The sequence below is a fragment of the Triticum aestivum genome, chromosome 6A (assembly GCF_018294505.1).
Source record: "Triticum aestivum cultivar Chinese Spring chromosome 6A, IWGSC CS RefSeq v2.1, whole genome shotgun sequence".
NCBI lineage: Eukaryota > Viridiplantae > Streptophyta > Magnoliopsida > Poales > Poaceae > Triticum > Triticum aestivum.
The window spans coordinates 596,156,838-596,228,926 of NC_057809.1; the positions used below are offsets into that span (position 1 = coordinate 596,156,838).

Here is a 72,089-nt window from a genome sequence, read left to right on the forward strand (position 1 = left end):
CACACGCATGCATAACTCATCAATTACAATACTATAACCTTGACTAATATATAAGGGAAATCGAATATGCACAAGACAGTAACACTCACTTGAAGTTGTAAGGAAAGAGTATTATATCTTTGTTTTCATTTATTACCAACGATCGTAGTAAGTTGGCCTCGATATCTGCGGCATGAAATTTAATCTGAGTTGCATCTATGATATTTGTGTTAATGAACCCAATATCACCGATTTGTCTTTTCTTCAATTCGACGATCTTCAATCTGCATAATATAGTGAGGATAATTATAAATACATGCAATGAAAGAGCTGAGCTATATGGAGAGACTTAATGACAGAAGTAGTACTACTTACAGACAGTAGCAGGTGACCGTTGCTTTATCGAGGGCCAATTGATTGAAAAACTGAAAGAATTCCTCAAATGGAATAGGCAACAGATCAATTCCAACGAGGTCATGCTCCTTTTTAACTCTCACATACAAAGTACTCCTCCCCCCAGACTCTCTGCAGATTTTCAAGTACCAATCATGCAATCTTCGCATCATCGTTGATAGAGATCTTTCATCTTTGACGAGAGGCTTCCCGTACTCGTATCTTTGTATCTGCACCTCCATGAAATCATAATGTACATCGTCGGGCAGGTAATCTCCTAGATTGCTATAACCGGGCACCATCCTCGGATCATTAGCGACGATGTCGCTAGGCACCTTGAGCGGGGGGCATGATTGCTTCGCTTGTTCGCCGAGCTGGGCAATTTGTTTCCCAGCCCGTCGTTCTTTCAGCCTTTGATCACTGATAGTACTTCCCGATCGCTCCGCTTCGGCAAATTCCTTTCCAATAATGTGCTCATAGTTTCCTTTCGGCGGAGACTTGGGTGGTTTTGTCAGGGCAGCCAGAGTGCGCTTCGCTTTCACCGGATCTACCTTCTCCTCCGGAGGTGGATGTTTCTTTGCTTTCACCCCTTCAAAGAAGTACCTCACTTCTCGCGCGATCTCGGCGTTCTCCTCCGGGGTCCTCTGGTATGGTAACTTCTCTGGAGTCTTCAGAGAAGGACCGAATATGTATGTCCTCTCGCTTGTGGATGTACTGCTAGACGCCGGCAGAGCAGACAGAGAGGTTGTCTTCTTTACTTGCTTACAAGGCGGAGGAGAAGGACTACGACGCGCCGGAGCAGCCGAAGCGGCGGCAGGTCTCTTCCACCCTTGCTGACGAGGCGGAGAAGGAGGAGGCTGGCTGCTCGGGCGCACCGGCGCAGGCGGAGAAGGAGGCGGAGTGCCACCACGTGCCGGAGAAGGAGCCGGCCGAGTGCCCTGATCGTCACTCGCCGGAGGAGGAGGAGGCGGTGGAGGAGGCGGAGTGCCCTGACTCGCCGGAGGAGGAGGCGGAGGCATCCAGTTCGGAAGGTTGATGAGCTCCTTCCGCCATAGGCATGGAGTCTTCAGAGCAGAACCCAGCCGAGTCTCCCCTTCACCGATAGGGTGGTCAAGCTGGAGGTCCTCAAATCCCTCCGTTATTTCATCCACCATCACCCAAGCATATCCTTCTGGAACCGGCCGGCAGTGAAAAGTTGCGCCGGGTTCAGTAGGAAAAACAGAGCCAACAGCCGCCTTGACCTTCATATTAATCCATTGCGTCATAAGGTGGCAATTTTGAGACTCCATGATAGCATCCATGGGATAGCTGGCAGGAGCCGTCAAGACATGCTCCGGCTGAAGCAGCTCGGTGGAAGCCATGCTGCTTCTCCGCTGAGATGGCGGGATAGCTTCGGGGGAAGCTTCGGCAGTTCGTTTGCTGTGATTTGCTTCTCGTTCCTCTATCGCTTGTACCCTAGCGTGCAGCGCCTGCAGTTGGGTCTGCTCCACTTTCTTCCTCCTCTCGTGGCATTCGTAACCGCCTGCGTCCGGAAACCCAACCTTCCACAGAATGGAGCTTGACGTGCCTCGTGTCCGTCCAGGGTGCTCAGGATTCCCGAGGGCCATTATGAGCTCGTCGTTCTCTCTGTCTGAAACGAACGTCCCTTGCTGCGCTGCTTCGATATACTACTGAAGCTTCTTGACTGGTATGTCCATTTGATCATTCGTCCAAATGCACTTCCCTGATACAGGGTCCAAGGTTCCGCCAGCCCCGAAGAACCAAGTCCGGCAACGGTCTGGCCAGTTAATTGTCTCTGGTTTGATCCCTTTATCAACCAGATCATTCTCAATCTTGGCCCACTTAGGTCGGGCTACGAGGTAGCCACCTGACCCCGTGCGATGGTGATGCTTCTTCTTCGCAGCATTTTGCTTGTTTGTCGCCGACATCTTCTTACTCTTTTCCGATGTCTTGTGGGCCACAAATGCGGGCCAGTGATATCTAATCTTCTCATATCTGCCCTTGGATTCTGGTGTCTCTTTATTTTCGACAAACTTATTCAGCTCTTTCTTGACTTGATTAATTGCTCTTTAACTGGCTTCTCCGGATCATCCTCTGGCGGTAGGGTGAAATTTGACTTCAGCTCAGTCCAAAAATCATTTTTCTGCATATCATTGACATAAGACACCTCAGGGTCTTCTGTAGCCGGCTTTAACCATTGCTGCATGCTGATCGGGATCTTGTCCCTAACCAAAACCCCGCACTGAGCAACAAATGCGCTCTTTGTCTGGAGGGGTTCAATCGGTTGGCCATCGGGCGCGATTGCTATGATCTCAAACTTTTCATCCGAGCTCAACTTTTTCTTCGGGCCTCGTCTCTTTACCGAAATTGTGCTCAATCCGGAGGGCTAGAAAAAAGAATAAAGACTTAATTAATATGTGTACATACCAAAATAATGAATGCATCAATCAGCTAGTCAGCAGAAGCTTAACTAATATATATACCTGGCCGGACTCGGTTCGGTCACCGGAGACATCATCACAGTCTCCTTCTTGCACCGGCATTGTGTCACCGGAGCCGTCCTCACGGTCTCCTTCTTGCACCGGCATTAGGTCCCGGAGCCATCATAATCATAGCCAGCTGCTTCCAGACCATCGGTGTCGTTGAGAAACAACGAGCAGACGGCGCCACTTCCTCGTGCGATTATGTCCCCCAACAACTCTTCTTGTACTTCGTCTCGAGCGGTGTCCATAGTTTCTACAAATATTTACAACATGGCAATTATTATTCAAACATGACAGATGGATATATTAGTGGCAAACATAGAACTAATATTAATTAGTCTCCTCGACGCTGCTTCTCTAGGGTTTGGGGTGGCCTCGACACTGCTTCTCTAGGGTTTGGGGTGGCCTCGATGCTGCTTCTCTAGGGTTTGGGGTGGCCTCGACAACGCTTCAAGGATAAAAAGAAGAGGAAGAAGAAAAAAAGAGGAGAAGAAAGAATAGAGGAGTAAGAACTCCTCTATTCTTTCTTCTCCTCTTTTTTTTTCTTCTTCCTCTTTTTTTATAGGGAACGAGGGTCGTCGAGGGTCGCCGAGCGGTAGAGGATGTAGTGTCCGACACCGACGGCCACATGTATCTCACACCCACGATACTTGCTATTTAGGGTTTCCTCTACCGCTCGGCGACCCTGACCCTCAACGACCCTCGTTCCCGATAAAAAAAGAGGAAGAAGAAGAAAAAAAAGAGGAGAAGAAAGCGTCACTTGTGGGACGTGGATGTACTGTCCGACACCGACGATACTTGCTATTTAGGGTATATCGACCCCCCCCCCTCGTGTTGAAGTTATCGGGAGGTGGTATATATATCGACCCCCCTCGTGTTGAAGTTACCGGGAGGGGGTATATCGACCCCCCCCTCGTGTTGAAGTTATCGGGAGGGGGTATATCGACCCCCCCCCCTCCTCGTGTTGAAGTTATCGGGAGGGGTATATTGACGATGACAGACCCGATAAAACATAAGAATACGAAGAAGAAATAAAAAGAGGAGAAGAAGAAAGGAATAGAGGAGAAGATCGAAGAAAAAAAAGAAAAAGAAAAAGAGGAGAAGAAGAAAGGAATAGAGGAGAAGAAGAAAAAATAGAAAAAATATATTTTCTATTTTTCTTCTTCTCCTCTGTTCCTTTCTTCTTCTCCTCTTCCTTTTCTTTCTCTCCTCTTCTTCTCCTCTTCCTTTTCTTCCTCTCCTCTTCTTCTCCTTTTTCCTCTTCTTATTTTCCTTTTTCCTCTCCTAAATATATAAAACTTTTCTAGAAATGAAACTAACCTAAAATGTACTAAATCAGAGAACATATATAGATAATCCTTTTCTAAATATTTAAATCTAACTTTTGCATATATGAACATATATACACAGAGAACATACAAACATATATACATTTTTATAAAAAAGCAAAATACAAAATACAAACATATATATGAAAAAAATCTGAAAAGAAGCAATATACACAATATATATACTGACATATATACATAATATACACAAAGAAGCAATATACACAATATACACAAGCATATAATATATGAAAAAAACAGGGGAGGGGCGCCGGCCGGACCAACGGAGGGGCAGGCGACGGCGACGGGCGGGGCGGGGCGACGGTGACGGGCGGGGCAGGGGCGACGGCGACGGGCGGGGCAGGGCGACGACGACGGGCGGGCCGGGCGCGCGACGCGCGTCGGGGCAGGGCGGCGAGCGGCGTCGGGCGAGGGCACGGCCGACGGCGAGCGGGCGGCGACGGCGACCTCGGGCGGCTAGGGGAGGCGCGGCGACGATGGGCGAGGGCGACGACAACGGCGTCGACGGGCACGGGCGACGGGGCAGAGGGCGGCGGGGCAGCGAGGAGAATGAGGAACTGAATGAAAATTTCACAAGTGTTTTCTTATATACTGAGAGCATTGGTCCCGGTTCGTGGCACAAACCGTGACCAATGCCCCCCTTTAGTCCCGGTTGGTGCCACCAACCGGGACCAAAGGCCTCTTTTTAGCAGCCCAAAGGGCAGGAAGCGGCGGCCTTTGGTCCCGGTTGGTGGCACCAACCGGGACTAAAGGGGGGCATTGGTCACGGTTTGTGCCACGAACCGTGACCAATGCCCCCTTTAGTCTCGGTTGTTGCCACCAATCGGGACCAAAGGCCTGTGCCTGCCTCGCTAGCTGAGGAGCGGCCGCACCTGTTTATAAGCGCTGCCCCGCCATCTCCATCGAACTCCTCAGAACTGCAGGCCTTTGGGCCTAATCTCACACCGCTATGCCTGTGGGCCTGCTGGGCCTTCTGCGGGACTGAATCCTGGCCCATGGATGGGCTTCTAGTCGTATTCAGGCCATGGTGGCCCAGTAGGTGGCATTTTTTTACTATTTATTTTTTTCATTTCTACTTAGAACTAAATACTTATAGGTTTTTAGTGATTTTTTTCTTTTAGGTCACAAAAATTATAAACTTTCTGTTAGTGTCATTAGTTTTAAAATTTGAATAGTTGAAATTTAAATTTTTTAAATTTTGTGTGAATCACTAGTTTATGAATAACTTTACTATAAAAATTGATTTTTGAGTCATTCTTTTTCCTGCTATTTAATATTACTATGTTTTATCATTACTATTTATTTTGTTTTGTTTTTTGCTTTATTTTTTAGTTCTTTTTGCTTTTAGTTTTAGAAAAATTATAAACTTTCTGTTAGTGCCATTAGTTTTCAAATTTGAAAACACTTTTTTAGTTTTTTTGTTTCTTTGTTGCTTTATTTATTTTATTTTGTTTCTACTTACAACAAAATACTTATTGTTGCTATTTTTATTTTTTTCAGTTTTTTGTTTTGTTTTCTGTATTATTTATTTTCTTTTGTTTTTTGCTTTATTTTTTAATTCTTTTTGCTTTTAGGTCAGCAAAATTATAAACTTTCTGTTAGTGCCATTAGTTTTAGAAAAATTATAAACTTTCTGTTAGTGCCATTAGTTTTCAAATTTGAATAGTTAAAATTTGAATTCTTTGAAATTTGTGTGAATCACAAGTTTGTGATTAACTTTACTAAAAAATGAACATAGATGCACCTATAGAGAAAATTCGACCTAAATTCATAGTTTTCAAATGAACTCTGAAAAAGTTGGCATAGCATACTCGTGTGTTACAAAGTTGGCATGGTATCATCATAATAGTTGCGGGAGAAAGTCTTCACTTTTTCTTCGCTTGTGTCATTTGCTTATTGCGCCGTAACCATGGATAATCTTCATCGTTTATCAGGATGCTTGGGTCAGCCTTGACATTGAAGGGAGGAATTTCATGAAACTTTTCATAATCTTCAGACATGTCTGTCTTGCCCTCCACTCCCAGGATATCCCTTTTTCCTGAAAGAACTATGTGGCGCTTTGGCTCATCGTATGATGTATTCGCTTCCTTATCTTTTCTTTTTCTCGGTTTGGTAGACATGTCCTTCACATAGATAACCTGTGCCACATCATTGGCTAGGACGAACGGTTCGTCAGTGTACCCAAGATTTTTCAGATCCACTGTTGTCATTCCGTACTGTGGGTCTACCTGTACCCCGCCGCCTGACAGATTGACCCATTTGCACTTAAACAAAGGGACCTTAAAATCATGTCCGTAGTCAAGTTCCCATATGTCCACTATGTAACCATAATATGTGTCCTTTCCGCTCTCGGTTGCTGCATCAAAGCGGACACCGCTGTTTTGGTTGGTGCTCTTTTGATCTTGGGCGATCGTGTAAAATGTATTCCCATTTATCTCGTATCCTTTGTAAGTCAATACAGTCAAAGATGGTCCCCTGGACAACAAGTACAGCTCATCACAAACAGTGTTGTCACCTCTGAGACGTGTTTCCAACCAACTGCTGAAAGTCCTGATGTGTTCACATGTAATCCAGTCGTCGCACTGCTCCGGGTGTTTGGAGCGCAGACTGTTCTTGTGTTCATCGACATACGGGGTCACCAAGGTAGAGTTCTGTAGAACTGTGTAGTGTGCTTGAGACCAAGAATATCCGTCCCTGCATATTATTGAGTCACTTCCAAGAGTGCCTTTTCCAGTCAGTCTCCCCTCATACCGCGATTTAGGGAGACCTATCTTCTTAAGGCCAGGAATGAAGTCAACACAAAACCCGATAACATCCTCTGTTTGATGGCCCATGGAGATGCTTCCTTCTGGCCTAGCGCGGTTACGGACATATTTCTTTAGGACTCCCATGAACCTCTCAAAGGGGAACATATTGTGTAGAAATACGGGCCCCAGGATGACAATCTCGTCGACTAGATGAACTAGGACGTGCGTCATGATATTGAAGAAGGATGGTGGGAACACCAGCTCGAAACTGACAAGACATTGCGCCACATCACTCCTTAGCCTTGGTACGATTTCTGGATCGATCACCTTCTGAGAGATTGCATTGAGGAATGCACATAGCTTCACAATGGCTAATCGGACGTTTTCCGGTAGAAGCCCCCTCAATGCAACCGGAAGCAGTTGCGTCATAATCACGTGGCAGTCATGAGACTTTAGGTTCTGAAACTTTTTCTCTGGCATATTTATTATTCCCTTTATATTCGACGAGAAGCCAGTCGTGACCTTCATACTGAGCAGGCATTCAAAGAAGATTTCTTTCTCTTCTTTCGTAAGAGCGTAGCTGGCAGGACCTTTATACTGCTTCGGAGGCATGCCGTCTTTTTCGTGCAAACGTTGCAGGTCCTCCCGTGCCTCAGGTGTATCTTTTGTCTTCCCATACACGCCCAAGAAGCCTAGCAGGTTCACGCAAAGGTTCTTCGTCACGTGCATCACGTCGATTGAAGAGCGGACCTCTAGGTCTTTCCAGTAGGGTAGGTCCCAAAATATAGATTTCTTCTTCCACATGGGTGCGTGTCCCTCAGCGTCATTCGGAACAGCTAGTCCGCCGGGACCCTTTCCAAAGATTACGTGTAAATCATTGACCATAGCAAGTACGTGATCACCGGTACGCATGGCGGGCTTCTTCCGGTGATCTGCCTCGCCTTTGAAATGCTTGCCTTTCTTTCGACATTGATGGTTGGTCGGAAGAAATCGACGATGGCCCAGGTACACATTCTTCCTGCATTTGTCCAGGTATATACTTTCAGTGTCATCTAAACAGTGCGTGCATGCGTGGTATCCTTTGTTTGTCTGTCCTGAAAGGTTACTGAGAGCGGGCCAATCGTTGATGGTCACGAACAGCAACGCCTTTAGGTTAAATTCCTCCTGTCTGTGCTCATCCCACGTACGTACACCGTTTCCATTCCACAGCTGTAAAAGTTCTTCAACTAATGGCCTTAGGTACACATCAATGTCGTTGCCGGGTTGCTTAGGGCCTTGGATGAGAACTGGCATCATAATGAACTTCCGCTTCATGCACATCCAAGGAGGAAGGTTATACATACATAGAGTCACGGGCCAGGTGCTGTGATTGCTGCTCTGCTCCCCGAAAGGATTAATGCCATCCGCGCTTAAAGCAAACCATACATTCCTTGGGTCCTTTGCAAACTCATCCCAGTACTTTCTCTCGATTTTTCTCCACTGCGACCCGTCAGCGGGTGCTCTCAACTTCCCGTCTTTCTTCCGGTCCTCACTGTGCCATCGCATCAACTTGGCATGCTCTTCGTTTCTGAACAGACGTTTCAACCGTGGTATTATAGGAGCATACCACATCACCTTCGCAGGAACCCTCTTCCTGGGGGGCTCGCCGTCAACATCACCAGGGTCATCTCGTCTGATCTTATACCGCAATGCACCGCATACCGGGCATGCGTTCAGATCCTTGTATGCACCGCGGTAGAGGATGCAGTCATTAGGGCATGCATGTATCTTCTCCACCTCCAATCCTAGAGGGCATACGACCTTCTTTGCTGCGTATGTACTGTCGGGCAATTCGTTATCCTTTGGAAGCTTCTTCTTCAATATTTTCAGTAGCTTCTCAAATCCTTTGTCAGCCACAGCATTCTCTGCCTTCCACTGCAGCAATTCCAGTACGGTACCGAGCTTTGTGTTGCCATCTTCGCAATTGGGGTACAACCCTTTTTTGTGATCCTCTAACATGCGATCGAACTTCAGCTTCTCCTTTTGACTTTCGCATTGCGTCCTTGCATCGACAATGACCCGGCGGAGATCATCATCATCGGGCACATCGTCTGGTTCCTCTTGATCTTCAGCAGCTTCACCCGTTGCAGCATCATTGGGCACATCGTCTGGTTCCTCTTGATCTTCACCAGCTCCCCCCGTTGCAGCATCACCGTATTCAGGGGGCACATAGTTGTCATCGTACTCTTCTTCTTCGCCGTCTTCCATCATAACCCCTATTTCTCCGTGCCTCGTCCAAACATTATAGTGTGGCATGAAACCCTTGTAAAGCAGGTGGGAGTGAAGGATTTTCCGGTTAGAGTAAGACCTCGTATTCCCACATTCAGTGCATGGACAACACATAAAACCATTCTGCTTGTTTGCCTCAGCCGCATCGAGAAACTCATGCACGCCCTTAATGTACTCGGAGGTGTGTCTGTCACCGTACATCCATTGCCGGTTCATCTGCGTGCATTATATATAATTAAGTGTCCAAATTAATAGAAGTTCATCATCACATTAAAACCAAAGTACATACATAGTTCTCATCTAACAACATATAGCTCTCCAGAGCATCTAATTAATTAAACCATACATTGAAACTATGTAAAACATTTCAATGCGAAAACAAATGCGATCATAATCGCAACCAAGGTAACAATTGATCCAACGGCATAATGATACCAAGCCTCGGTATGAATGGCATATTTTCTAATCTTTCTAATCTTCAAGCGCATTGCATCCATCTTGATCTTGTGATCATCGACGACATCCGCAACATGCAACTCCAATATCATCTTCTCCTCCTCAATTTTTTTATTTTTTCCTTCAACAAATTGTTTTCTTCTTCAACTAAATTTAACCTCTCGACAATAGGGTCGGTTGGAATTTCCGATTCACATACATCCTACATAAATAAAATCTATGTCACGTTGGTCGGCATAATTTTCATAAACAATAAATGAACCAATAGTTATAAAGATAATATATATACCACATCCGAATCGTAGACAGGACGAGGGCCGATGGGGGCGGATACCAAAACCATCACACTATATAAGATGCAATAATAAAAGTAAGAAAATAATACAAGTATCTATTTAAACATACAAGTAAGAATATTTTTCCTTTCAGAAAGAAGATAAGAACAAGAGGCTCACCACGGTGGTGCCGGCGATGAGCTCGGCGCGGGTGATCGACGGCGGTGAAGACGGGGACGGGGCATGACGGACCGCTAAATCTAGACAAATATTAAGGAAAATGGAGCTTGGAGGTCGAGCTTGGAGAGGAGAAAGCTTAAGTAGTCTGGCTCGGACATTCCATCGAATACCTTGTGTGCATAGGAGGTGAGCTAGAGCACCACCAAGCCCTCTCCCCCTCGGCCAGAAAAAAACAGAGCAGTGTGCTCTGCTCTTATATGAGGGGGTATATATAATCACCTCATTGGTCCCGGTTGGTGGCATGAACCGGGACTAAAGGGGAGCCTTTGGTCCCGGTTCAAGCCACCAACCAGGACCAATGATGGTGGGCCAGGAGCGAGGCCCATTGGTCCCGGTTCGTCCCACCAACCGGGACCAATGGTCCACGTGGCCCGGCCGGCCCTCTAGGCTCACGAACCGGATCCAATGCCCCCATTGGTCCCGGTTCTGAACTGAACCGGGACTAATGGGCTGACCCGGCCTGGAGCGTTGCCCCCTTTTCTACTAGTGGTATATAACCCTCGCTTTAGTCCTTGATGAAGATGTCGAGACTCCGGTGAAAGCGAAAATGGAGTGCCGACTAAGAATATACGTATAGTCCTCGCAGAGTATATACCCAAATGCTCATACCCAAAGTCTGAATTTATTTCAAGCCATCTAGCGATGTGCGTTCGGTGAGAAAAGACGTTTCTGTCGACTACGAAGGTGTCTGTGACGACTTCATGAATCTCAAAATGATGTGCCGACTAAGTCTCTCGGAGGTGCTTACAGGGACATGGTGTGCGTGCACTCGTTTATAGGGACAAGTGTATGTGTGGATGTATGAGCATTTGGGTACGTACTGTGTTAAAAAAACACTAATTTTGGTACTAGTACTATAGAATATATATTTTTCTCTCGAAATACTATAAAGAATAGCTAACCTAAGCGTCGAAAGGAAAGGAATACCTACGCGTACGTTTAATTTGACTCGGACTTGACTCGCATATATAGCTCTTTGATCTACCGAATCGTGCAGCGGCAAACTAGAGGCATCGCAGTTGCACAAACCTTTTCAGCTACTAATTCCACCGAGTAGCAGGTCAAATCGATCGATCGCCGATTAATCTTGTCCATCGGCAAGAACCGGTTGAGGTCGAGCAGGTCCACAATGTTGTCCACCGGCAAGCGGTCGAGCTCCGTCATCGTTGGCCGCACGGAGAGCGGCCACCACACTTACACCATCGATGGCTACTCCATCACCATCGATGGCCATCCCACCGGGAACTACTGCAGGTCGCCGCCCTTCCAAGTCGGCGGCCACAACTGGTGCGTCACCTACTTCCCAAACGGCGTGGACGCGGCCTACGCGGACCACGTATCCCTCGGTCTACTCCTCGACGAAGATGTTAAGGCCCCCGTGAAGATGAAGCACTGCTTCTGCCTCGCCAGCGAGGCGAAAGAGGAGGCGGAGCAAGCTGCGTGGCTGTCGTTCGCTAAGATGGGATACTATACCAGGGAAAACGGCTCGACCTACGCGACCTTCATTAGAGCGGAGGACATGAAGAGATCCCAGCATCTCAAGAACGACTCATTCACCATCCGATGCAACATCGCGGTCGTCAAAGGATGCCGCGTCAGGGACACCACGCCTCTGGTCTCCGTGCCCCCCAGCAATATTCTCCAGCACCTGGCCGAGCTCCTGGAGACCAAGAATGGCGCTGACGTAGTGTTCAAGATCGGCGGCGAGACCGTCGCGGCGCACCGGTGCTTGCTCCCGGCACGCTCGCCCGTCTTCGCAGCCGAGCTCCTCGCACCCGCACCGATGAATGCCATCACCAACGGTACTGTCGTGCACATAGGAGACATAGAGGCCAAGGCGTTCAAGGCGTTTATCTATTTCATGTACACCGACTCGTTGCCAGAGACGATTAGCAAGAAAGATGAAAGCGTGACGTGCCAGCATCTTCTCTTCGAGGCGGACAGGTACGGCATGGAGCGTCTCAAGGCCATGTGTGAGGAGAAGCTGTGTGAGTACGTCCATGTCGGCACAGTGGCGACCATACTGGCACTTGCCGGAGAAGCACCGTTGTGAGGGGCTGAAGATGAGTTGCTACAATTTTCTCGCCACTCCGGCGAATCTGTGGGCCGTCATGGCCACCGATGATTACAAACATCTAAGAATGAGCTTTCCATCGGCAATGTCATCCATCGTCGGCAAGAAGAGGATGAGGTCCGGCGACAAGATTCCACGCAGCAGGTCGCCAATGTTGACCACTGGCAAGTGGTAAGCTGCCGTCATGGTTGCCCACATAGAGAGTGGCCACCACATTCTCACGATCGATGGCTACTCCAGCACCATCGATTGCGATCTCACGGGAGAGTACACCAGGTCCCACCACTTCATAGCCGGCGGCCACCGTTGGTGCATCGACTACTTTCCAAACGGTATGGCCCCGGCCTACACAGAGTATATATCCCTCGCTTAAGTCCTTGATGAAGATGTCGAGACTCCGGTGAAAGCAAAAATGGAGTGCTACCTCGCCGACAAGGCGGGGGAGGAGGCAGGGCAAGTCGCGTCGTTGTCGCAGCAGGAGGTGGGTTACTACTATACTCAGAACACTAGTAGAAAACAGGGCTTTGGTCCAGGCCGAGTCAGCCCATTAGTCCCGGTTCAGTCCAGAACCGGGACCAATGTGCGCATTGGTCCCGGTTCGTGAGCCCAGGGGGCCGACCGGGCCACGTGGGCCATTGGTCCCGGTTCATCTGGACTTTTTGGTCCCGGTTGGTGGGATGAACCGGGACCAATGGGCCTCGCTCCTAGCCCACCACCATTGGTCCCGTTGGTGGCTTGAACCGGGACCAAAGGCTCCCCTTTAGTCTCGGCTCATGTCACCAACCGGGACCAATGAGATGCCTATATATACCCCTCGCTCGCGAGCAGAGCACCCCAGTGCTCTGTTTTTCTCTGGCCGAGGAGGAGAGGGATTGGTGGTGCTCTAGCTCACCTCCTATGCACACAAGGTGTTCGATGGAATGCCCGAGCCACACTACTTAAGCTTTCACCTCTCCAAGCTTGACCTCCAAGCTCCATTTTCCATAATATTTGTCTAGGTTTAGCGGTCCGTCACGCCCCGTCCCCGTCTTCACCGCCGTCGATCACCCGCGCCGAGCTCATCGCCGGCACCACCGTGGTGAGCCTCTTGTTCTTATCTTCTTTCTGAAAGGAAAAATATTCTTACTTGTATGTTTACATAGATACTTGTATTATTTCTTACTTTTATTATTGCATCTTATATAGTGCGATGGTTTTGATATCCGCCCCCGTCGGCCCTCGTCCTATCTATGATTCGGATGTGGTATATATATTATCTTTATAACTATTGGTTCATTTATTGTTTATGAAAATTATGCCGACCAACGTGACATAGATTTTATTTATGTAGGATGTATGTGAATCGGAAATGCCAACCGACCCTATTGTCGAGAGGTTAAATTTAGTTGAAGAAGAAAACAATTTGTTGAAGGAAAAAATAAAAAAAATTGAGGAGGAGAAGATGATATTGGAGTTGCATGTTGCGGATGTCGTCGATGATCACAAGATCAAGATGGATGCAATGCGCTTGAAGATTAGAAAGATTAGAAAATATGCCATTCATACCGAGGCTTGGTATCATTATGTCGTTGGATCAATTGTTACCTTGGTTGCGATTATGATCGCATTTGTTTTCGCATTGAAATGTTTTACATAGTTTCAATGTATGGTTTAATTAATTAGATGCTCTGGAGAGCTATATGTTGTTAGATGAGAACTATGTATGCACTTTGGTTTTAATGTGATGATGAACTTCTATTAATTTAGACACTTAATTATATATAATGCACGCAGATGAACCGGCAATGGATGTACGGTGACAGACACACCTGCGAGTACATTAAGGGCGTGCATGAGTTTCTCGATGCGGCTGAGGCAAACAAGCAGAATGGTTTTATGTGTTGTCCATGCACTGAATGTGGGAATACGAGGTCTTACTCTAACCGGAAAATCCTTCACTCCCACCTGCTTTACAAGGGTTTCATGCCACACTATAATGTTTGGACGAGGCATGGAGAAATAGGGGTTATGATGGAAGACGGCGAAGAAGAAGAGTACGATGACAACTATGTGCCTCTGAATACGGGGGGAGCTGGTGAAGATCAAGTGGAACCAGACGATGTGCCCAATGATGCTGCAACGGGTGAAGCTGCTGAAGATCAAGAGGAACCAGACGATGTGCCCGATGATGATGATCTCTGCCGGGTCATTGTCGATGCAAGGACGCAATGCGAAAGTCAAAAGGAGAAGCTGAAGTTCGATCGCATGTTAGAGGATCACAAAAAAGGGTTATACCCCAATTGCGAAGATGGCAACACAAAGCTCGGTACCGTACTGGAATTGCTGCAGTGGAAGGCAGAGAATGTTGTGGCTGACAAAGGATTTGAGAAGCTACTGAAAATATTGAAGAAGAAGCTTCCAAAGGATAACGAATTGCCCGACAGTACATACGCAGCAAAGAAGGTCGTATGCCCTCTAGGATTGGAGGTGGAGAAGATACATGCATGCCCTAATGACTGCATCCTCTACCGCGGTGCATACAAGGATCTGAACGCATGCCCGGTATGCGGTGCATTGCGGTATAAGATCAGACGAGATGACCCTGGTGATGTTGACGGCGAGCCCCCCAGGATGAGGGTTCCTGCGAAGGTGATGTGGTATGCTCCTATAATACCACGGTTGAAATGTCTGTTCAGAAACGAAGAGCATGCCAAGTTGATGCGATGGCACAGTGAGAACCGAAAGAAAGATGGGAAGTTGAGAGCACCCGCTGACGGGTCGCAGTGGAGAAAAATCGATAGAAAGTACTGGGATGAGTTTACAAAGGACACAAGGAATGTATGGTTTGCTTTAAGCGTGGATGGCATAAATCCTTTCGGGGAGCAGAGCAGCAATCACAGCACCTGGTGTCACCAAGATCTATCTATGGAGTCATCTAGCAACGAGGGAGGAGTGGATCTACATACCCTTGTAGATCGCGCGCGGAAGCGTTCAAGAGTACGGGGTTGATGTAGTCGTACTCGTCGTGATCCAAATCACCGATGATCCTAGCGCCGAACGGACGGCACCTCCGCATTCAACACACGTACGGAGCAGCGACGTCTCCTCCTTCTTGATCCAGCAAGGGGGAGGAGAGGTTGATGGAGATCCAGCAGCACGACGGCATGGTGGTGGAAGTAGCGGGATTCCAACAGGGCTTCGCCAAGCGCTGCGGGAGGAGGGAAATGTGTCATGGGAGGGAGAGGGAGGCGCCAGGGCTTAGGTGCGGCTGCCCTCCCTTTCCCCCACTATATATAGGGCCAAGGGAGAGGGGGCGCAGCCTTGGCCCTTCGTCCAAGGAAGGGTGCGGCCAGGGAGGAGTCCCTCCTCCCCAAGGCACCTAGGAAGTGCCTTCCCCTTTTAGGACTCTTCCTTTCCCTTATCTCTTGGCGCATGGGCCTCTTAGGGCTGGTGCCCTTGGCCCATATAGGCCAAGGCGCACACCCCTACAGCCCATGTGGCCCCCCGGGGCAGGTGGACCCCCTTGGTGGACCCCCGGACCCCTTTTGGCACTCCCGGTACAATACCGATAATGCGCGAAACTTTTCCGGCGACCAAAACAAGACTTCCCATATATAAATCTTTATCTCCGGACCATTCCGGAACTTCTCGTGACGTCCGGGATCTCATCCGGGACTCCGAACAACTTTCGGGTTACCGCATACTAATATCTCTATAACCCTAGCGTCACCGAACCTTAAGTGTGTAGACCCTACGGGTTCGGGAGACATGCAGACATGAACGAGATGACTCTCCGGTCAATAACCAACAGCGGGATCTGGATACCCATGTTGGCTCCACATGTTTCACGATGATCTCATCGGATGAACCACGATGTCAAGGACTTAATCAATCCCGTATACAATTCCCTTTGTCTAGCGGTACGATACTTTCCCGAGATTCGATCGACGGTATCCCGATACCTTTGTTCAATCTCGTTACCGGCAAGTCTCTTTACTCGTTCCGTAACACATCATCCCGTGATCAACTCCTTGATCACATTGTGCACATTATGATGATGTCCTACCGAGTGGGCCCAGAGATACCTCTCCGTTTACATGGAGTGACAAATCCCAGTCTCGATTCGTGCCAACCCAACAGACACTTTCGGAGATACCTGTAGTGTACCTTTATAGCCACCCAGTTACGTTGTGACGTTTGGCACACCCAAAGCACTCCTACGGTATCCGGTAGTTGCACAATCTCATGGTCTAAGGAAATGATACTTGACATTAGAAAAGCTTTATCATACGAACTACATGATCTTGTGCTAGGCTTAGGATTGGGTCTTTGTCCATCACATCATTCTCCTAATGATGTGATCCCGTTATCAATGACATCCAATGTCCATGGTCAGGAAACCGTAACCATCTATTGATCAACGAGCTAGTCAACTAGAGGCTTACTAGGGACATGGTGTTGTCTATGTATCCACACATGTATCTGAGTTTCCTATCAATACAATTCTAGCATGGATAATAAACGATTATCATGAACAAGGAAATATAATAATAACCAATTTATTATTGCCTCTAGGGCATATTTCCAACAGTCTCCCACTTGCACTAGAGTCAATAATCCAGTTCACATTGATATGTGATTAACACTCAAGGTCACATCCCCATGTGACTAACACCCAAAGAGTCTACTAGAGTCAATAATCTAGTTCACATTACCATGTGATTAACACTCGATGAGTTCTGGGTTTGATCATGTTATGCTTGTGAGAGATGTTATAGTCAATGGATCTGAACCTTTTAGATCCGTGTGTGCTTTACAAATCTCTATGTCGTCTCCCAGATGCAGCTACCATGTTCTATTTGGAGCTATTCCAAATAACTGTTCTACTATACGAATCCAGTTTACTACTCAGAATAATCTGGATTAGTGTCAAAGTTTGCATCGGCGTAACCCTTTACGACGAACTCTTTTACCACCTCCATAATCGAGAAAATTCCTTAGTCCACTAGTTACTAAGGATAACTTTGACCGCTGTCCTGTGATCCATTCTTGGATCACTCTTGTACCCCTTGACTGACTCATGGCAAGGCACACTTCAGGTGCGGTACACAGCATAGCATACTGTAGAGAGCCTATGATAAAAGCATAGGGGACGACCTTCGTCCTTCCTCTTTCTTCTGTTGTGGTCGAGCTTTAAGTCTTAACTTCATACCTTACAACTCAGGCAAGAACTCCTTCTTTGACTGATCCATCTTGAACACCTTCAAGATCATGTCAAGGTATATGCTCATTTGAAAGTACCATTAAGAATTTTGATCTATCCTTATAGATCTTGATGCTCAATGTTCAAGTAGCTTAATCCAGGCTTTCCATTGAAAAACACTTTCCAAATAACCCTATATGCTTTCCAGAAATTCTACATCATTTCTGATCAACAATATGTCAACAACATATATTTATCAGAAATTCTATAGTGCTCCCACTCACTTCTTTGGAAATACAAGTTTCTCATAAACTTTGTATACACCCAAAACTTTGATCATCTTATCAAAGCATACATTCCAACTCCGAGATGCTTACTCTAGTCCTTAGAAGGATTGCTGGAGCTTTGCATACTTATTAGCATCTTTCAGGATTAACAAAACCTTTCGGTTGTATCACATACAACCTTTCCTCAAAAATCGTCGAGGAAACAATGGTTTTTTGGCATCCTATCTGCAAGATTTCACAAATAATGCAGTAATTGCTAATATAATTCCAACAGACTCTTAGCATCGCTACGAGTGAGAAAGTCTCATCGCAGTCAACTCCTTGAACTTGTCAGAAAACATCTTAACGACAAGTCGAGCTTTCTTAATGGTGATACCTACCATCATTGTCCGTCTTCCTTTTAAAATCCATATGTACCTAACAGCCTTACGACCATCAAGTAGTTCTCCCAAAGTCTACACTTTGTTTTCATATCTGGATCCTCTCTTGGATTATATGGCCTCGAGCCATTTTGGAATCCAGGCCCACCATCGCTTCTCCATAGCTCGTAGGTTCATTGTTGTCTATCAACATGACTTCCAAGACAGGATTACGTACCACTCTGAAGTAGTACGCATCCTTGTCATCCTACGAGGTTTGGGAGTGACTTGATCCGAAGTTTCATGATCACTATCATAAGCTTCCACTTCAATTGGTGTAGGTGCCACAGGAACAACTCCTTGTGCCCTGCCATACACTAGTTGAAGTGACGGTTCAGTAACCTCATCAAGTCTCCACCATCCTCCCACTCAATTCTTTCGAGAGAAACTTTTCCTCGAGAAAGGACCCGATTCTAGAAACAATCCCTTATTGCTTTCAGATCTGAGATAGGAGGTATACCCAACTGTTTTGGATGTCCTATGAAGATGCATTTATCCGCTTTGGGTTCGAGCTTATCAGCCTGAAACTTTTCACATAAGCGTCGCAGCCCCAAACTTCTAAGAAATGACAGCTTAGGTTTCTCTAAACCATAGTTCATATGGTGTCATCTCAACGGAATTATGTGGTGCCCTATTTAAAGTGAATGTGGTTGTCTTTAATGCCTAACCCATAAACTATCATGGTAATTTGATAAGAGACATCATGGTATGCATCATATCCAATAGGGTGCAGTTATGATGTTCGGACACACCATCACACTATGGTGTTCCAGGCTGTATTAGTTGTGAAACAATTTCCACAATGTCTTAATTCTGTGCCAAACTCGTAATTCAGATATTCATCTCTATGATCATATCATAGATATTTTATCCTCTTGTCACGACGATCTTTCAACTTCACCCTGAAATTACTTGAACCTTTCAATAATTCAGACTCGTGATTCATCAAGTAAATATACTCAACATCTACTCAAATCATCTGTGAAGTAAGAACATAACGATATCCACTACATGCCTCAGCACTCATTGGATTGCACACATCAAAATGTATTACTTCCAACAAGTTGCTTTCTAGTTCCATTTTACTGAAAACGAGGCTTTCAGTCATCTTGCCCATGTGGTATGATTTGCATGTCTCAAGTGATTCAAAATCAAGTGAGTCCAAACGGTCCATTTGCATGGAGTTTCTTCATGCATATACACCAATAGACATGGTTCGCATGTCTCAAACCTTTCAAAACAAGTGAGCCCAAAGATCCATCAACATGGAGCTTCTTCATGCGTTTTATACCGATATGACTTATGTGGCAGTGCCACAAGTAGGTGGTACTATCATTACTATCTTTTGGCATGAACATGTGTATCACTACGATCGAGATTCAATAAACCATTCATTTCAGGTGTAAGACCATTGAAGGTATTATTCAAATAAACAGAGTAACCATTATTCTCTTTAAATGAATAATCGTATTGCGATAGACATAATCCAATCATGTCTATGCTCAACGCAAACACCAATCTCGATGGTAGAGGGAGCGTACGATATTTGATCAACCGTGGAAATACTTCCAACACATATCGTCATCTCACCTTTAGCTAGTCTCCATTTATTCCGTAGCTTTTATTTCGAGTTACTAACACTTAGCAACCGAACCGGTATCTAATACCCTGGTGCTACTAGGAGTACTAGTAAAGTACACATTAACATAATACATCCAATATACTTCTATCGACCTTGCCAGCCTTCTTATCTACCAAGTATCTAGGGTAATTCTGCTCTAGTGGCTGTTCCCTTTATTACAGAAGCACTTAGTCTCGGGTTTGGGTTCAACCTTGGGTTTCTTCACTAGAGCAGCAGCTGATTTTCCGTTTCATGAAGCATCCCTTTTTGCCCTTGCCCTTCTTGAAACTAGTGGTTTCACCAACCATCAACAATTGATGCTCCTTCTTGATCTCTACTTTTGTGGTGTCAAACATCGCGAATATCTCAAGGATCATCATATATGTCCCTGATATATTATAGTTCATCACGAAGCTCAAGCAGCTTGGTGGTAATGACTTCGGAGAACCATCACTATTTCATCTGGAAGATCAACTCCCACTCGATTCAAGCAATTGTTGTACTCACACAATCTGAGCACAAGCTCAACAATTGAGATTTTCTCCCTTAGTTTGTGGGCTAAGAAAATCGTCGGAGGTCTTATACCTCTTGACGTGGGCACGAGCCTGAAATCCCAATTTCAGCCCTCGAAACATCTCATATGTTTTGCGATGTTTCAAAACCGTCTTCGGTGCCTCAATTCTAAACTGTTTAACTGAACTATCACGTAGTTATCAAAATGTGTATGTCAGATGTTCGCAACATCCACAGATGACGTTCGAGGTTCAGCACACTGAGCGGTGCATTAAGGACATAAGCCTTCTATGAAGCAATGAGGACAATCCTCAGTTTATGCACCTAGTCCGCATAATTGCTACTACCAACTTTCAACTAAATTTTCTCTAGGAACATATCTAAATAGTAGAACTAAAGCGCGAGCTACGACATAATCTGCAAAATCCTTTTGACTATGTTCAGGATAATTAAGTTCATGAACTCCCACTCAGATAGACATCCCTCTAGTCATCTAAGTGATTACATGATCCGAGTCAACTAGGCCGTGTCCGATCATCACGTGAGACGGACTAGTCAACATCGGTGAACATCTTCATGTTGATCGTATCTACCATACGACTCATACTCGACCTTTCGGCCTCTTGTGTTCCGAGGCCATGTCTGTACATGCTAGGCTCATCAAGTCAACCTAAGTGTTTTGCATGTGTTCCGAGGCCATGTCTGTACATGCTAGGCTCGTCAACACCCGTTGTATTCGAACGTAAGAATCTATCACACCCGATCATCACGTGGTGCTTCGAAACGACGAACTTTCGCAATGGTGCATAGTTAGGGGGGACACTTTCTTGAAATTTTAATGAGGGATCATCTTATTTACTACCGTCGTTCTAAGCAAATAAGATGTATAAACATGATAAACATCACATGCAATCAAATAGTGACATGATATGGCCATCATCACTTTGCTCCTTTTGATCTCCATCTTCGGGGCTCCATGATCATCATCGTCACCGGCATGACACCATGATCTCCATCATCATGATCTCCATCATCATGTCTTCATGAAGTTGTCTCGCCAACTATTACTTCTACTACTACAGCTAACGGTTAGCAATAAAGTAAAGTAATTACATGGCGTTTTCAATGACACGCAGGTCATAAATAAATAAAGACAACTCCTATGGCTCCTGCCGGTTGTCATACTCATCGACATGCAAGTCGTGATTCCTATTACAAGAACATGATCAATCTCATACATCACATATATCATTCATCACATCCTATTGGCCATATCACATCACATAGCATACCCTGCAAAAACAAGTTAGACGTCCTCTAATTGTTGTTTGCATGTTTTACGTGGCTGCTATGTGTTTCTAGCAAGAACGTTTCTTACCTACGCAAAAACCACAACGTGATATGCCAATTGCTATTTACCCTTCATAAGGACCCTTTTCATCGAATCCGATCCGACTAAAGTGGGAGAGACAGACACCCGCTAGCCACCTTATGCAACTAGTGCATGTCAGTCGGTGGAACCAGTCTCACGTAAGAGTACGTGTAAGGTCGGTCCGGGCCGCTTCATCCCACAATGCCACCGAATCAAGATTGGACTAGTAACGGTAAGCATATTGAACAAAATCAACGCCCACAACTACTTTGTGTTCTACTCGTGCATAGAAACTACGCATAGACCTAGCTCATGATGCCACTGTTGGGGAACGTAGCATAAATTCAAAATTTTCCTACGTGTCACCAAGATCTATCTATGGAGTCATCTAGCAACGAGGGAGGAGTGGATCTACATACCCTTGTAGATCACGCGCGGAAGCGTTCAAGAGAACGGGGTTGATGGAGTCGTACTCGTCGTGATCCAAATCACCGATGATCCTAGCGCCGAACGGACGGCACCTCCGCGTTCAACACACGTACGGAGCAGCGACTTCTCCTCCTTCTTGATCCAGCAAGGGGGGAGGAGAGGTTGATGGAGATCCAGCAGCACGACGGCGTGGTGGTGGAAGTAGCGGGATTCCAACAGGGCTTCGCCAAGCGCTGCGGGAGGAGGGAGATGTGTCATGGGAGGGAGAGGGACGCGCCAGGGCTTAGGTGCGGCTGCCCTCCCTTTCCCCCACTATATATAGGGCCAAGGGAGAGGGGGGCGCAGCCTTGGCCCTTCCTCCAAGGAAGGGTGCGGCCAGGGAGGAGTCCCTCCTCCCCAAGGCACCTAGGAAGTGCCTTCCCCTTTTAGGACTCTTCTTTTCCCTTATCTCTTGGCGCATGGGCCTCTTGGGGCTGGTGCCCTTGGCCCATATAGGCCAAGGCGCACACCCCTACAGCCCATGTGGCCCCCCGGGGCAGGTGGACCCCCTTGGTGGACCCCCGGACCCCTTTCGGCACTCCCGGTACAATACCGATAATGCGCGAAACTTTTCCGGCGACCAAAACAAGACTTCCCATATATAAATCTTTACCTCCGGACCATTCCGGAACTCCTCGTGACGTCCGGGATCTCATCCGGGACTCCAAACAACTTTCGGGTTACCGCATACTAATATCTCTATAACCCTAGCATCACCGAACCTTAAGTGTGTAGACCCTACGGGTTCGGGAGACATGCAGACATGACCGAGATGACTCTCGGGTCAATAACCAACAGCGGGATCTGGATACCCATGTTGGCTCCCACATGTTCCACGATGATCTCATCGGATGAACCACGATGTCAAGGACTTAATCAATCCCGTATACAATTCCCTTTGTCTAGTGGTACGATACTTGCCCGAGATTCGATCGTCGGTATCCCGATACCTTTGTTCAATCTCATTACCGGCAAGTCTCTTTACTCGTTCCGTAACACATCATCCCGTGATCAACTCCTTGATCACATTGTGCACATTATGATGATGTCCTACCGAGTGGTCCCAGAGATACCTCTCCGTTTACATGGAGTGACAAATCCCAGTCTCGATTCGTGCCAACCCAACAGACACTTTCAGAGATACCTGTAGTGTACCTTTATAGCCACCCAGTTACGTTGTGATGTTTGGCACACCCAAAGCACTCCTACAGTATCCGGGAGTTGCACAATCTCATGGTCTAAGGAAATGATACTTGACATTAGAAAAGCTTTAGCATACGAACTACATGATCTTGTGCTAGGCTTAGGATTGGGTCTTTGTCCATCACATCATTCTCCTAATGATGTGATCCTGTTATCAATGACATCCAATGTCCATGGTCAGGAAACCGTAACCATCTATTGATCAACGAGCTAGTCAAGTAGAGGCTTACTAGGGACATGGTGTTGGCTATGTATCCACACATGTATCTGAGTTTCCTATCAATAAAATTCTAGCATGGATAATAAACGATTATCATGAACAAGGAGGGCATATTTCCAACACCTGGCCCGTGACTCTATGTATGTATAACCTTCCTCCTTGGATGTGCATGAAGCGGAAGTTCATTATGATGCCAGTTCTCATCCAAGGCCCTAAGCAACCCGGCAACAAAATTGATGTGTACCTAAGACCATTAGTTGAAGAACTTTTACAGCTGTGGAATGGAAACGGTGTACGTACGTGGGATGAGCACAGACAGGAGGAATTTAACCTTAAGGCGTTGCTATTCGTGACCATCAACGATTGGCCCGCTCTCAGTAACCTTTCAGGACAGACAAACAAAGGATACCACGCATGCATGCACTGTTTAGATGACACTGAAAGTATATACCTGGACAAATGCAGGAAGAATGTGTACCCGGGCCATCGTTGATTTCTTCCGACCAACCATCAATGTCGAAAGAAAGGCAAGCATTTCAAAGGCGAGGCAGATCACCGGGAGAAGCCCGCCATGCGTACCGGTGATCACGTACTTGCTATGGTCAATGATTTACACTACGTAATCTTTGGAAAGGGTCCCGGTGGACTAGCTGTTCTGAATGACGCTGAGGGACACGCACCCATGTGGAAGAAGAAATCTATATTTTGGGACCTACCATACTGGAAAGACCTAGAGGTCCGCTCTTCAATCGACGTGATGCACGTGACGAAGAACCTTTGCGTGAACCTGCTAGGCTTCTTGGGCGTGTATGGGAAGACAAAAGATACACCTGAGGCACGGGAGGACCTACAACGTTTGCACGAAAAAGACGGCATGCCTCCGAAGCAGTATAAAGGTCCTGCCAGCTACGCTCGTACGAAAGAAGAGAAAGAAATCTTCTTTGAATGCCTGCTCAGTATGAAGGTCACGACTGACTTCTCGTTGAATATAAAGGGAATAATAAATATGCCAGAGAAAAAGTTTCAGAACCTAAAGTCTCATGACTACCATGTGATTATGACGCGACTACTTCCGGTTGCATTGAGGGGGCTTCTACCAGAAAACGTCTGATTAGCCATTGTGAAGCTATTTGCATTCCTCAATGCAATCTCTTAGAAGGTGATCGATCTAGAAATCGTACCAAGGCTAAGGATTGATGTGGCGCAATGTCTTGTCAGTTTCGAGCTGGTGTTCCCACCATCCTTCTTCAATATCATGACGCACGTCCTAGTTCATCTAGTCAACGAGATTGTCATCCTAGGGCCCGTATTTCTACACAATATGTTCCCCTTTGAGAGGTTCATGGGAGTACTAAAGAAATATGTCTGTAACCGCGCTAGGCCAGAAGGAAGCATCTCCATGGGCCATCAAACAGAGGATGTTATCGGGTTTTGTGTTGACTTCATTCCTGGCCTTAAGAAGATAGGTCTCCCTAAATCGCGGTATGAGGGGAGACTGACTGGAAAAGGCACTCTTGGAAGTGACTCAATAATATGCAGGGACGGATATTCTTGGTCTCAAGCACACTACACAGTTCTACAGAACTCTACCTTGGTGACCCCGTATGTCGATGAACACAAGAACAGTCTGCGCTCCAAACACCCGGAGCAGTGCGACGACTGGATTACATGTGAACACATCAGGACTTTCAGCAGTTGGTTGGAAACACGTCTCAGAGGTGACAACACTGTTTGTGATGAGTTGTACTTGTTGTCCAGGGGACCATCTTTGACTGTATTGACTTACAAAGGATACGAGATAAATGGGAATACATTTTACACGATCGCCCAAGATCAAAAGAGCACCAACCAAAACAGCGGTGTCCGCTTTGATGCAGCAACCGAGAGCGGAAAGGACACATATTATGGTTACATAGTGGACATATGGGAACTTGACTACGGACCTGATTTTAAGGTCCCTTTGTTTAAGTGCAAATGGGTCAATCTGTCAGGCGGCGGGGTACAGGTAGACCCACAGTACGGAATGACAACAGTGGATCTGAAAAATCTTGGGTACACTGACGAACCGTTCGTCCTAGCCAATGATGTAGCACAGGTTATCTATGTGAAGGACATGTCTACCAAACCGAGAAAAAGAAAGATAAGGAAGCGAATACATCATACGATGAGCCAAAGCGCCACATAGTTCTTTCAGGAAAAAGGGACATCCTGGGAGTGGACGGCAAGACAGACATGTCTGAAGATTATGAAAAGTTTCATGAAATTCCTCCCTTCAATGTCAAGGCTGACCCAAGCATCCTGATAAACAATCAAGATTATCCATGGTTACGGCGCAATAAGCAAATGACACAAGCGAAGAAAGAGTGAAGACTGTCCCCCGCAACTATTATGATGATACCATGCCAACTTTGTAACACATGAACATGCTACCATTGTCCGTTTTGTACATGCACATGCTATGTGGGTGAAATTATGATACCATGCCAACTTTCAACTTTTTCAGAGTTCATTTGAAATGCTTTCATGTCTTATGGTTCGGCCCTCGTAATACCATGACCATTAGTCCCTGGCCCATGCCAACTTTCAACTTTCAACTTTCTAAAACTAATGGCACTAACAGAAAGTTTATAATTTTGCTCCTCGCCCCTGGCCCATGACCATTAGTCCCGGTTTGTGCCACAAACCGGGACTAACGGGTTGGTCCTCGTTGCGGGCAGAGTTTAGTCCCACCTCGCCAATCGAAGGGGGCTCACACCGGTTTATAAGTCCTTCCCTCTCTCTCTTGTTGAGCTCCTCTCAAAGTGAAAATAGATGCCCTAATAGAGAAAAGTTTAACCTAAATTCATAGAAATTTACTAGGAATTTAGGTTGAATTTTCTCTATAAGCGCATCTATTCTCATTTTTTAGTAAGTTAATCACAAACTTGTGATTCAAACAATTTTCAAAGAATTCAAATTTTAACTATTCAAATTTGAAAACTAATGGCACTAACAGAAAGTTTATAATTTTTCTAAAACTAATGGCACTAACAGAAAGTTTATAACTTTGCTAACCTAAAATCAAACAGAATTAAAAATTAAAGCAAAAAACAAAAGAAAATAAATAATGCAAAAAACAAATCAAAAAAACAGGAAAAAACTATTTTTATAGTAAAGTTAATCACGAAATAAAATAAATAAAGCAACAAAGAAAACAAAAAAACTAAAAAAGTGTTTTCAAATTTGAAAACTAATGGCACTAACGGAAAGTTTATAATTTTTCTAAAACTAAAAGCAAAAGGAATAAAAAAATAAGCAAAAAAACAAAAGAAAATAAATAATGCAGAAAACAAAACAAAAAAAACTAGAAAAAACAGCAACAATAAGTATTTTGTTGTAAGTAGAAACAAAATAAAATAAATAAAGCAACAAAGAAAACAAAAAAAGTGTTTTCATATTTGAAAACTAATGGCATTAACAAAAAGTTTATAATTTTTCTAAAATTAAAAGCATAAAGAATTAAAAAATAAAGAAAAAAACAAGAGAAAATAAATAAAGCAACAAAAAACAAAAAAATGCCACCTACTGGGCCCCCACGGCCTGAATACGACTAGAAACCCATCCAAGGGCCAGGATTCAGGCCCGCAGGAGGCCCAGTAGGCCCACAGGCATAGCAGTGACAATTAGGCCCGTAAGCCTGCAATGGAGAGGAGCTCGAGAGGGGTGCGGCAGTGATGCTTATAAACCACTGCCCACCCCTCTCAACTAGCGAGGTGGGACTAAACTTTCGACGCAGCAGCCGCACAAGGCCTTTGGTCCCGGTTGGTGGCACCAACCGGGACTAAAGGGGGCATTGGTCACGGTTCGTGGCACAAACCATGACCAATGCCCCCCTTTAGTCCCGGTTGGTGCCACCAATCGAGACCAAAGGCCGCCGCTTCCCGCCCTTTGGGCTGCTGAAAAGAGGCCTTTGGTCTCGGTTGGTGGCACCAACCGGGACTAAAGGGGGGCATTGGTCACGGTTTGTGCCACGAACCGTGACCAATGCTCCGTCTATATAAGCCACACTTGTGAAAATTTTGGTTCAGTTTCTTCGATCCCGCCCCGACGACGCCGCCAGGCTGTCCGTGCTCGTCGTCGCCGCCCCGAGGTCGCCGTCACCGTCACCGCCCGCTCCTCGTCGCCGCCGCCGCCCGCTCCTCGAGCCCGCGCCGCCCCCAAGCCCGCGCCACCCTCGAGCCCGCGTCGCCCCGGAGCTCGCCGTCGTCCCCGAGCCCTCCTCCCCGAGCTCATGCCGCCCGTCGAGCTCGCCATCGTCCCCAAGCCCGCGCCGCCCCCGATCTTGCCGTCGTCCCCGAGCCCGTGCCGCCCTCGCTGCCCTCCTCTCCGAGCCATCCGTCGCCCTCGCCGCCGCCCTCCCCGACGCCCTTGCCGCCCCCGCCGTCGCCCTCGCCGGTCAACTTTGTTGCTATGAGCCGCCGCCACCTGTTTATCATTTTTTTTCATTTTTTTGTTCGTATATATAATGTATATACGTATGTGGCTATATGTATGTATAGATGTTCATATATGTGTATTATTTTTTTTGTTCAGAGCATTTTTTGTTCATATATGTATTTTTTGTTTATGTGTATTATTTTTTTTGTTCATAGCATTTTTTTGTTCATATTTTTTTCATAGCATTATTTCCATGTATATATGTATGTGGCTATGTATGTATAGATGGATAGCATTTTTTTCCATGTATGCATGTCATTGTCGATATACCCCCTCCCTGTTAACTTCGACAGGAGGGGGGGTCGATATAACCCTCCCCGATAACTTCGACATGAGGGGGGGGTCGAGAACTAGTTTAGGGGGTCGAGGGTTGAGAACTAGTTTAGGGGGTCGATGGTTGAGAACTAGTTTAGGGGGTCGAGGGAAGAAGGGGAGGAAGAGGGAGAGAAGAGGGAGAAGAAGAGGAGAGGAAGAAGAGGAAGTCTTCTCCTCTATTCTTTCTTCTCTTCTTTTTTCTTCTTCTTCCTATATGTATTAGTTTTTTTATTTAGGTTGTTAATTAGTAGATATTAATTTTGTTCATATATGTATGGATGCATGTGATATGTATGTATGTATGTATGTATGTATGTATCGGGTACGTCGTTGTCGATATACCCCCTACCCGATAACTTCGACATGAGGGGGTCGAGAGGGGGTCTAGGGTCGCCGAGGGGTCGAGGGTCGTCGAACTTGAGAGGAAGAAGAGGATAAAAAAAGAAGAGGAAGAAGAAAAAAAAGAGGAGAAGAAAGAATAGAGGAGTTCTTCTCCTCTATTCTTTCTTCTCCTCTTTTTTTCTTCTTCTTCCTATTTATTTTATCGGGAACGAGGGTCGTCGAGGGTCGCCGAACGGTAGAGGAAACCCTGAATAGAAAGTATCGTCAGTGTGAGATACATGTGGCCGTTAGTGTCGGACACTACATCCACGTCCCACAAGTGACGTGGGCGTCGAAGCCCGCGCCACTTGTGGGACGTGGATGTAGTGTCCGACACCGACGGCCACATGTATCTCACACCGACGATACTTTCTATTTAGGGTTTCTCCTCTACCGCTCGGCGACTCTGACCCTCGACGACCCTCGTTTCCGATAAAATAAAGAGGAAGAAGAAGAAAAAAAAGAGAAGAAGAGAAGAAGAAGAAAAAAAAGAGGAGAATAGTCGCCGAGCGGTAGAGGAGAAACCCTAAATAGAAAGTATCGTCGGTGTGAGATACATGTGGCCGTAGGTGTCGGACACTACATCCACGTCCCACAAGTGGCGCGGGCTTCGATGCCCACATCACTTGTGGGACGTGGATGTAGTGTCCGACACCGACGGCCACATGTATCTCACACCCACGATACTTGCTATTTAGGGTTTCCTCTACCGTTCGGCGACCCTCGACGACCCTCATTCCCGATAAAAAAAGAGAAAGAAGAAGAAAAAAGGAGGAGAAGAAAGAATAGAGGAGTAGAACTCCAAACCCTAGAGAAGCAGCGTCGAGGCCACCCCAAACCCTAGAGAAGCAGCGTCGAGGCCACTAATTAATATTAGTTCTACGTTTGCCACTAATATATCCATCTGTCATGTTTGAATAATAATTGCCATGTTGTCAATATTTGTAGAAACTATGGACACCGCCCGAGACGAAGTACAAGAAGAGTTGTTGGGGGACATAATCACACCAGGAAGTGATGCCGTCTGCTCGTTGTTTCTCAACGACACCGATGGTCTGGAAGCAGCTGGCTATGATTATGATGGCTCCGGTGACCTAATGTCGGTGCAAGAAGGAGACCGTGAGGACGGCTCCGGTGACCCAATGCCGGTGCAAGAAGGAGACCGTGATGACGTCTCTGGTGACCGAACCGAGTCCGGCCAGGTATATATATTAGTTAAGCTTCTGCTGACTAGCTAATTGATGCATTCATTGTTTTGGTATGTACACATATTAATTAAGTCTTTGTTCTTTTATCTAGCCCTCCGGATCGAGCACAACTTCGGTAAAGAGACGAGGCCCGAAGAAAAAGTTAAGCTCGGATGAAAAGTTTGAGATCATAGCAATCGCGCCCGACGGCCAACCGATTGAACCCCTCCGGACAAAGAGCGCATTTGTTGCTCAGTGCGGGGTTTTGGTTAGGGACAAGATCCCGATCAGCATCCAGCAATGGTTAAAGCCGGCTACAGAAGACCCTGAGGTGTCTTATGTCAATGATATGCAGAAAAATGATCTTTGGACTGAGCTGAAGTCAAATTTCACCCTACCGCCAGAGGATGATCCAGAGAAGCCAGTTAAAGAGCAATTAATCAAGTCTTTTGCTCTTAAGAGGATGGCAGAACTATTCAGGAGGTGGAAGAAAGAGCTGAATAAGTTTGTCGAAAATAATGAGACACCAGAATTCAAGGGCAGATATGAGAAGATCAGAGATCACTGGCCCGCATTTGTGGCCCACAAGACATCGGAAAAGAGTAAGAAGATGTCGGCGACAAACAAGCAAAATGCTGCGAAGAAGAAGCATCACCATCGCACGGGGTCAGGTGGCTACCTCGTAGCCCGGCCTAAGTGGGCCAAGACTGAGAATGATCTGGTTGATAAAGGGATCGAACCAGAGACAATTAACTGGCCAGACCGTTGCCGGACTTGGTTCTTCGGGGCTGGCGGAACCTTGGACCCTGTAACAGGGAAGTGCATTTGGACGAACGATCAAATGGACATACCAGTCAGGAAGCTTCAGCAGTATATCGAAGCAGCGCAGCAAGGGACGTTCTTTCCAGACAGAGAGAACGACGAGCTCACAATGGCCCTCGGGAATCCTGAGCACCCTGGACGGACACGAGGCACGCCAGGCTCCATTCCGTGGAAGGTTGGGTTTCCGGACGCAGGCGGTTACAAATCCCATGAGAGGAGGAAAAAAGTGCAGCAGACCCAAATGCAGGCGCTGCAAGCAAGGGTACAAGCGATAGAGGAACGAGAAGCAAATCGCAGCAAACGTACTGCCGAAGCTTCCCCCGAAGCTACCCCGCCATCTCAGCGGAGAAGCAGCGTGGCTTCCACCGAGCTGCTTCAGCCGGAGCATGCCTTGACGGCTCCTGCCAGCTATCCCGTGGATGCTATCACGGAGTCTCAAAATTGCCACCTTATGACGCAATGGATGAATTTGAAGGTCAAGGCGGCTGTTGCCTCTGTTTATCCTACTGAACCCGGCGCAACTTTTCACTGCCGGCCGATTCCAGAAGGATATGCTAGGGTGATGGTGGATGAAATAACGGAGAGATTTGAGGACCTCCAGCTTGACCACCCTACCGGTGAAGGGGAGACTAGGTTGGGGTCTGCTTTGAAGACTCCATGCCTATGGCGGAAGGAGCTCATCAACCTTCCGAACTGGACGCCTCCGCCTCCTCCTCCTCCTCCGGCAAGTCAGGGCACTCCGCCTCCTCCACCGCCTCCTTCTCCGGTGAGTCAGGGCACTCCGCCTCCTCCACCGCCTCCTCCTCCGGCGAGTGACGATCAGGGCACTTGACCGGCTCCTTCTCCAGCGCGTGGCGGCACTCCGCCTCCTTCTCCTCCTGTGCCGATGCACCCGAGCAGCCAGCCTCCTCCTTCTCCGCCTCTTCACCAAGGGCGGAAGAGACCTGCCGCCGCTCCGGCTGCTCCAGCGCGTCATAGTCCTTCTCCTCCGCCTCGTAAGCAAGTAAAGAAGACAACCGCTCCGTCTGCTCTGCCGGCGTCTAGCAGTACAACCAGAGGCGGGAGGAAATACAGATTTGGTCCTTCTATGAAGACTCCAGAGAAGTTACCATACGAGAGGACCCCGGAGGAGAACGCCGAGCTCGCACGAGAAGAAGTGAGGAACTACTTTGAAGGGGTGAAAGCAAAGAAACATCCACCTCCGAAGGAGAAGGTAGATCCGGTGAAAGCGAAGCACACTCTGGCTGCCCTGACAAAACCACCCAAGTCTCCGCCGAAAGGAAACTATGAGCGCATTATTGGAAAGGAATTTGCCGAAGCGGAGCGTTCGGGAAGTACTGTCAGTGATCAAAGGTTGAAAGAACGACGAGCTGGGAAACAAATTGCCCAGCTCGGCGAACAAGTGAAGCAATCATGCCCCCCGCTCAAGGTGCCTAGCGACAACGTCGCTAATGATCCGAGGATGGTGCCCGGTTATAGCAATCTTAGCGATTACCTGCCCGGTGATGTACATTATGATTTCATGGAGGTGCAGATACAAAGATACGAGTACGGGAAGCCTCTCGTCAAAGATGAAAAATCTCTATCAACGATGATGCGAAAATTGCATGATTGGTACTTAAAAAATCTGCAGAGACTCTGGGGGGAGGAGTACTTTGTATGTGAAACTTAAAAAGGAGCATGACCTCGTTGGAATTGAACTGTTGCCTGTTCCATTCGAGGAGTTCTTTCAGTTTTTCAATCAATTGGCCCTCGATAAAATAACAGTCGCCTACTACTGTCTGTAAGTAGTACTACTTCTGTCATTAAGTCTCTCTATATAGCTCAGCTCTTTCATTGCATGTATTTATAATCATCCTCAATATATTATGCAGATTGAAGATCGCTGAATTGAAGAAAAGACAAGTCGGTGATATTGGGTTCATTAACACATATCTCATAGATGCAACTCAGGTTAAATTTTATGCCGCAGATACCGAGGCCAACTTGCTACGATCGTTGGTAATAAATGAAAACAAATATATAATATTCTTTCCTTACAACTTCATGTGAGCGTTACTGTCTTGTGCGTATTCGGTTTCCCTTATATATTAGTCAAGGTTATACTAATGTAATTGATGAGTTATGCATGCGTGTGCAGTTACCATTATATTCTCCTAGAGATTAAGCTTGAGCAGGGACTAGTAACCGTCTTAGACTCAAAACGAAAAGATCCCCAGGACTATGCAGACATGACTCAAATGCTCGAGAAGTAAGTTAAATCGATCATTATCCACCATATCAGTAACTTTGTTCATTTCCTGATATATCAAGTAATTGTTTTCTTTGTCCGGCAGGGTTTGGAGAAAATTCACCAGAAAAGCTCCGGGACTGCCGAAGGAGCTGCAATTTAGACACCCGAAAGTAAGTACTATAGTAGCATGTTCCGCGCATCTACTAGTGATTCAAGCGCTAGTTTCATCAATACCATTTGGCATTCTTGCTTATCAATTTGATTGACCTCTATTTCTTGTAAAGTGGTTGTGGCAGGAACAAGGGAATGATTTCTGTGGATACTACGTTTGCGAGTCCATCCGCCACACGACCTGTGAGCGGGGCTACACTGACGAACAATATGAAGTACGTAAATAACAACATTCACAATTTTATTTTATTACCATCATTTGTGTTGACCCCCTTCTTCAAACTAGATGTTTCGGAAGCGGGATGAACTCCTAGCACCAGCTCGCATGCGAGCAATTCAAGAGGAATTGGCGGCATTCTTTCTTGACCACGTGATCGCTGAAGACGGAGAATACTATGTGGACCATGAGTCCGTATGATTATATTTGTAAGAGATAATTATTGTATATATGTAGCCGGTAGTGTCGGATAGATATACGAGAACTTGTTGTTCGACCAATCTCTCGAAGAAGGAGAGGTGGTCGATATCACTTCTCTCTATATGCATATATGTTCATGACGATCTTCTGTTTTCTTCGTTTGCTTACTAGCTAGCTAGCGTGTCTAGTCCTCTCTATACGTATGTATAGTACGTAGCGTCGATCAAGCACGGACATAAGAGAGGACACTTCTCTCTATTAATTATAACTAGCTAACACAATATATGAAACACCTAAATTAACCCCCCAAAACCCCCAACCCCTCCTTCAAAAAAAAACCCAGCCACAGAAATGCTGACGCGTGGATGCCTATTGGTCCCGGTTAGTGCCACCAACCGGGACCAAAGGGTCTCCTGCCTGAGCTCCGCGCACAGGCCACGTGGAGGCGCATCAGTCCCGGTTCGAAATTGAACCGGGACTAAAGGGACAGAGCATTAGTACCGACCCTTTAGTTCCGGTTCAGGAACCGGGACAAAAGGCCCTTACGAACCGGAACAACAGGCCCTTTTTCTACCAGTGGAAGCAAGTCAACCTGTGGGGCGTTCATCAAAAGAGTGAACCTAGAAAGATCCGAGCATCCGAGAAACGACTCATTCACTATCCGATGCAATATCGCCGTCGTCAAAGAACCCCATGTCAAGGACACCACACCTTTTGTCTCGGTGCCCCCGAGCTGTATTATTCAGCACATGGGCGACCTCCTCAGTCCGAGAATGGCGCTGACGTAGTGTTCGAGCTCGATGGTGAGACCATCCCTGCACACCGATGCTTGCTCGCGGCCCACTCACCGGTCTTCGCAGCCGAGCTCCTCGGACCAATGAAGGAGGGCAATGTTGTCACCAGCGGTGTGGTGCACGTAGGAGGCATAGAGGCTGAGGCGTTCAAGGCGTTGCTCTATTTCACGTACACCGATTCCTTGCCAAGGATGATTAAGGAAGATGAAAGCGTGACGTGTCAGCATCTTCTCGTCGCGGCGGACAGGTATAACATGGAGCGGCTCAAGCTAATCTGCGAGGAGAAGTTGTGTGAGTTCATCGACATCAGTACGGTGCCGACCATCCTGGCACTGGGTGAGCAGCACCGCTGTAAGGGGCTAAAGAAGAGTTGCTTCGATTTTCTCGCGACTTCGGCAAATCTAAGTGCCGTCATGGACACGGAGGATTTCGAACATCTGACAATGAGTTGTCCTTCTATTATGCGCGAGCTCATGGCCTATATCCTTGCCGCGCATCAGCCGAGTGATGAACCAATCAGTCAGGTGATGCCATAACCACAGTAGTGGGACTAGTCATTCCATATAAACAAGTGTTACAAATATTTTCTAATCGACTTGGTTAATGTGAGAATTTTTTCTTAAAGTTGGTTCCTATAATGGATACGTTAACTAGCCGCATATACACATATTTTCTAACATCATTGTGTGGTGCGCGCGTCACAGATGACAAAAGCCAGGCGTTTGACTTCACAAATAAGTTTTCTTAAAAATGGAAAAAGTTCACGGATAAGTATGGTGCACGTAAATCTTGAAAAAAGGTATTTAGCGAACAACCGTTTTCTAGGACAGTTCCAAACACATCAGGTGACGTTGGATCACGTGAACCAATCTAGGGTTAGATGATTAGAGGGACTGTGGTATCCCCAACTCATCAGGGTTCAAATCCTGATGCTCGTATTTATTTCTGAATTTATTTTAAAATTTCCGGTGATGCGCATTCAATGGGAGGAGATGTTCCCGTCAGACGAGGCGCCTACGATGATTTCGTAAATCTTAAGATGATATGCCGGCTCAGTCTTTCGAAGGTGCTCATACAAATAAGGTGTGCGTGTCTGCGTTCATAGCGATGAGTGTATGCGCGTGCATATAAACGTTTGTGTCTTTACTGATGTTACAAAAATGACGTTGGATCACAATCGTGCAGTAGTCCTTAGACATGCCCATGGTCCATCATCGACAGCGTGCCGGTTTTTCTTTGTGTGCAGAAACTATGCATGCATGCATCTTGTGTGGTCCCTAATCAGTTTTTTTTCTTCTGCAAAATTCCGGCGATCCATTTCGTCTGCCACTGTTCGTTTGGGATGTTACGGACATTTGTGATGGCCCAATACGCCGACCCATTCTTAAATAGCGTTCGCTTCGCGTCCGCGTGGACCAATTTCCAGTCCAAAGGGTCTGTAATGCGTCGGCGCGGACGCGAAGCGAACGCCTCGCGCGGACACGGTGTCCGCTGTGTCCCCATCTGGCGGCTGCCCAATTACCACGTCAACTTTCTTAATGACGACCGCCTACCGTGGGCCCATGGGTCAGCGATGGCGGTCGGCCTTTTTTAATCCAAGCGTGCGGTGGGGGGCGGGCGGGGGGGTCCTCATCCGCTTCCAGACGCCCCGTCCCCATCTCGCCACCCCTGTGCTCCCCAGCCGGCGACCAACCCTAGCCACCGCAAATGGGCTTCTTCTCAGGCAAAGGAAAGGGCAAGGGCCCTGCCACTATTAGGGAAATCCTAGTAGTAGCGCAGGTTTTGAGGCTATCAGTAGCGTGGGTGGCCTCGCTACTACTACGGCGCTACAGCTAACTGTTAGTACTAGCGCAATCTGTACCCGCACTACTACTATTGACTATATCAGCAGCGTTTTTCGGTAACGCGCTATTATTAGTTAGCTGTAGCGCTTTTCTATCCCCGCGCTACTGTTGTATCTTTCATCATTTTTCCCCTGCTTCCTACCCCGTTTCAGTTTCAGTAAACTACAATTTCCAGATACTAGGTACTACTAGATATCGATTTCATAAAGCATTATAAGTACTAGGTAGTACTAGATAACAATTTCATATATAGTCAACATGCATCCTCAAGCAGTATTAGGTAGTCTTACAGCCACACATACATAACAGTTCTACTAGCTATATATAGTCATACAGCCACACACACAAATGTAGTTCTAGATGATATCGACGACGATCATCATCCTCAAGCCGAGGCGGTGGGTGTTCCTGATAGTAATTAGGATGGTCTATCCAACACGAAGATTTTTGCCAATGAGGAAGCTCTTCCACCCAATCGAGCTTAATTAAGTGTATGCGACCGTCCGTATCCATGCAATAAGTACAGGTAGTGACGGAGCCCCTTGCGGGAAGGCGTAGTCTAGCTGAGCCTTCTTCATCAGGCTCGATACCACAACTCACAGATAGGCTCTTTGGCAATTTCTGAATAAGAAAAATATATCAATTAATAAATAGCCTCACACATACTCTTGCAAATATATTTCTATTAAGTATAGATTTCTATACTACTAAAAGACACAGTTCTACTCATTTGTACTAAGCATGAATTCTACTAATAAGTATATATGGATTATCTACACTATTGATAGTTTCTTGGATTCTACACTAATAAGCATATGATCGGACTCTACACTAAAGCATATCATCGACTAGATTCCACACAACATATCATTGGACTCTACACTAAGCATATCATCGGATCATTTGCATTTGTAAGTATAACAATAAAGCATATATATATCATCAAATTACTACAGTTAGTATAACATACCATATCATGCCGATCGACCATGGTACTTGTCAGGCGGGTCACGAATGGCACCCCGATAGAGTCATCATGTGGCAAAATTATGTCTCATAGGTTGCACACCTCCTCCTCGCTTAGCCTCATTTTTTGAGCTACGATGGCTTCATGAAGTGGGTCCTCATCATCTTCATCGAGTGGGTCCTCATCATCTTCCACCAGGTTGATATAAATAACAGCCAACTCGGGTTTTTCTGCTCTGAAGGAGAAGCTGATCAACTCACCACCAGTAAGACGCATGCGGGCGAGGAAACGGGCCCATCCATCTTCTCCAATCCGCGACATATTGCATCCTTTCTCGACCTCCATAGTGTAAGGCCCCCCAGGAGCCTCAAAGGTCACAGTGTCTCCTGTCAGCTTGTTGAATTTCAACCTCACATTGCATGGGACGATCTGTGTACAAAAAGCAAAATGACACAATGCATTAATGCCAACACTAAAAACAAAATAGTTGTTACATTTCATATAATTTCTTACCGCTACATGACGAAAACTCGGCTAGAAGTAGACGTCGAACAGCTTACCAATTGCAAGGCTGCTGGCGCACCTTGACTTGCACAGTCCACATGGTGGTGGTGGTGGTCGCGCCATTTTCCTAAAGCAATATGAGCAAAGAAAACAATAACTTGGCATGGGATGATCATCAAGCTCAACATGCAAACCAACATAGCAAACTAGCATCGACTATTCTAACCCTAGAAACTATCCTATATCAAAGTGTTATATATGACCGGAGGCTTATATCAACTAAAAACTATCAACTATCATATATATATATATATGTTGCATATCAACTAGCCTACTAAATCAATAAATCAACTAGCCTACTAAATCAACTAAATCAACTAAATCAAAATGTTCGAAATCAATTAAATCAACTAGCCTACTAAATCAAGTAAATCAAAATGTTGCATATGAACTAGCCTACTAAATCAAGATGTAGCAAGGAGAAGGGGTTGTGGATGGAGGAGGGAGGAGGGAAAAGGAGGGGCGACTAGAAGAGGGAGGAGGAAGGAGGACAGAGGAGGAAGGCGGAGCGAGGAGGGGCGGGGAGGAGGTCGGCCGGCGAAGGATTACCAAGTCCAGGGAGGAGGAGGAGGTGACGGCGGCGCAGAGGGAGAAGGGGTAGGCGACGGCGGCCGACGGGGGCGAGGGCAGCCGACGGGGGAGGACCAACACGAGGGAATTGACGGGGGGGGGGAGATCGCGTGAGTGTGGGTGGAGAGAGGAGAGTGAGGGGCGGCCGGTTGGGGAAGATAGAATGGCTTAGTTGTAGCGCTCTATAGAGAAACACGCTACTGCTAAAAGACCTACCAGTAGCGCCTTACAGCCAAAACGCGTTACTGCTATGTGTAAATATGTAAAAATATACATCAAAAATACATTGATCATTAATGATCTTTTTGTGTACAATCCGAATTGTCAATATGAGTCCTCACCGGTTTAGAAACCGGAGAAGACTCATATTGCGGCCACAAATTCTACACATAGAGTTCAATGAAGACCAACTGGTTGTGATAGTTTGAGAAGTAACATATTTAAGGTGGTAAAAGCCCTGTTCGCGGAGCGAGGTGGGACTAAATTTTATAGTAAACTTAGCAGTAGCGGTTATAGTGAGGATGCGCTACTGCTACGATCTGTAGCAGTAGCGCTCTTTGTATTAGGGTGTTGCTGCTATAAATAGCTTCGCGGCACGGTCGTGGCAATTATAACAGTAGGGCGGCTTATCGTAGGCGCGCTACTGCTACATCTATGTCAGCAGCGTGTTTTGCTGGCATGCGCTACTGGTACGTAGCAGCAATGCCTTGTTTTAAAGCGTGTTGCTGGTAAGATTCTATGTATAGGCTTTTCCCTAGTAGTGCCCCGTCCTCCCCTCGCGCTACCCCCCTCCCCCGTCGTCTTCCCGTCGGCCAAGGCAGCGGATCACCGTCCCAGTGCACCAGCCGAAGTGGCACTAGGAGCACCTCGTGCCTCTCCCTTACCCCGACGTCATGCTGCCGCATGACTGGCACTTGGATCCAGATGTGGGTCCATCCCACATCTCTCCATTTGGCCGACCCTATATATTGGAGGCGTCGGCCAACCCTAGCTACCACAAAGAATAGATCACATTTGTTATGCCTCCATGCGCACTGCCCCAACGTCGTTCCAATCGCTGTTGCCGCTGTCGGTGATCCCATCCGGTGCACGACTGTACGGGAAAGGGACGATTAGATTTTTGGGAAGCGTCTCCTACGCGACTGTTCATCTTCGTTTGTCTACGCCTACTATATCGTCTACGTCTGCACCAGTCAACCTACACCTAGAAGGTGTTGGAAAGATTTGGAATAGACATGCATATCCTTCTAAGACCCAAATGATCGAGAGATCTTTACAGCCAAACAAGGAATCGTTCAGCCTAAGGAATAGGGGCGGGAAATTTTGGGACCAGAGTATCCTTACCTGAGTGCAAATTGTACACGGTCGAACATTGTGTTCGCAGTCAATTTCCTTGCTAGATACAGTTCTGAGCCTACCAATAGCCATTGAAAGGGCATGAAGGACATCTTCTGTTACCTGCAAGGGACCAAAGATCTTGACCTGTTTTATAGAAGGACTCAAGTCTTATCTCTTATAGGCTATGCTGGTGTTGGGTACCTGTCGGACCCACATACTTATAAGTCACAGACTAGATATGTTTTCCTTTTTGGTGGAATTACGTTTTTCTGGAAATCATCCAAGCAAAGTCTTGTATCAACTCTCGCGAACCACTTACAAATCATGGCACTATTCGAGGCATCAAAAGAGTGTGCATCGCTTCGGTGGGTGGTTGGCCATATTCAGCAGACATGTCGGCTGAATATTGTACAAACCCCTAACATTATCTATGAAGATAAGTATAGATTAGTTTAGGGAGCATAGATAAGATTAGATCATAGTTTAGAAAACTGGACCGGACCAGCGGTCCGACTAGAAAAAAAGGAACCGGCGATCCCAGTGAGTTTAAAAGCAAATCAGACCGTTCAAGCAATCAAACCGGAAAAAACCGGTTGAACCGGGTGGTTAAAAAAATAGGCGGTTCGATGTCGTTTTCAGAAAAGCCCCTTAATCAACTCATTTTCGTGTGAACAAGGTGAGGGTTTCGGCCAAATTGGGACTCTCGATTTTGTCCACGGACAAACCCTATCGGGTGTCGCCACCACCGTTGCTTGGCGCCGCGACGCACATCAACGTCACCTCTGCCTCGCGGCTCCATGTGGCAGCAGTGGGCCACCAGCTCACGACGCCACTCACGGTCCCGCCGCCTTGCGCCACCTCTGTTGATAGCTGGGGAGAAGGGTTGTTGTCGCCTGGTCGAACTTGTCCGTCCAACTCCAACCTCCCTCTGTTGCATTTAAAATCGACCAGGTCTCCCTCCGGTCCAGAGTCTAGTCCAGGAGCAGCCGAGCAGGAGCTCCAGGGCTCCACCTTTGGTACCACTTGATTTTGATGTTGCTTGTTGCTACTACTTGATGTCGTTTAATTACCTTGGTTAATGCTACTACATTACTATGTTTGAGTAAGAGATTATCATGTATATGAATTAGATATTAACAGGTAGTCGTTGGTTACTCTCCAGATGTGATTACACATTTTTTTATCTATTTATTGAAAACCGATAAAAAACTGAACCAACAGCGTCATTGGTTCGGTTTTTAAACTATGGATTAGATACACCACTCAACTAAGGAAGATTTCCGCATCGATAAGCTTTATCAACATCACTACATACATCACTGAACTGACGGAGAAAAAGAATGAATGGCCATCTGGACTTTTACCCCACAAATCTACTCCCTCCGTTTCCTTTCAGTCTACACATAAAATTTAGTCAAAGTCAAACTTTGTAAAGTTTGACTAACTTATTAAAAAATATCAACATTTCGTACTATGAAATTAATATTATCAGATGCACCATGAAAGGTATTTTTCTTTTGCGAGAACACTATGAAATGTATTTTCATACCATATAGTTTTAGTATTGTAGATGTTCATATATTTTGAAATAAATTTGGTCAAACTTTGTGTAGTTTGGCGCCAAACAAATTTTATACATGAAGTAAAAAGAAACGGACGGAGTATCTCTACTTCCTAGAGTACGCTTGGCACAATGGCACATTGTTAACCACAAAGGGGATTATTAAAACAAGGAACAGGGAAAAGGAGTAGTTCCCGTTCCCGTTTGCACTTGGGAAAATCATCATCTCATCGGAGAAAAAAAGAGACTCCGTTTTTACTGGTGATCAAGAATCCGTGTTTACTTGTGATCGTCTCGTCTCTTTGTTTCTTTCTTTTCCCCTACAGCCCTGCTCCAAGCCCGAGACGGACCCGGCTTCCTCCTCAACATAGCCCGGCTTCCTCCTCAACATAGCCACCAAAGCAACACAACCACAACCACAACCGGCGACATCGTCTTCTTCTCTTCACGTAGACAACAAGTTTTCAATCTCAGCTTTTCGAGCTTGATGGAGAACAAGGGGGCGGCGGCCGTGCCGGATAAGGAGGCGCAGGCGGTGGCGTCGACGTGCTTCAAGTGGACGGTGGGGGAGGGTGCATCGTTCATGGAGCGGGCCAAGGACCAGTACAAGCAGTTCACGGAGGCGCAGGCGAGCGAGCACTGGGAGTGCATCAAGAACAAGGTCAGCTCCATGTTCGCCGACTTGGGCGGAGGCGCCAAGGACCATGGCTCAACGACCAACACAACGACGTCCGTCCAGTCGCAGTAGATCGTCGTCGTCGTCTAGATGGCCTATATATATAGCGTTACTACTACTCTATGAGGATCATTAGTTGGTTGGGTCTTTTTACTGCTGGATTAAACTTGTATCGTCGTCATTATGTAATATGTATATTGTGGATTTTAAGTTAATTAAACTAGTCAAGTGATAACCTGGAACAAGAGCTCTTTTTTCTTCTCAATCAATAGCAATTTCCTGGTATAGTTGTTGTTTACTTTGTGTTCCCTTGCTCAATTCAAAGAAAATTACCGGATTTTTTAGAGGACCTGGATCCCTATGAATTCCTAAGATTTGCACTTTATCTGTCAATTAGTCCCAAGGCAAAGCAGCAAAAATTGGAATGTTTAATGAGTGCACAACTCAATGGTGTAATCACGTCTATCGTGCGCCGTTGTCTACCAGAAAAAATTAGTAGGTCTGCAATTCCCAACAATGCTGCTTCGCCTACCACAAAACCAAATCCCAAACCACTCGCATGATGTGAAGATCCTATTGCTAATAATTTGACAACCTCCGAAGGAAAGAAAAAAAGGGCAGCAAACAAACGAACCAGATGATCTCGTCATCATTGCGTTAATAAACTATAGCATAGATTAGTTTAGATACATGACTCAACGGAGGGAGATTTCGGCATCACCGCATTGATAAACTTTTGTTTGTCTTGCACAAAGTTCAGATGGATTATGTGAAGACTAAAGAGTAACCTCACAAAGCATATTAGTACCAAGTTCTTCTATGCACATGAGCTACAGCAGTTGGACAAACTAAGTCATGTGACAATCTTGCTGATATGTTCACTAAATCATTACTGACATCATCCTTCGAGAGGTGCGTGTGTGAAATCGGTATGTTGATACTTAAGGAGATGCAACGTTCAGGGGGAAAAACTTCACAAACTCGTCGCTAGAATCTCGATTCTGATGATCGAGTACTCAACTTGATGGTTTAGTGGATTGTACTCTTTTTTTCCTTGTGTGAGTTTTTTTTTATATTTCTCACACGAGTTTTCGACGAGACAATTTGTGCAATACAAGAACGTATACTATGCGCTTTGTCTTCAATTTTTTCCATTGGGGTTTTTCGGAGTTGTAAGGCATAGATATACGGATAATTATCTAAGAGTGAGTGTTGGAAAATTGGGCCCACCAATGGTGTGGCGGTGGAGGTCTACGCAAGGTGCATCTCCTAACCCCTCCCGGTTCCACATTCTACTCTCTTTTTATGCGGTTGGTTCCACATTTAGGACACTATAACCGAACCATTTCCCAGACCTCTCACGCACTGTGCATTTCTGACCGTCTGATGTCATCATCTGGTCATCTCTGGCCGTTGGGTCTATGTAGCATCCCGTAAACTGGCCAACTGTCCTGTAGGACTGCTACTCCCGTGGCTGAATTGAAGGCCTCTGGTTGATCGTGTTGGCCTGCGGATTGGGCCTTTTACCTACACGAAGCCATCTACTTGGGAGAACAAAGAAATGTCAAGCAAGACAGACCAAACGATCCTAGTGACAAGGGGAAGCAGTGATCCGGCTGTTCAGTGCGAGTGGTGTCCGCCGCGACGTAGCTCGTCAGTTGCAGGACTTGTAGAATCAGCGTGCTTAGGCGCGCCACCGTCCAAGACGGTCGTCGTGCTTCTGCATTCCCTCCATGTCGGCCCTGCGTTCCCTTGCTGGTACAACTCGCCCCTCTTTTATTCCAGATGCTTGCAGTTTTGAGGGAGGTCTCGCATCCTGATTCTAGTTTGACAACCCTGCCGTCCATGCATTTGAGAGCCAGGTCTCACATCTTGATTCCAGTTCGAAGGCCCGGCCGTCCATGTATTTGATAGCTGCCCACATGGTAGCAGGGAGAAGGACAACGGGTAAGGTAAATCGCAAAACTCCGCCCACCAGATTTCAGTTCATGACATAGGATAATAACGCTGATTCAGAATTTAACAATGATCAAGTGTTAGTTATCCCTCCGGTTTTATTAATTTTTGCAGTGGTTATGTTCACCCTGGGTTCCGCTTCACAGTGTAGCTTGTTGCCGTGCGACTGGCAAGCGTCCATGTTTCCCTTCCCCTTTCATCTGAGCTCTTAAGTGTTTTTGGTATAAGGTACTGTGGTTGAGTTCCTACTTCACATCACTAATTTTCAGATCAATTAAGTAAATATATTTTTATACAATGTGCAGATTCAGTTTCACATATGGGGATTCTTATGTGGATATTAATTTTCAACATTCCTGGCTGTATTACCTTTTCTATCCAAACATTCATCCAATTTCAAAGCAGCACAGGCACACAGTCCAAGCTTAGGAATGAAGCTTAGTATTCTTGACGTGTGCATTCTCCTTCATCCATGGACGAATGTGGACATGGTAATTCAGCCAAGTTTCTTCCTTATTTGGTATGGGTTATTCATGTATGATAACTAGATTTGGATACCATTTATAACATTTTTGTTGGTGTCATCACCACCATAGGAGGCAACCTCACGGGCATGGGTCCAAGCAAAGGCCAGAGTTGTGGTGACTCTTTCAACACGGAATCCATCGATGTAAGGTTTGTGCTTCCCCAGCTTCAATCAGCACATGTCTCCCATCAATGGTGGCCTACTCGTTGAACCTTATGCAAGTGTTAGGTTTTGTCGATCTTCTCTATACTTTAGTCAAAATTTTCTTCCATTCGTTTTAGTTCTAGAACCATGAACAAATGATCTGCAATGGGCAACAAATATACCATATCACTCCCTTTCTTATATCTGTCCTTGTCCAATCAAATATAATGACCACTAAAGGATTTTGGTTATACTTCGTCTTAAAAATAATGCAAATTTAAAGAGTCATGCTCCTCTTGTTTGAGTTGGTCATAAGGGACTCCCAAACTAAATTGATGTTCTATGCTTGATTCTAAATAGCTTCCTTAGTTGCTCGAAGTAATAAGTTCCTAGACTACAATAGTACAATTTAGAAATGAAAATGATGTTCTATTTAGACTGCATTATTTTATCATTTTGCCGAGTCAAGCTGAAGATAACCCAAAAGGCTCTATGCATAGTCTTGGTTTACATCGAACTATTTTGTTCAAATACGTTCTTCCAAAATTTCAGGAAAAATGCCAGAAAGGTTTTCTCAACGGTTACAAGAGTTATGACTGTGGACCATCCACCAGCTGGGATTTGGACCCCTTGCTTTATGATTTCAGTTCCTTTGTTTTGGTTTGAGAATGGATAAGTGCTACATGAACATGGTGGTGAGATTCATCGTATGTTTTGCACTTTTGACACAAAATTGGTCTGTCTTCATATGCCGAGGTAGGTTCTATAATACTATGTGTCTTCCGACAAGCTAATTCATCTTGAGAGATGGCTGTTTGAAGGATGCATCTGCGATACTGCTCCCTTTGGCGCGTTATTTGAATCTCTGATGTAAATTGTCAAAAAATACGTTCCACACCATTTTTCAATTATTATGCAATGGTGTTTACTTATATTTTTTATGTTGCCTGTGTGAAATTCTAGACATTTTTTTGCATTCGTGGCCTTTTTTTTTCTTTCAAATTACTATTGCCATATATGGAGCAACTACTTTGGAAAATATCCATTATATTTTACCTCCGGCTACATTGTTTATTCTAAATTTGCTATTCCCTTTACATGAGTAAAAATAATCTCTATTCTTGCCTTTTGTCTTCTGTGCGATTCTAGGTGATAATAATCTTTTCATGGATATACATGTTCCGCTGATGGTAGTTTGTGTGAGAGCCTGGCTTAATAGGACTGATAGACTACTCATATCAATGAGGAATTCCTTTCTTTTCGGGAGTCCATTCAAAAAGAACTCCAAAGTTATACGAGGAATTCCTTCTTTTTGGGAGCCCATTCAAAAAAAACTTCAAAGTTAAGCGTGCTTGACTGGGTAATTCTATGATGGGTGGCCGACAGGAAAGTTTGTCCCGGATACACATGAGTGAAAACAAAATGTGCAGAAAAGACTAGTGTTGGTCTGTTGGTCCAGTTTTGATCCCGCGAGACGTAAAGGGTGTTATAGTTTTTTTTAGCATCAGTACAGACACAAGCGCTCATATATACGCGCATACACTCACCCCTATAAACACACACACGCACACCCTATTCCTATGAGCACCTCCGAGAGACTGAGTCGGCATATCATCTTGAGATTTACGAAGCCACCGTAGGCGCCTCGTCATCGACAGGAATGTCACCTCCCACTGAAAGCGCATCGCCGAAAATCCTAAAATAAATTCAGAAATAATGCGAGCACCAGGAATAATCCTGAATCCCTGATGGGTTGAGAATATCACTGTCCACTTAATCATCTTACGTGGGTGCAAGATTGGATCACCGTCAGTCAGGAGTCGCGGAACAGAAGACAATGAGAAAATTTGCCAAGTCCCAAATTAAATTAGCACACAACAATGGACCTAGAATCTCGTTTTCGCACGACACGACACGACACCTACCCTCCGTTGATCATCGCCCAACGCTGACCGACCGGGAAGCCGGTCCTCCTCCTCCTCCTCCTCCCCTCTCCGTCTCCCGCGATCCGTGTCCCCAGATTCGTCCGCCATCCGGTCTCATCTCTCCTCCTCCCCCCTCTCCCCTGCTCTCCGTCCCCGAGCTCCCACGCGCGCCCCCACCCGACCAGCCCCGGCCGTCCTGCTCGTCTCTCCCGCCCGCGACCCCGGCGGCCGCCCCCACTCCGACCCCGATCCTGCGGCGGCGCGTCCCGGCGTCCCAAGGTGGGGATTCATATTTCCTTCTTCCCGCACCTCTTTCCCGCGTGGTTGGCAGCGCCCCGATCCAATCGATCCATCAAGGCTCGACTAACCTCTTCCAGCGCCTCTTCAGCGCGGGAGATCTACCAGGGTCGGCGGGCGTGGGGCGTAGGTGCAGGCGTGCAGCCCAAGTCCGCCCCCGGCTCTAGGTTTCTGCTAATCTTCTGCTACCTGTGACACGCGCTCCGGGGCTAGGAGCACTCTTTGCCGGCTGTCTCGTGCTGGGAATGGCGGATGGGGACTCGTCCGACTTCACCTTCTGCAAGGCATGTTCCTTCCTTCCATGTGTTGCTTGTTCGTTTAAACATTTATATGTTGCTGTGTCTGAAGATGCTGACATTCGATATATCTTGTCTTGCTGGACCTGTGAAATTGCTTGTGTTAAATTAGGGATGTGAAGTTATTTGTGTTAGCTGGATATAATGTGTATTAGTGTTCGTGCACAGGTGATATTCAGTAATTCAGATGATAACAGAAGGAGTAAAGTGTTTGTAAATGAACAACTTAGTAAATGGAAAACCAAGAGGAGAGAAGAGAACATAGGAAATCAAGTCGACGGAGTATTCAGTTATTCACTCTGCGTGATATCACTTCTCTTATTTCTCTCTCTGTTTGATAAGTGCTCATAGTGGGGGCTTGAATGAATTATACATGTGTTGTATAATCATCTCCAAAGTCCAAACATATGGTTTGCCCGGTCCATTGGGTTCTTCCCTGCTTTTGTTTGTGATAGGTCCAGTCTGAAGTTTTGATACCTCAGTGGCTCCAGTGTGGCAGACATATAGAGATTTTACCATCTTCAACCTGTCGAGTGCGTTTAATTGCTTGGTGTCATTTTGCTCAAGTGCTCTTTGCCTACTGTGACCAAGGATCAAATCCTATGGCATGCATTGTTGTTGTTATTGCTCTTTGCCTACTGTACTTATATAATTATATAATTGACATGTTCTGCTCTGAATTATTGAAATGAGTTCCAGTGGCTTGACATAGAAATTAGTTGATGTCAATATATTGTTGCTTGTTTCTCACTTGTTTGATATTCAATGTTTATTTTTGCTCTCTAGGTTGACTATGCTGAAAATGATGGTCGTTTGGACTCCCCTAATTCCATGGCTGTGGCAAGTATGACACTGGAGGATGTTGCCGGTGATGGTGAGACTAAGAAGGTTCAGGATGACAAGCAAATAGTCAATCCAGTTACTGATGAAAAATCTAGTTCCATATCTAGTCACGCCAATGGTGTATCGCTTCGAGAGCCCAATTTAAAAGAACCAGTTGTACCAACCAGTAGTGGAGAGTCTGTGCAGTCAAATGTGGCTCAACCAAAACCTGTAAAGAAATCTGCGGTACGGGCAAAGGTTCCTTTTGAGAAGGGATTTAGCCCAATGGACTGGCTTAAGCTGACTCGTACACATCCAGATCTGGCAGGTAAATTCTGAAAGTCATTAGCTGCTACTGTTTTTTTATCATCTATGTCTCCTATTTCTCTTGGATGGTATGATGCTACTTCATAATTGGTGATTGATATAGTTCAAAAGCACACTTAGACTGTAATTGTGTGATATGATCACATAACATAATTCATGTTAATGCTTACCAATGATATTTCCTTCGTGTCAGCTCCTGATCTGTTTTGGGGTCTAGTGTACTGTGCGGCATTGTCACCGTGTGATATGTCTCACGTGAATTAGATCGGTGCAAACTTTGAATTTTACTGCTCAATGTAATTTTATTCTAGTAAGCTAGGTTAAAGTGTTTCAGTGATTATTTCATTATTTGTTGGTCAAAGTGGGTCCTTAGTTTATAGTTTGACACTTTTAGTCATGGAAATATGAACCGGATTCAGAGTTAGATGGAACGATCTTCTAGATATTTATTCTGACATAAGTTGGCCCCTTAATTTTGTGGTACAATTTTATAAACAAGACAAGATTATATGTCAGAAAAGGCAGAAATGAGTTGTGCTAAATGTGTGTGATGCTGCTTGAAATGATGGATATAAATGGCGAGCTAAGGATATTAAAGATCTTAAATAGATCGCCAAATCCATGTCGCATGCATTTTGTATTGTATCGGCTGGATGTGAAGTTGTGACTTGCGAACAATAACTTTTAAAATGGGAAATAATGCTGGTTGCCCTTGCACTCTCATATTTAGTTATGTGTATCAGTTCCTGATTTTGTTTTCCTCTTCTCTTTTCCACCCTGCTTTCAAGTGTTCTCTTCTCAACTAGTCATCTGGATTTAGTGTATTGCCTTCTGTTCCTCTGATGTTCCTGTTTCTGTCTGTAGGGCTCAAGGGACAGTCAAATCGGAGGTTAATTTCTTTGGAAGAAGTTAAGCAGCATAAAACTGGAGATTGTATCTGGACAGTTTTAAAAGGTCGTGTGTACAATATTGGTCCCTACATGAAATTTCATCCTGGAGGTAACTTATAAATCTGAGTCTTGTGCAGATTTTGGTTCTGTTTGAGTATCAAAGCCAATATCCATGCCCTGTTGTTTCTGTTGGTCCTTGGAAAATACTAACAAACTGTGCATTTACTTCACGTTGGGTATTTGCAGGAGTTGATATGCTTATGAAGGGTGCTGGAAAAGACTGCACTGCTTTGTTCAGTATCCTTTTGATAGTATTATTATTGACGTCACAGTTAAATTGAGAATAGCTTGCCGCTTTTTGTGGATTGATGCATGAACATAACATGCTTTAACATGTAGTAATAGCAACACACGGCGAACTAACAACATGATGATTGTGATTGTTAACTATCGTAGTTGTACGGAAAGAATTTGTGTGTTTATATTATGCAAATTTTGATATGATTCCTTGACTTCCTCAAGATAAATACCATGCCTGGGTGAACGCAGAGTTCCTCTTGGAGAAATGCCTCGTGGGATACCTTGATCCCAATGAGTAGATCACGCTCTAGCTGGTTCTCAGGGTCGGGTACAGTTTGGTCGCGTGGAGATGATCTGAAGAATGTAAAGAGTGCGTTGATGCAGTATAGTGGAGATAGGTTGATCAACATTTTCTGCAGAAAATAGACGAATAAACAAATTTGATGATGATCGTCCTTGCAGAACAAATTGTCATCACTGGTTGGCTGCTGCATAAAAAAAGTACTACATGTTGGGTATCTCTGTTGTTGGGCTGTTTAATTTCAGAAAGGGGATATCTCTGCTGCATAAAAAAAAGTACTACATGTTGGAGATAGGTTGATCAACATTTTCTGCAGAAAATAGACGAATAAACAAATTTGATGATGATCGTCCTTGCAGAACAAATTGTCATCACTGGTTGGCTGCTGCATAAAAAAAACGGGTATCTCTGTTGTTGGGCTGTTTAATTTCAGAAAGGGGCAAAAAAATGGAGCTTCTGTTTCTATTTTTTGAAGGAGAAAGGCAAGGAAAGAGGGAACACTGGTAGCATTCCAGCAGAAACAAATACTAACATACTACATGATCGTAAGAAAAATAATAGAACACATACAGAGCTAACTGGCATTCCACATGATTTGTTTGTTCTTGTATTTCATTTTACAAGCATCTAACGCTACGTCCAAATTAACACTTGCAATACCCAATTTTTTTGAAACAAAAACCTGCTTGGCACTTTATTACGAGTTTAAGAGAACTGCATCCTTCAAAACATGTGGTAAAAGGAAGCTAGGGGGATCATCGTCCCAACTAAACATAAAGTTTGAATCAAAAGCATGTCTTGCTAAGAAATGTGCCAAGCCATTTGCCTCCCTGGATAATGCTGGAACTGAATTGAAGCAACGCATACCGGAAACAATCTACTAAGATGGCAGAATATGGTGCCAAAATGTTAGCCTTGCCTTTGCATGCCGAAATAATCTCACAATCTGACTCAATGGTCACCCTAGAGCAGCCCATTTGATTGACAAACTGTAGACCTCGGCATAGAGCCAACGCTTCTGTTGTAGCCTCGCTGTCTGCAAATGTGAATGGTTCTGCCACTCCCGTCACTGCTTCTCCTCGACAGTTCCTGATGATCGCAGCAATAGCTCCAACGCCATTTTCAAAGAACGAGGTGTTCAGTTTGTATGATCCCGGGCCTAGTTTTTCCCACGTAAACTTCACAGCAATGTTGTCCCCTGACTTAACTGCCGAATTGTCTGTTATTGCATGAACAACAAAAGTTGTGCTGTTGGGAGTTTTTGACCGTCTATCCCTCGCATGCTTCTCTCCTTTCCCACCAGATATACCAGGCAGCCACAACCAATGTCTCGTGTAGTCCTAATTGGCCAAACATCGGTGAAGAACCATGTGGTCGTCGCAGCAGTTCTTTAAGAATGACAGAACCGGAGTGATCCACAGTAAGGGCATGTTTAACAACATCATCCAAGCTAAGTGCACGCTACACTAACACCGCTCTAGGGCAGCTGAAAATCAAGTGCTTAATGTCTTCTAGTCCATACTGGCACATAGGACAAAGGGGAGAAACCTTGGCAATACCCAACTTAATGGCCCAGAGGGCTATGGGAAATGCATTGGAGCACTCGGGTGCCATGCACCCCTATACGAAAATAGCATTAATAAACTATCAGAAAATTAAAAAAAAAAAGAAATCTTAGGATATCAAATCTGGGTGTCCATTGTATATCCATGTTCATTTTCATGGGGAACGGGTGTCTGTGGTAGCCGCGACAGAGGAATTATGGTTTGACATACGATACATCCAAACTTTTTAATATACATACGATTTTTTGTCTTCTTTACTGACATTACCACGGGCACTCATTCCCAACAAAATTGGACACGGGTGTACAATGGGCACCTAGGTTTCATAACTCAAAGTTTTAGAATTTTTTGAAAATTCCTAATATATATTTTAATGCTATATCCATATAGGGGTGTGTGGTACCGGAGAGCCTCAAATCCTCTTCCGCTGTGAGAAATGCATTGGAGCACTCGGGTGCCACGCACTAGGGAATTGTTCGCTTTAATACTAAGCATTATACTGGAATTCAGTTTGAGTTTATTAGGCCCTTTGGTATCTTGGGTCAATTTTTTATTATCTACTCCCTCCGTCCGTCAAAGAGTGAACATCTGGGTATTCTAAGACAAATTAAGGATTTTGCAAAAAAGCCCTTCCACCACCCAATTAAGGTGCCAACAGCTTTATCAATGCTTCGATTCCCGTTGATAATAAATGAGAAGGGAGAAGTAAAAACAACTTTGCCAACAGAAATTTGTTCCCGCCATAGCACTTCCCGCCATCTATAACTAGTAGCTGAGTACTAGTACAATATGGCGCCAGATTACAGAATTAGAAGCGGCAAATTACAGAATTGGGCTATGAGCCAGATTTCAAGTAGAACAACTAGCTATAAAGCCAGCACACTAGCACCAAGTAGAACAAGCAGCACACTAGCACCAACTAGAACAACACACAGAGGCCATGGCCATTGACTTGAACATAGCACCAGGAGAGGGAGAAGTTGAACATGTGCCTCCCTTGCATGAAGAATTGCTCCAGGTTGGTCATCAAATCGATCTGAACCTGAACCCAGGTACATCTTGATCATCTTTTCATTTGTTCTCCTTGTTCATGTGCGTATGCTGATGATTCTTCTTCGCCATAGAGGACGAACTTGAGGCTGCCTTGCATGAAGAACTCCAGGTCGGTTTTGAGCCTCACTTGCATGAAGAAGTACTCCACGCCAGCCACCAATTCATCGGAGAAGATGAACATGAGCCCCCCTTGCATGAAGAACTACTCCAGGTTGGTCATCAAATCGATCTGAACATGAGCCCAGGTACATCTTGATCGTCTACTTCTTTGTTCTCCTTGTTCATGTGCACCTGCTGATTATTCTTCTTCGCCATAGAGGACGAACTTGAGGCTGCCTTGCATGAAGAACCCCATGTCGGTCTTCATGTAGAAGATGAGCATGAGCCCGACATTGCCCATGGAGAAGAGGAACATGAGGCTGATGTTGCCCATGGAGAAGAGAACCTGCATGAATCAGATGAATCGGGTTAGTAAAATAATTTAGTTATAGCATATATGAATGTTTAATTATAATATTATTCAACTACTCACGTAACCTCACCTTGTAGACCATGAACTTGAAGACCAAGGCGGTGTTTTCCAGAGCATGGAAGAGGAAGTGCAAGCAATGGATGAAGCTCTACATAACCTTCAAGTTGACGAGGAAGACTATGGTGTGTATGCAGGCGATATAGAGATTCAGTTTGAGGAAGAAGAGCTTGATGATTCAGCAGATGAAGCCATGTATGATTCAGCACCAGAATAATACATGCATGTGGAGCAAGAGCAACAAGATAATGAGCAAGTTCATCATGAAGACAAATACAAGAATTTAACAGATTTGCAAAGGACTGGTATTTATGAAGAGTTGCTAGCAAGAAGTGTCAATCGGAAATTAAAGAAGACCACAACCAGAGAAGTTGCAAACATGTCCCATGTTTCAGTGCAGAAGGTCAGACGTGTTTGGAGGAGAGTGAAGGAGTGCCTTCGACAAGGCGTACCCGTTGATGTAAGATCAAGGAAGCCGAAAAACTGTGGGCGCAAAAGGATTGTAGTTGACCTCAGTATGGTTCCCGAGATTCCTCGGAGCCAAGGGAGAACTATACGCAGTCTTGCAAGAGCTTTGGGTGTGAAAAAAAGCACACTACATAGGATGTTTACGGACGGCTTTCTCGATAGGCATTCAAGCTCACTAAAACCATATTTGAAGGAAGCAAACAAAAAGGCTAGGTTGCAATTTTGTCTCTCTATGTTTGACCAACAAAGTTTGCAAAATAGGCCCACGTTCAAGGATATGCGTAACATAATCCATATAGATGAAAAGTGGTTTAACACCACTCAGAAGACAATGAAATTCTACAAGCTGCCATCGGAAGAAGACCCACATAGGACTATGCAAAATAAGAACTCCATTGGCAAAATAATGTTTTTGGTTGCTATAGCAAGGCCTAGATACAATGCAGAAGGTATTTGCATTTTTGATGGGAAGATAGGCATTTGGCCCTTTATCAAAAAGGTTAATTTGAACCTTCAAAACATTTATTTATTATGCACATCAGTACTTAATCTAACTTTAGTTGCTTTGCTGGTTGTAGGAGCCAGCGCCAAGGAAAAGTGATTACCGTCCAAGAGGGACACTAATCACGAAAACAATCTCAGTTAAGAGAGATGTATCGAGGGAGTTTTTGATTCAAAAGGTACTACCAGCTATTCAAGCAGTTTGGCCTCAAGAGCTCGCAGGTGAGACGATATGGATCCAGCAAGATAATGCACCCTCACATGTCCCAAGTAACGACCCAGGTTTCCTTAATGTTGTTTCCCAAACCGGGCTTGATATTCGCCTCATGCAACAGCCTTCGAACTCACCGGATATGAATATCCTAGACCTTGGCCTATTTTCCTAACTACAGTCCATGTCAGATAGATTGGTCTCTAACAATTTAGATGAGCTAATCAACAATGTGCAACAGGAATATGATGTTGGAAATATGCCCTAGAGGCAATAATAAATTGGTTATTATTATATTTCCTTGTTCATGATAATCGTTTATTATCCATGCTAGAATTGTATTGATAGGAAACTCAGTTACATGTGTGGATACGTAGACAACACCATGTCCCTAGTAAGCCTCTAGTTGACTAGCTCGTTGATCAATAGATGGTTATGGTTTTCTGACCATGGACATTGGATGTCATTGATAACGGGATCACATCATTAGGAGAATGATGTGATGGACAAGACCCAATCCTAAGCCTAGCACAAAGATCGTGTAGTTCGTATGCTAAAGCTTTTCTAATGTCAAGTATCATTTCCTTAGACCATGAGATTGTGCAACTCCCGGATACCGTAGGAATACTTTGGGTGTGCCAAACGTCACAACGTAACTGGGTGGCTATAAAGGTACACTACAGGTATCTCCGAAAGTGTCTGTTGGGTTGGCACGAATCGAGACTGGGATTTGTCACTTCGTGTAAACGGAGAGGTATCTCTGGGCCCACTCAGTAGGACATCATCATAATGTGCACAATGTGATCAAGGAGTTGATCACGGGATGATGTGTTACGGAACGAGTAAAGAGACTTGCCGGTAACGAGATTGAACAAGGTATCGGGATACCGTCGATCGAATCTCGGGCAAGTATCGTACCGATAGACAAAGGGAATTGTATACGGGATTGATTAAGTCCTTGACATCGTGGTTCATCCGATGAGATCATCGTGGAGCATGTGGGAGCCAGCATGGGTATCCAGATCCCGCTGTTGGTTATTGACCAGAGAGTCATCTCGGTCATGTCTACATGACTCCCAAACCCGTAGGGTCTACACACTTAAGGTTCGATGACGCTAGGGTTATAGGGAATAGATATACGTGGTTACCGAATGTTGTTCAGAGTCCCGGATGAGATCCCGGACGTCACGAGGAGTTCCGGAATGGTCCGGAGGTAAAGATTAATGTATAGGAAGTATGGTTTTGGCCACCGGAAGTGTTCCGGGCATCACCGGTAGTGTACCGGGACCACCGGAGGGGTCCGGGGGTCCACCAGGTGGGGCCACCAGCCCCGGAGGCATACATGGGCCAATAGTGGGAAGGGACCAGCCCCTAAGTGGGCTGGGGCGCTTCCCCACCAAGGCCCATGCGCCTAAAGGGAAGAGGGGGCAAACCCTAAGGGCAGATGGGCCTTAAGGCCCATGCCTGGTGCGCCTCCCTCTCCCCCTCCACTTGGCCGCCACCCTAGATGGGATTGGGGCTAGCCACCACCCCTAGGGTGGAACCCTAGGTGGGGCGCACCCCTCCCTCTCCCCTATATATACTTGAGGACTTGGGGCTGCCAACAGATGAGTTCCTCTCCTTCTTGGTGCAGCCCTACCCCTCTCCCTCCTCGTCTCTTGTGGTGCTTGGTGAAGCCCTGCTGGAGTACCACGCTCCTCCACCACCACCACGTCGTCGTGCTGCTGCTGGATGGAGTCTTCCCCAACCTCTCCTTCTCCCCTTGCTGGATCAAGGCGTAGGAGACGTCACCGGGTTGTACGTGTGTTGAACACAGAGGTGCCATCCGTTCGGCACTAGGATCATCGGTGATTTGGATCACGACGAGTATGACTCCATCAACCCTGTTCTCTTGAACGCTTCCGCGCGCGATCTACAAGGGTATGTAGATCCAGTCCTCCCTCGTTGCTAGATGACTCCATAGATTGATCTTGGTGATACGTAGAAAATTTTGAATTATTGCTACGTTCCCCAACAGTGGCATCATGAGCTAGGTCTATGCGTAGTTTCTATGCACGAGTAGAACACAAAGTAGTTATGGGCGTTGATTTTGTTCAATATGCTTACCGTTACTAGTCCAATCTTGATTCGGCGGCATTGTGGGACGAAGCGGCCCGGACCGACCTTACACATACTCTTACGTGAGACTGGTTCCACCGACTGACATGCACTAGTTGCATAAGGTGGCTAGCGGGTGTCTGTCTCTCCCACTTTAGTCGGACCGGATTCGATGAAAAGGGTCCTTATGAAGGGTAAATAACAATTGGCATATCACGTTGTGGTTTTTGCGTAGGTAAGAAACGTTCTTGCTAGAAACCCATAGCAGCCACGTAAAACATGCAAACAACAATTAGAGGACGTCTAACTTGTTTTTGCAGGGTATGCTATGTGATGTGATATGGCCAAGAAGAATGTGATGAATGATATGTGATGTATGAGATTGATCATGTTCTTGTAATAGGAATCACGACTTGCATGTCGATGAGTATGACAACCGGCGGGAGCCATAGGAGTTGTCTTTATTTATTGTATGACCTGCGTGTCATTGAACAACGCCATGTAATTACTTTACTTTATTGCTAACCGGTAGCCATAGTAGTAGAAGTAATAAGTTGGCGAGACAACTTCATGGAGACACAATGATGGAGATCATGATGATGGAGATCATGGTGTCATGCCGGTGACGATGATGATCATGGAGCCCCAAAGATGGAGATCAAAAGGAGCAATATGATATTGGCCATATCATGTCACTATTTGATTGCATGTGATGTTTATCATGTTTATACATCTTATTTGCTTAGAACGACGGTAGCTTAAATAAGATGATCCCTCACTAAAATTTCAAGAGAACTGTTCTCCCTAACTGTGCACCGTTGCGAAAGTTCGTCGTTTCGAAGCACCATGTGATGATCGGGTGTGATAGATTCTTACGTTCGAATACAACGGGTGTTGACGAGCCTAGCATGTACAGACATGGCCTCGGAACACATGCGAAACACTTAGGTTAACTTGACGAGCCTAGCATGTACAGACATGGTCTCGGAACACGGAGGACCGAAAGGTCAAACATGAGTCGTATAGAAGATGCGATCAACATGAAGATGTTCACCGATGATGACTAGTCCGTCTCACGTGATGATCGGACACGGCCTCGTTGACTCGGATCATGTAATCACTTAGATGACTAGAGGGATTTCTATCTGAGTGGGAGTTCATAAGATGAACTTAATTATCCTGAACATAGTCAAAAGGTCTTCGCAAATTATGTCGTAGCTCGTGCTTCAGTTCTACTATTTAGATATGTTCCTAGAGAAAAATTAGTTGAAAGTTGATAGTAGCATTTATGCAGACAGTAGAAGGCTTATGTCCTTAATGCACCGCTCAGTGTGCTGAACCTCGAACGTCGTCTGTGGATGTTGCGAACATCTGACATACACGTTTTGATGACTACATGATAGTTCAGTGCGTAATGCTAAATGGTTTAGAATTGAGGCACCAAAGACGTTTTTGAAACATCGCAGAACATATCTTTAGAGACCAGGACACTAATCACCATAACAATGGATCATCCATAACCGAAAATTATTTTTAGAGACCACGACACTAATTACCATAAATATAGATCATCCATAGTAATAATATCTGCCATACTCCAATAGTATGAATCGATTTTCATACTTGCAGAACATAAAAATATGCAGCCATACTTACTACATCCAGCCAAACTAAAAGCCAAACAAATTGAAGATTGCATCCAGCCAACTTACGGAGCTAGTAGTGCTTGCGTATCTTCTCCTCAATGTTCCCAGCACCTGCGGCCGCTGTGTCATGGTCAGCCCCAGGATGCACTGATGCCGCCGTGCCGTCTTGCCCAACACCTACGGACGCGCTGTCATGTTGGGGAACGTAGTAATTTCAAAAAATTTCCTACGCACACGCAAGATCATGGTGATGCACAACAACGAGAGGGGAGAGTGTTGTCTACGTACCCTCGTAGACCGGAAGCGGAAGCGTTATAACAACGCGGTTGATGTAGTCGTGCATCTTCATGGCCCGACCGCTCAAGCACCGAAACTACGGCACCTCCGAGTTTTTGCACACGTTCAGCTTGATGACGATCCCCGGACTCCGATCCAGCAAAGTGTCAGGGATGAGTTCCGTCAGCACGACGGCGTGGTGACGATCTTGATGTTCTACCGTCGCAGGGCTTCGCCTAAGCACCGCTACAATATTATCGAGGATTATGGTGGAGGGGGGGCACCGCACACGGCTAAGAGATCAATGATCAATTGTTGTGTCTCTGGGGTGCCCCCTGCCCTCGCATATAAAGGAGTGGAGGAGGGGGCCGGCCAAGGAGGGTGGCGCGCCCAAGGGGGGGAGTCCAACTCCCACCGGGAGTAGGACTCCCCTTTTTCCTATTAGGAGTAGGAGAGGGAAGGAAGAGGAAGGAGGGAGGAAGGAAAAGGGGGCCGGCCCCCCTCCCAATTCGGATTGGGCTTGAGGGGCGCGCCCCCTCCCTTTCTCCTTTCCCCTCCTTTCCACTAAGGCCCAATAAGGCCCATATACCTCCCGGGGGGTTCCGATAACCTCCCGGTGATCCGGTATTGTCCCAATCTTACCCGGAACCTTTCCAGTGTCCAAATATAGTCGTCCAATATATCGATCTTTATGTCTCGACCATTTTGAGACTCCTCGTCAAGTCCGTGATCACATCCGGGATTCCGAACAACCTTCGGTACATCAAAATATATAAACTCATAATGAAACTATCATCATAATGTTAAGCGTGCGGACCCTACGGGTTCGAGAACAATGTAGACATGACCGAGACACGTCTCCGGTCAATAACCAATAGCGGAACCTGGATGCTCATATTGGCTCCTACATATTCTACGAAGATCTTTATCGGTCAGACCGCATAACAACATACGTTGTTCCCTTTGTCATCGGTATGTTACTTGCCCGAGATTCGATCGTCGGTATCTCAATACCTAGTTCATCTCATTACCGGCAAGTATCTTTACTCGTTCCGTAATACATCATCTTGCAACTAACTTATTAGTTGCATTGCTTGCAAGGCTTAAGTGATGTGTATTACCGAGAGGGCCCAGAGATACCTCCCCGACAATCGGAGCGACAAATCCTAATCTCGAAATACGCCAACCCAACATGTACCTTTGGAGACACTTGTAGAGCACCTTTATAATCACCCAGTTACGTTGTGACGTTTGGTAGCACACAAAGTGTTCCTCCGGTAAACGGGAGTTGCATAATCTCATAGTCATAGGAACATGTATAAGTCATGAAGAAAGCAATAGCAACATACTAAACAATCGGGTGCTAAGCTAATGGAATGGGTCATGTCAATCACATCATTCTCCTAATGATGTGATCCCGTTCATCAAATGACAACTCATGTCTATGGTTAGGAAACATAACCATCTTCGATTAACGAGCTAGTCAAGTAGAGGCATACTAGTGACACTTTGTTTGTCTATGTATTCACACAAGTATTACGTTTCCGGTTAATACAATTCTAGCATGAATAATAAACATTTATCATGATATAAGGAAATAAATAATAACTTTATTATTGCCTCTAGGGCATATTTCCTTCAGTCTCCCACTTGCACTAGAGTCAATAATCTAGATTACACAGTAATGATTCTAACACCCATGGAGCCTTGGTGCTGATCATGTTTTGCTCGTGGAAGAGGCTTAGTCAATGGGTCTGCTACATTCAGATCCGTATGTATCTTGCAAATCTCTATGTCTCCCACCTGGACTAGATCCCGGATGGAATTGAAGCGTCTCTTGATGTGCTTGGTTCTCTTGTGAAATCTGGATTCCTTTGCTAAGGCAATTGCACCAGTATTGTCACAAAAGATTTTCATTGGACCCAATGCACTAGGTATGACACCTAGATCGGATATGAACTCCTTCATTCAGACTCCTTCGTTTGCTGCTTCCGAAGCAGATATGTACTCCGCTTCACATGTAGATCCCGCCACGACGCTTTGTTTAGAACTGCACCAACTGACAGCTCCACCGTTTAATGTAAATACGTATCCGGTTTGCGATTTAGAATCGTTCGGATCAGTGTCAAAGCTTGCATCAACGTAACCATTTACGATGAGCTCTTTGTCACCTCCATATACGAGAAACATATCCTTAGTCCTTTTCAGGTATTTCAGGATGTTCTTGACCGCTGTCCAGTGATCCACTCCTGGATTACTTTGGTACCTTCCTGCTAGACTTATAGCAAGGCACACATCACGTCTGGTACACAGCATTGCATACATGATAGAGCCTATGGCTGAAGCATAGGGAACATCTTTCATTTTCTCTCTATCTTCTGCAGTGGTCGGGCATTGAGTCTTACTCAACTTCACACCTTGTAACACAGGCAAGAATCCTTTCTTTGCTTGATCCATTTTGAACTTCTTCAAAACTTTGTCAAGGTATGTGCTTTGTGAAAGTCCAATTAAGCGTCTTGATCTATCTCTATAGATCTTAATGCCCAATATGTAAGCAACTCCACCGAGGTCTTTCATTGAAAAACTCTTATTCAAGTATCCCTTTATGCTATCCAGAAATTCTATATCATTTCCGATTAGCAATATGTCATCCACATATAATATCAGAAATGCTACAGAGCTCCCACTCACTTTCTTGTAAATACAGACTTCTCCAAAAGTCTGTACAAAACCAAATGCTTTGATCACACTATCAAAGCATTTATTCCAACTCCGAGATGCTTGCACCGATCGCTGGAGCATGCACACTTTGTTAGCTCCTTTTGGATCGACAAAACCTTCTGGGTGCATCATATACAACTGTTCTTCCAGAAATCCATTCAGGAATGCAGTTTCGACATCCATCTGCCAAATTTCATAATCATAAAATGCGGCAATTGCTAACATGATTCGGACAGACTTAAGCATCGCTACGGGTGAGGAGGTCTCATCGTAGTCAATTCCTTGAACTTGTCGAAAACCTTTTGCGACAAGTCGAGCTTTGTAGACAGTAACATTACTGTTAGCGTCAGTCTTCTTCTTGAAGATCCATTTATTTTCAATTGCTTGCCGATCATTGGGAAAGTCAACCAAAGTCCACACTTTGTTCTCATACATGGATCCCATCTCAGATTTCATGGCTTCAAGCCATTTTGCGGAATCTGGGCTCACCATTGCTTCTTCATAGTTCGTAGGTTCATCATGATCTAGTAGCATGACTTCCAGAACAGGATTACCGTACCACTCTGGTGCGGATCTTACTCTGGTTGATCTACGAGGTTCAGTAGTAACTTGTTCTGAAGTTTCATGATCATCATCATTAGCTTCCTCACTAATTGGTGTAGGTGTCACAGAAACCGGTTTCTGTGATGTACTACTTTCCAATAAGGGAGCAGGTACAGTTACCTCATCAAGTTCTACTTTCCTCCCACTCACTTCTTTCGAGAGAAACTCCTTCTCTAGAAAGGATCCATTCTTAGCAACAAATGTCTTGCCTTCGGATCTGTGATAGAAGGTGTACCCAACAGTCTCCTTCGGGTATCCTATGAAGACACATTTCTCCGATTTGGGTTCGAGCTTATCAGGTTGAAGCTTTTTCACATAAGCATCGCAGCCCCAAACTTTCAGAAACGACAACTTTGGTTTCTTGCCAAACCATAGTTCATAAGGCGTCATCTCAACGGATTTTGATGGTGCCCTATTTAACGTGAATGCGGCCGTCTCTAAAGCATAACCCCAAAACGATAGCGGTAAATCTGTAAGAGACATCATAGATCGCACCATATCAAGTAAAGTACGATTACGACGTTCGGACACACCATTACGCTGTGGTGTTCCGGGTGGCGTGAGTTGCGAAACTATTCCGCATTGTTTCAAATGTAAACCAAACTCGTAACTCAAATATTCTCCTCCACGATCAGATCGTAGAAACTTTATTTTCTTGTTACGATGATTTTCAACTTCACTCTGAAATTCTTTGAACTTTTCAAATGTTTCAGACTTATGTTTCATTAAGTAGATATACCCATATCTGCTTAAATCATCTGTGAAGGTGAGAAAATAACGATATCCGCCACGAGCTTCAACATTCATTGGACCACATACATATGTATGTATGATTTCCAACAAATCTCTTGCTCTATCCATAGTACCGGAGAACGGCGTTTTAGTCATCTTGCCCATGAGGCACGGTTCACAAGTACCAAGTGATTCATAATCAAGTTGTTCCAAAAGTCCATCAGTATGGAGTTTCTTCATGCGCTTTACACCGATATGACCTAAACGGTAGTGCCACAAATAAGTTGCACTATCATTATCAACTCTGCATCTTTTGGCTTCAACATTATGAATATGTGTATCACTACTATCGAGATTCATCAAAAATAGACCACTCTTCAAGGGTGCATGACCATAAAAGATATCACTCATATAAATAGAACAACCATTATTCTCTGATTTAAATGAATAACTCTCGCATCAAACAAGATCCAGATATAATGTTCATGCTCAACGTTGGCACCAAATAACAATTATTTAGGTCTAATACTAATCCCGATGGTAGATGTAGAGGTAGCGTGCCGACCGCGATCACATCGACTTTGAAACCATTTCCCACGCGCGTCGTCACCTCGTCCTTCGCCAGTGTTCGCTTAATCCGTAGTACCTGTTTCGAGTTGCAAATATTAGCAACAGAACCAGTATCAAATACCCAGGTGCTACTTCGAGCTCTAGTAAGGTACACATCAATAACATGTATATCACATATACCTTTGTTCACCTTGCCATCCTTCTTATCCGCCAAATACTTGGGGCAGTTCCGCTTCCAGTGACCAGTCTGCTTGCAGTAGAAGCACTCAGTTTCAGGCTTAGGTCCAGACTTGGGTTTCTTCTCCTGAGCAGCAACTTGCTTGTTGTTCTTCTTGAAGTTCCCCTTCTTCTTCCCCTTGCCCCTTTTCTTGAAACTAGTGGTCTTGTTGACCATAAACACTTGATGCTCCTTCTTGATTTCTACCTCCGCAGCTTTTAGCATTGCGAAGAGCTCGGGAATTGTCTTATCCATCCCTTGCATATTATAGTTCATCACGAAGCTCTTGTAGCTAGGTGGAAGTGATTGGAGAATTCTGTCAATGACGTAATCATCTGGAAGATTAACTCCCAGTTGAATCAAGTGATTATTATACCCAGACATTTTGAGTATATGCTCACTGACAGAACTGTTCTCCTCCATCTTGCAGCTACATAACTTATTGGAGACTTCATATCTCTCAATCCGGGCATTTGCTTGAAATATTAGCTTCAACTCCTCTAACATCTCATATGCTCCATGACGTTCAAAACGTCGTTGAAGACCTGGTTCTAAGCCGTAAAGCATGGCACATTGAACTATCGAGTAGTCATCAGCTTTGCTCTGCCAGACGTTCTTAACGTCGTCAGTTGCATCAGCAGCAGGCCTGGCACCCAGCGGTGCTTCCAGGACGTAATTCTTCTGTGCAGCAATGAGGATAATCCTCAAGTTAATTGCTACCATCATCTTTCAACTTTGCTTTCTCAAGGAACGCATTAAAATTCAACGGAACAACAACATGGGCCATCTATCTACAATCAAACATAAACAAGCAAGATACTATCAGGTAGTAAGTTCATGATAAATTTAAGTTCAATTAATCATATTACTTAACAACTCCCAGTTAGAAAGACATCCCTCTAATCTTCTAAGTGATCACGTGATCCAAATCAACTAAACCATAACCGATCATCACGGGAAATGGAGTAGTTTTCAATGGTGAACATCACTATGTTGATCATATCTACTATATGATTCACGCTCGACCTTTCGGTCTTAGTGTTCCGAGGCCATATCTGCATATGCTAGGATCGTCAAGTTTAACCTGAGTATTCTGCGTGTGCAAAACTGGCTTGCACCCGTTGTAGATGGACGTAGAGCTTATCACACCCGATCATCACATGGTGTCTGGGCACGACGAACTTTGGCAACGGTGCATACTCAGGGAGAACACTTTTATCTTGAAATTTAGTGAGAGATAATCTTATAACGCTACCGTCAATCAAAGCAAGATAAGATGCATAAAAGATAAACATCACATGCAATCAATATAAGTGATATGATATGGCCATCATCATCTTGTGCTTGTGATCTCCATCATCGAAGCATCATCATGATCACCATCGTCACCGGCGCGACACCTTGATCTCCATCGTAGCATCATTATCGTCTCGCTAATGTTATGCTTCTACGACTATCGCTACCGCTTAGTGATAAAGTAAAGCATTACAGGGCGATTGCATTGCATACAATAAAGCGACAACCATATGGCTCCTGCTAGTTGTCGATAACTTGGTTACAAAACATGATCATCTCATACAATAAAATTTAGCATCATGCCTTGACCATATCACATCACAACATGCCCTGCAAAAACAAGTTAGACGTCTTCTACTTTGTTTGTTGCAAGTTTTACATGGCTGCTACGGGCTTAGCAAGAACCAATCTTACCTACGCATCAAAAACCACAATGATAGTTTGTCAAGTTGGTGCTGTTTTAACCTTCGCAAGGACCGGGCGTAGCCACACTCGGTTCAACTAAAGTTGGAGAAACTGACACCCGACAGCCACCTGTGTGCAAAGCATGTCGGTAGAACCAGTCTCGCGTAAGCGCACGCGTAATGTCGGTCCGGGCCGCTTCATCCAACAATACCGCCGAACCAAAGTATGACATGCTGGTAAGCACTATGACTTATATCGCCCACAACTCACTTGTGTTCTACTCGTGCATATAACATCAACACATAAAACCTAGGCTCGGATGCCACTGTTGGGGAACGTAGTAATTTCAAAAAAAAACCTACGCACACGCAAAATCATAGTGATGCACAACAACGAGAGGGGAGAGTGTTGTCTACGTACCTTCATAGACCGGAAGCGGAAGCGTTATAACAATGCGGTTGATGTAGTCGTACGTATTCATGGCCCGACCGATCAAGCACCAAAACTACGGCACCTCCGAGTTTTTTCACACGTTCAGCTCGATGACGATCCCCGGACTCCGATCCAGCAAAGTGTCGGGGATGAGTTCCGTCAGCACAATGGCGTGGTGACGATCTTGATGTTCTACCGTCGCAGGGCTTCACCTAAGCACCGCTACAATATTATCGAGGATTATGGTGGAGGGGGGGCACCGCACACGGCTAAGAGATCAATGATCAATTGTTGTGTCTCTGGGGGGCCCCCTGCCCCCGTATATAAAGGAGTGGAGGAGGGGGCCGGCCAAGGAGGGTGGCGCGCCCAAGGGGGGAGTCCAACTCCCACCGGGAGTAGGACTCCCCTTTTTCCTATTAGTAGTAGGAGAGGGAAGGAAGAGAAAAGAGGGAGGAAGGAAAGGGGGGGCCGGCGCCCCTCCCAATTCGGATTGGGCTGGGGGGGCGCCCCCTCCCAATTCGGATTGGGCTGGGGGGGCGCCCCCTCCCTTGCTCCTTTTCCCTCCTTTCCACTAAGGCCCAATAAGGCCCATATACCTCCCGGGGGGTTCCGATAACCTCCCGGTGATCCGGTATTGTCCCAATCTTACCCGGAACCTTTCCAGTGTCCAAATATAGTCGTCCAATATATCGATCTTTATGTCTCGACCATTTCGAGATGCCTCGTCAAGTCCGTGATCACATCCGGGATTCCGAACAACCTTCGGTACATCAAAATATATAAACTCGTAATGAAACTATCATCGTAATGTTAAGCGTGCGGACCCTACGGGTTCGAGAACAATGTAGACATGACCGAGACACGTCTCCGGTCAATAACCAATAGCGGAACCTGGATGCTCATATTGGCTCCTACATATTCTATGAAGATCTTTATCGGTCAGACCGCATAACAACATACGTTGTTCCCTTTGTCATCGGTATGTTACTTGCCCGAGATTCGATCGTCGGTATCTCAATACCTAGTTCAATCTCGTTACCGGCAAGTCTCTTTACTCATTCCGTAATACATCATCTTGCAACTAACTTATTAGTTGCATTGCTTGCAAGGCTTAAGTGATGTGTATTACCGAGAGGGCCCAGATATACCTCTCCGACAATCGGAGCGACAAATCCTAATCTCGAAATACGCCAACCCAACATGTACCTTTGGAGACACCTGTAGAGCACCTTTATAATCACCCAGTTACGTTGTGATGTTTGGTAGCACACAAAGTGTTCCTCCGGTAAACGGGAGTTGCATAATCTCATAGTCATAGGAACATGTATAAGTCACGAAGAAAGCAATAGCAACATACTAAACGATCGGGTGCTAAGCTAATGGAATGGGTCATGTCAATCACATCATTCTCCTAATGATGTGATCCCGTTAATCAAATGACAACTCATGTCTATGGTTAGGAAACATAACCATCTTCGATTAACGAGCTAGTCAAGTAGAGGCATACTAGTGACACTTTGTTTGTCTATGTATTCACACAAGTATTACGTTTCCGGTTAATACAATTCTAGCATGAATAATAAACATTTATCATGATATAAGGAAATAAATAATAACTTTATTATTGCCTCTAGGGCATATTTCCTTCATGTCCTGCCCAGCACCAGCTGCTGCGCCAACCTGGTTAGCCGCATGACCCGCTGCAGCGCTGGGTACAGCACCTCCACGGCCAACACCTGCTTCACCATCAGCCCCTATGTCCTCGTCCAGGTCAAGGATCTTGGCGCCGCAACCGAATTGCCGCCGCAGACGGCTGTACAAGGGCGAACGCGGTCGAAACTTGACTGCACGAGCACGGTGAGGGACTCCAGAACCAGATCCTCCGCGGCCGCGTGTTGCGCTGCCGGCCGTCGCGACGGCCTTGACTCGCTGGCCATCGCCGGCTTCCGCTCCTCTGCCCGCTCCGCCGCCCGCCATGGCTCCAGTGAGGTGCACACCGTACTGGGAGTTTATATGGACTGGCTGCCATTACTCTCTCGATGACCAACAACTGGCTTCGATTGGAGGATTGACTCCCAGCGAACTGGGATTGGATCGGGAAGGAGAAACATTGGGGGAGAGGAGGAAGATTGGGGAAATTTTGGGGGAGAGGACGAGTGGATTGGGTCGTCTGGGGTGAGAACGAGTGGATTGGGTGGTGGACCGCTGCGGTTGCCTCGAGGTGTAGACCGAGGGGGTGAACGTAAAATTACCTTGGTCGATCACTGCGGAGCCAGACGTTCACTTATTTTGGGAAAATTACTCGAGCCAGATGTTCACTCTTTGGCGGACGGAGGGAGTATTTGGAAAAAAATATGGTATATGCTAAGAAAAGTATGTCATTGAATTTATATTCAAAAAAGAGGTTTTCCATAGTACAACTTTTCTGATAGAGTTTATTTTATCACTCTCTCTGATTCAGGGGCGAATTTACCATCCGGCCACCCTGGGCACGTTCCCACGCTCGACGCTGACATTCATGTAAACTATGGCGAGCTTCCCTAGAGGTTGTAATCCTCAAAATCGCAGAAAGGTACAAAATACACGCTGAAAAATACAAAAGATGCTCAAACTGGCCAGCCTGGGCGTTTTCTTCCGGTTTACGCCTCATTGAACCTCACTCCTTACATGGGCCGAAGCAGGCCTAGGTAGTTTGTGAGAACTGGGAAGAATACCAGGAATGTGTGCTCCATGTCAACCCAAGTACTCCAGGCAAGACCAATGTCATTGCAGATGCTTTGAGAAGGAAGACTTACTGCAACAGCTTAATTCTTAAGCCCTTCCAACCGGACCTTTGTGAAGCTTTCCACAAACTGAATCTCCAAGTTGTTTCTCAAGGCTTTCTTGCCAATCTTCAAGTCTCTCCTACTTTGAAAGATCAAATTCGTCAGGCACAACTTTTTGATGCCATGGTGAAGAAGGTGAAAAATGGGATTGCCAAGAGTCAACCCAAGTACAAGTGCTATCGCCTTGATGACAAAGATACTCTATTCTTCGAGGATCAAATTGTGGTTCCTAAAGATGATCTAAGGAAAGTCATTATGAATGAGGCGCACAATTCCCTTCTATCCTTTCATCCTGGAAGTACAAAGATGTACCATGACCTCAAGCAATCATATTGGTGGACTCGAATGAAGCGAGAAATTGCTCAGTTTGTGAATGAATGTGATGTATGCAGAAGAGTGAAAGCAGAACACCAACAGTCAGCTGGTCTCCTCCAACCTCTTACTATTCCAGAATGGAAGTTTGACCATATTGAGATGGACTTTGTGACTGGTTTTCCCATGTCCAAGTGTGGAAATAATGCTATCTTCGTTGCCATCAACAAGCTTACTAAAGTGGCTCATTTCCTTCCAATCAAAGAATCTATCACAGCAGCTCAGCTGGTAGAGCTATACACCTCCAGGATTGTCTCCTTGCACGGCATTCTGCAATTGATATCTTCAGATCATGGAAGTATCTTCACTTCTAAGTTTTGGGACTCCTTCCAGAAGGCCATGGGCACCAACATTCGCTTCAGCACAACCTTCCATCACCAAATTAGTGGGCAAGTCAAGCGAGTCAATCAAATTCTTGAAGATATGCTCAGGGCTTATGTCATTTCCTTCGGTATGAAGTGGGAAGATTGTCTTCCATATGCCGAGTTCTCCTACAACAGCAGCTTCCAAGCGAGTTCGGGCAAGCCCCATTCGAGATTCTCTATGGCAGAAAGTGTCGTACTCCTCTTAATTGGTCAGAGACTGGTGAACGCCAACTTCTTGGCAATGACTTAATCACAGAAGCTGAAGAAATGTGCAAAGTCATCCATAAAAATCTCAAAGCCGCGCAATCGCGCCAGAAGAGTTACTATGATAGCAAGCACCATGACTTGGCTTTCGAGATCGGAGACCATGTCTACCTCCGCGTCTCTCCAATGAAAAGCACTCGTCGCTTCGGTATCAAAGGGAAACTTGCCCCTAGATATGTGGGTCATTTCAAGATCATTGGCAAAAGAGGCGATGTCGCCTATCAACTTGAGCTTCCGTCCAACTTTGCAAATGTGCATGATGTGTTTCATGTGTCACAGCTTCGCAAGTGCTTCAAGACTCCTGAGCGCACCATCAACTTCGAAGAGATTGATCTCCAAGAAGACATGTCTTATCATGAGCATCCTGTTGCTATTCTTGAAGAAACCAAGCGCAAGACTCGTAACAAGTCTATCAAATTCCTGAAAGTGAAGTGGTCACGCCATTCCGACCGAGAAGCCACCTGGGAACACCGGAGATGAAGCAGGCCTAGGTAGTTTTAACTATTGACGATTTACCACATGCTAGCATGATCAAGTTAGTTGTTACTCTATGGGCTATTTGGGCAGCAAGAAGAAAAGCGATCCATGAGGGAATCCTTCAGAGTCCACATGAGGGAATCCTTCAGAGTCCACATGCCACTCATGGCTTCGTCACTAGCTTCATATCCAAATTGGAGTCCTTGAAAACTGAGTCTTGCAAAGAAATGCATCCAGTTACGGGTGGGATGCGAATGAGAAGTACAATGAAATGGACAGCGCCGAGCCCCGGGGTGGCGAAGATACAAGTTGACGGAGATCTTGCAAGAAATGGCAATAGTGGCGCATCTGCTACGGTTTGCCGTGATCACACGGGCCTCTTCTTGGGTTCATCAGCTATGGTATTTACCGACATTTCAGACCCGGCAACATTGGAGGCACTCGCTTGCCGTGAAGCTCTAGCGCTTGTGCTGGACTTGTCCCTCAACAAAGTTGTTATTGCATGTGATAATAAATCAGTGGTGGCCGAGATAAAGAATGGAACTGAAGAAAGGTATAGTGCAATCATTAAGGAGATTAATGCTCGGGCGAGAGAACTCACAAGCTGTGATTTCATTTTTGAAAGTCGTACTATGAATGTTGATGCACACAATTTAGCTAAATTTTCTACTTCGTTAGATGTTGGTCGCCATTTATGGCTGGGTATACCCCATGACCAGTTTGTTATTCCTGTAAACCAAGCTTCTACTTCCCAATAAAGTTTTAATTTACCACTCAAAAAAACCAAGAATGTGTGAATGGGAAACGATTAAAAGTCAACTCCTCAGAAAAACTGACGGGTCATCAAGTGGGCCTTTGCCACCTCGATTGTGCGCCACGCGTCCCTCTTGTGGACCTAACACCATGTTCTTTGCAACAGCACGCCTCTGCTCTACCTAATCCTCACGCGTCACCTTGAAAAAAAACTAATCCTCACGTTCATCTCCCCCAATCCTTCATCCCAAATCAATGGCTCCCCTAATCCTTTATCCCGAATCACCGCCTCAAGGGAGATGCTCGCCCGCCCATGGGCGTGTCCCTGCTCACCGCCGGCAAGGCAGGCCGCCACTATCTCAAGCTCCTGCAGCAACGCCCGCCTCAGCCAAGCCCACCACCACACTCAAGCTCCAATCCTCACTAGTGGAGGATCGGCCGCATGTTAGTGTGTTCGTGTGCACGGGGGAGAGAGTCAGGCCCTAGCCACTCCTGCACGATTGCGCCTACGCAGCAAGGTAGACTGCCGGATCACCGCTGCCCGAAAGATTGCAAATTCACAAGAGTAATGGCGCGCGACCAGGCCTCCTTTACGACTACGGTGAGTGACGGTCGATATTGGAAGCCCAAGCGCGAGCGCCACCCTTGATTCAGGTGGGCCCTAGGTGGCCGCACTCCTGGTTGTGGCTTAGGGTGTCCGGGCTTGTGAGCAACAATTTTAAAGTGTGTACTCCTTCATCTCGCGCCTCCCGGGCATACAAGACGATTAGGTTTTTCCCTAACTCCCTTGGTGCCACTGTCGGTCCGCCTTGTCTCTAGTGGCCTTAGAGAAACTCTAGCAGACCCCACAAAACGCCTGGCCCGCAAAAATTCTGGCAAGTATGCGGGCTCGGGCCAATTTTCCAGCCAGAACAGAGCCCGCATACTCACCTGGCCCGCAATTTTGCCGCAGCCCGCAAATCGCACTCCCTGAGCACTATAAGTGCGGTTTCGCGACCTTTTTGCGGGTCCAAACCTTATCCCCCCGCCGCCGCGAGCCACCCGATTCCCCTTTCCCCTCTCCCAATTTCTCGCCATCGGCGACCTCCTGCCCTGCCTCCTGCCGCCATGTGGGGGCGAATGTGGAGCTCCGGATGCGGCTCCGGCAGCAGATCCGGCCGTGAGAGGGACCCGGAGCGCGAGCGGCGTGTCCGGTCCGACGACGCGAGGAAGCCCGGCGCCCGGAAGTTGACCAACCACGGGATGTCGCCACCGACGAGCTTCAACCGCCGCGAGACGGAGGAGTACGACCGCCAGCGCGCGTCCTTCTCCTCCGCGAGGTCTTCCTACGTCGGATCCTCCTCGTCCTCCGCCGCGGGCTTCCTCCCCGTGAAGAGGGAGTGGTTGGACGAGGAGGAGGAGCCGGAGCCGCCGGCGCCATTCGCCGTTCGCCTTCGTCCCGGTGAAGGAGGAGCCCGAGGAGCCCGCTCCGCTCGGCCGCCGCGGAGTCGTCGGGACCGAGGACTATGTCGCGGACTTCGACGCCGCCATCGCTGAGCGGAGCGTGCGCGAGGAGGAGGAGTGACAGTGCCACGCCGAGTAGCTTGAAGCCCTCGAGTGGCAGCACGCGGTCGCCGATAACGTCGCCGCCGACGAGAAGGCTGACGAGTGGCGCCGCATCCGCACGGAGTAGGCGGAGAAGTACGTCGATCTGTTCAGCTCCGGCGAGGAGGATTGAGCGTCCGGCTCCTCCACGGCGTCGTCCAGTTGCCGCGACCTCGCCGCCGTCAGATCCGACCCCCTAGTACTAGTTTAACATAGTATGTAGTATAGCTATGCTTGTAGTTTGTTGGTCATGTGATGAACTATGTATTATGTGATGAACTATGTTTGTGCAATTTCTCCAGCTAAATTGTTTTTTCAAATTAGATACGGGTTCTGCTCGGTCGCGCATGTTTTTGACCCGCAAACGCGTTTTGCGGGTTGAATTTTTGCGGGGTCTGCTATAGTTAATCTTAGAGCCATAGAGGCGCAGTGGACCCCGACCCTTGCCGGCGGGAGGGATCCTGATCTGGCTTTTAG

The 72,089-nt window shown here is 45.9% G+C and overlaps 1 protein-coding gene and 1 pseudogene across 4 annotated transcripts; both read left to right on the plus strand.

Moving 5' to 3' along the window:
* The first annotated feature begins 12,301 nt into the window (after nucleotides 1-12,301).
* LOC123129779 (BTB/POZ and MATH domain-containing protein 2-like) lies at nucleotides 12,302-34,882 on the plus strand (annotated as a pseudogene).
* Nucleotides 34,883-46,424: 11,542 nt separating this feature from the next.
* On the plus strand, nucleotides 46,425-50,228 carry LOC123128817 (cytochrome b5 domain-containing protein RLF). 4 transcript variants are annotated; one of them, XM_044548914.1, is made up of 6 exons: nucleotides 46,425-46,696; nucleotides 46,806-46,998; nucleotides 47,797-48,160; nucleotides 49,024-49,158; nucleotides 49,296-49,346; nucleotides 49,572-49,867. In XM_044548914.1, the coding sequence occupies exons 2-6, from the start codon at nucleotides 46,960-46,962 to the stop codon at nucleotides 49,646-49,648; spliced, it is 666 nt and encodes a 221-aa protein (XP_044404849.1). In that variant the 5' UTR covers nucleotides 46,425-46,696; nucleotides 46,806-46,959; the 3' UTR covers nucleotides 49,649-49,867. The 4 variants fall into 4 exon arrangements, 3 of the variants coding, with proteins under 3 accessions (XP_044404849.1, XP_044404850.1, XP_044404848.1); XR_006463454.1 differs by adding an exon at nucleotides 49,946-50,228 and having other exon boundaries at nucleotides 46,431-46,998; nucleotides 49,572-49,747; XM_044548915.1 differs by having other exon boundaries at nucleotides 46,431-46,696; nucleotides 46,795-46,998.
* The last annotated feature ends 21,861 nt before the right edge of the window (nucleotides 50,229-72,089 follow it).

Excerpts from the sequence above, each read along its gene's own strand:
- LOC123128817 (XM_044548914.1), top strand. The coding sequence starts at position 46,960 with ATGGCGGATGGGGACTCGTCCGACTTCACCTTCTGCAAG. Across the intron at positions 46,999-47,796 it reads CCGACTTCACCTTCTGCAAG|GTTGACTATGCTGAAAATGA; the intron begins GCATGTTCCTTC and ends TTTGCTCTCTAG. Across the intron at positions 49,159-49,295 it reads CATGAAATTTCATCCTGGAG|GAGTTGATATGCTTATGAAG; the intron begins GTAACTTATAAA and ends GGGTATTTGCAG.